Below are 72,089 nucleotides of genomic sequence, written 5' to 3' on the forward strand. Positions count from 1 at the left end.
TGACAAGCCCAGGTCAAAGTTTTAATCATTCACCAGCCCAGCCTCCATCCCAAGAGATAAATCAGTCCCAATATCTACATTCTCTCCAAGACATTGATCACGTATAGTGTCTTAGAGTCAAACAGCACGGACACAGACCTATCAGTCTAACCATCTCCAATATCTCTGAATATCCAACCAGTCCACTATTCCCAAGAATATCCAGTCATTTTATGGTATGTCTTCCTTTTTTGAAAGTTAACCATTAGATGAAGTGCTGCTCTACCTCACAGAATGATAGCAACATTTGGGTTCTGAAGGAGGCCATTCGACCCATCATGCCCACATCAGCAAGCATCTTTACTTATTGCCAAACTCCTGTCTTTTCCCCAAAACTCTCGCACACTATTTTCTATGCAAGTGATCCTCCAATGTCCCCTTGAATTGAACCTGCCTCACCACATTTCCAGGCAGCGTATTCCATACCCTGACTACCCGCAGTGTGAAAGAGCTTCCCCTTGTCGTGTATTGGCTTCTTTTGAAAATCACTTGAAATCTGTGTCCTCTCATTTGCAACTGGGAACAATTTCTCCCTGTCTGCTCTGTCCAGACTCTTCATGATTTTGAAAGCCTCTATCAACCCTCCTCTCAGCCTTCTTCTTACCAAGGAGAGCAGTGACAACCTCTCTGATCTGACCTCACCACTGACGTTTCTCATTCCTGAGGCCATTCTTCTGCATTCTCCACAATACGTTCCCTTCCTATAACATGGCAACCAATATTCCAGCTGAGGTCTAACAAATGCCTTGCAGCCCTTGAGCCTGCTCCATCATTCAAAAAGATCCTGTTTGATCCAATTGCAACCTTAAGTCTGCCCACCTGCCTATGAGACAACCTTTCATTCCTCACATATCCATCAATCCTCTGCTGCCTTAAAAATAATCAAGGACTCTGATTCCACCACTCTTTCAGGAAACAAAGAACAAAGAACGGTACAGCACAAGAACAAGCCCTTCGGCCCTCCAAGCCTGTGCTTCACTTACAGAATCCATATCCCTCTATTCCCTTCCTATTCATGTATTTGTCCAGGTGTTTCTTGAATGCTGTTATTGTGTCTGCCTCCACCCCCTCCTCTGGTAGCACGTTCCAGGCACTCACCACCCTGTGTGTGAAAAACTCTGCCTCACACATCTCTTTTAAACCTCCCCCTTGCACCTTGAGCCTGTGTCCCCTAGTAATTGACCCCTCCACCCTGGGAAAAAGCCTCACACTTCCCACTCTATCCAAGCCATTCACAGTCTTATAAACTTCTACCAGGTCACCCCTCAACCTCCTGCGTCCCAGTGAAAACAAACCCAGTCTATCCAGTTAAAAATAACTGAACACCAGGTTATAGTCCATGAGGATTAATTGGAAACACTAGCTTTCAAAGCACTGCCCCTTCATCCATAAACTTTGTTAATCCCAGTCCAACACCGGCATCTCCAAACCAGCCTATCCAACCTAAAATCCCCCATACCAGGCATCATCCTGGTAAACATTTTCTGTACCTCTCCAAAGCCTCCATATTCTTCTGGTAGGAGAAGAAGTTCATAGACTCATCACCTCCAACAAAAAAAAACATTGCCGCGTCTCTGTTTTAAATGGGTCACCTGTGATTTTTAAACATTGAACTCTGCTTCTAGACTCTTCCATAAGAGGATCTTACCACATCTACCCTGTCAAGGTCCCGAAATCAAGTCACCTCTTATTCTTAAACTTCAGCGGATACAAACCTAGATACAAACCTAGCCTGTCCAACTTTTCCTCTTAAAAGTATTATCCACTCCAGGAAAGCTTCAGAACTGTATGTATTTCAACACCCACCCCCAGTCATATCCTGAAGTTGGATTTTTGGGAGTTTTAAATGCTTTGTGAATATTACTGCAAATTTTAAAGAGGTAGATAGATTACTTACAGTGTGGAAACAGGTCCTTCAGCCCAACAAGTCCACACCGACCCGCCGAACAGCAACCTACCCAGACCCATTCCCCAACATCTACTCCTTCACCTAACATTATGGGCAATTTAGCATGGCCAATTCACCCTAACCTGGACACCTTTAGACTGTGGGAGGAAACCGGAGCACCCGGAGGAAACCCATGCAGACACGGGGAGAACGTGCAAACTCCACACAGACAGTTGCCTGAGGTGGGAATTGAACCTGGGTCCCTGACGCTGTGAGGCAGCAGTGCTAACCACTGTGCCACCAAGCTTCCCATAGGTAAGAAGTCTTCACTACATAGAGCCAGCACTGGGGCAGTGATACTGTAGTGGTAATATCATTCAAAGGTAGAAGACAGAGGGTGGTGGTGGAGGGTTGTTTTTCAGACTAGAGGCCTGTAACCAGTGGAGTGCCACAAGGATCGGCGCTGGGTCCTCTACTTTTTGTCATTTATATAGATTATTTGGATGCGAGCATAAGAGGTACAGGTAGTAAGTTTGCAGATGACACCAAAATTTGAGGTGTAGTGGACAGCAAAGAAGGTTACCTCAGATTACAACAGGATGTTGATCAGATGGGCCAATGGGCTGAGAAGTGGCAGATGGAGTTTAATTCAGATAAATTTGAGGTGCTGTATTTTGTGAAAGCAAGGGTGAGGTTCATAGCTCCTTGAAAGTGGAGTCACAGGTAGATAGGATAGTGAAGAAGGCATTTGGTATGCTTTCTTTGATTGGTCAGAGTATTGAGTACAGGAGTTGGGAGATCATGTTGCAGCTGTACAGGACATTGGTTAGGCCACTGTTGGAATATAGCGTGCAATTCTGGTCTCCTTCCTATCAGAAAGATGTTGTGAAACCTGAAAGGGTTCAGAAAAGATTTATCAGGATGTTGCCAGGATTGGAGGATTTGAGCTATAGGGAGAAGCTGAACAGGCTGGGGCTGTTTTCCCTGGAGCGTCGGAGGCTGAGGGGTGACCTTATAGAGTTTTACAAAATTATGAGGGTCATGGATAGGATAAATAGACAAAATCTTTTCCCTGGGGCTGCAGAGTCCAGAACTAGAGGGCATAGGTTTAGGGGGAGAGGGTAAAGATATAAAAGAGACCTAAGGGGCGACCTTTTCACACAGAGGGTGGTACATGTATGGAATGAGCTGCCAGAGGAAGTGGTGGAGGCTGGTACAATTGCAACATTTAAGAGGCATCTGGATGGGTATATGAATAGGAAGGGTTTGGAGGGATATGGGCTGGGTGCTGGCAGGTGGGACTAGATTGGGTTGGGATATCTGGTCGGCATGGACGGGCTGGACTGAAGGGTCTGTTTCCATGCTGTACATCTCTATGACTGTATGACTATTAATCCAGAGACTCAGGGAATGTTCTGGGGATCCAGGGTCTCGAATCCTGCCACAACGGATAGTGGAATTTGAATTCAGTAAAAATCTGGAGAGCCAAGTCTAATGTTGGAAAGTTCACTTATGCCCTTCAGGGAAGGAAACTGCCATCTGTACCTGGTGTGGCCTACACGTGACTCCAGACCCACAGCAAAGTGGTTGACTCTTAACTGCCCTATGGGCAATTAGGGATAGCAATAAATGCTGGCCTAGCCAGTGATGCATCTGTTCCATAAATGAATAAAATAAAACCTTCCACTTCCCCAATACAATCTCGAACACTATGCAGACAATGAAGTCATTTTGAAATGTGTTGTGACAGGGGAACCTGTACACAGCAAGATCCCACAGATGCTTAATGTATTAATATGAAATTCCTGTATCTGTTATTTTTAAGGATTAATGCTTCCTTGAAAATAGAGAGAAGGTAATTGTTCAGGCTTGCACCTTATTATGTGCCCAGTGTAATTTCAAACTTCAATAGTTTTTGCCTTAAATTGAGAAATGTTTTACTTTGTATCGAGATAAAATATGAACTAACTACATCGACTAATGCACAATCTAATTATGTTGAGCTTTCTCTGGCATGTAAATGTCATTCTTCCACATTTACAATAAATGCTTTCACTTACCAATCCCTTCATTGTGCCGTCACCACAGTTACAATATTTGAGTCAACTATCGCACAGCACTTCTCATCTGTTGCCTTAAGTTCAGTCTCATCGATTTATATTGAAAATATAATCCTTCTTAAAACAGGCCCCACACCATGCAACTTTGTTTAAACAAATCGCTGAGACAATTGGTTCCTGTTTTCTCATCATAGCCAGTTAGTTGTTGAATGTCAGGCTGTAAATATTAATACTGTGATAAAATGATTGGCTTTTTAGCAATATTTCACCATGGAACATAAAACATAGAACATGGAGCAACACAACGGAGTAGAGGCCCTTTGGCCCTCGATTTTGTGCCAACCTGTGGAACCAATCTGAAGCCCATCTAACGTACACTATTCCACTTTCATCCATATGTTTATCAAATGATCATTTAAATGCCCTTAAAATTAGTAAGTCTACTACTGTTGCAGGCAGTGCATTCCATGCCCTTACTACTCTCTGATTAAAGAAACTACCTCTAACATCTGTCCTATTTTGGATTAGTGGTGCAGGAAGAGCACAGCAGTTCAGGCAGCATCCGAGCAGCAGTAAAATCGACGTTTCAGGCAAAAGCCCTCGACATTTATCCTATATCTAGCACCCCTTAATTTAAAGCTATGTCACTTGTGCTAGCCATCGCCATCTGAGGAAAAACAACTCTGACTGACCACCCTATCTAACCCTCTGATTATCTTATATTATCTCAATTAAGTCATCTTTCAACCTTCTCTCTAAAGAAAACAGCCTCAAGTCCTTCAGCCTTTCCTCGTAAGACCTTCCCTCCATACCACGCAATTCTAGTAAATATCCTCTGCACCCTTTCCAAAGCTTCCACAGCCTTCCTATAATGCAGTGACCAGAACGGGAAGCAATACTCCAAATGTGGCCACACCAGAGTTTTGTACAGCTGCAGCATAACCTCATGGTTCTGAAACTCAATCCCTTTACTAATAAAAACTAACAGACTGTATGCCTTCTTAACAACCCTATCAATCTGGGCAGCAACTTTCAGGGATCTATGTACATGGACACTGAGGATCTCTCTGCTCATTTACACTACCAAGAGTCTTACCATTAGCCCAGTATTCTGCATTCCTGTTACTCCTTTCAAAGTGAATCACCTCACACTTTCCACATTAAACTCCATTTGCCACCTCTCAGCCCATGTCTGCAGTTTATCTATGTCTCTCAGTAACCTACAATACCCTTTTGTCACTATCCACAACTCTACCGACTTCAGTGTAATCTGCACATTTATTAACCCATCCTCAATGCCCTCACCCAGATCATTTATGAAACTGACAAACAACAGTGGACCCAAACCATATCCTTGTGGTAATCCACTAGTAACTAAACTCCAGGGTGAATATTTCCCATCAACCACCACCCTCTGTCTTCTTTAAGCTAGCAACTTCTGATCCAAACCGCTAAATCACCCTCAATCCCATGCCTCTGTATTTTGTTCAATAGCCTACCATGAGGAACCTTATCAAACACCTTACTGAAATCCATATACATCACAACTGCTTTAGCCTCATCCAATTGTTTGGTCATGTCTCAAAGAACTCAATAAGGTTTGTGAGGCACGACCTATTCTTCACAAATCCTTGTTGACCATCCCTAATCAACTTATTCCTTTCTGGATGATTAAACAGTCATTGAAGCATACATTTATAAATAGGGAATCATTAAGCCCAACGACAATGGCTATCCCTGATTATCCTGTAGTTGCTCCGTAGCCCAGCAAATCTTTCCGAGTATGTATCTAACTCTTTTCCGAAACTTAGAAGCCAGCCTTTCTAAAAGTCTATTTAAACATACGAGTTCACTGAATAAAAAAATAACATTTTCATCTCCCTCTGGTTCTCAGACCCACATTATCAGATTACCAACTCAACAAGACCATAATATTTGGGAGCAGAAGTAGGCCATTCAGCCCATCGATTCTTCTCCGCCATTCAAGGAGATTATGGCTATTCTGATAATCCTCAGCTCCACTTTCTTGTCTTTTGCTGATAGCGTTTGATTCCCTGACTGATCAGCAATTTGCCTGTCTCAGCTTTGATTATGGGAGAAAGTGAGGATTTCAGATGCTGGGGATCAGAATCGAGAGTGTGGTGCTGGAAAAGCACAGCAGGTCAGGCAGCATGCGAGGATGACCACATTTAACAAGTACCTGTGGAAACAGTTTCTCCTCCTTATTTTCTCTAATTTTTGCACGGGATGAGGGTATCGCTGGCTAGGCCAGCATTCATTGCCCATCCCTAAATGCCTAGAGGACATTATAGCGGCACGGTGGCACAATGGTTAGCACTGTTGCCTCACAGCGCCAGGGACTTGGATTCAATTCCCGCCTCAGCCGACTGTCTGTGTGGAGTTTGCACATTCTCCCTGTGTCTGTGTGGGTTTCCTACGGGTGCTCCAGTTTCCTCCCACAGTCCAAAAATGTGCAGGTCAGGTGAATTGACCATGCTAAATTGCTGTAGTGTTAGGTGAAGGGGTAAATGTAGGGGAATGGGTCTGGGTGATTTGCTTTTCGGAAGGTCAGTGTGGACTGGTTGGGCTGAAGGGCCTGTTTCCACACTGTAGATCATCTAAACCACATTGTTGTGGGTCTCGAGTCACATGTAGGCCAGACCAAGTAAGGATGGCAGTTTCCTTCCTGAAAGGACATTAGTGACCCAGGTGGGCTTTTCTGATGTTGGATTCATGGTCAGCATTAGACCCTTAATTCCAATTTTTTTTAAAGTGAGTTCAAATTCCACCATTGGCCATGTCGAGATTCGAACCCAGGTCCCCAGAATATTATTGGTGGTGGATGCACTTCTGATCAAGGTGACTGCTTTATCCTGTATGGTAGTGGGCTTCTTGTCTTTGTTTAGAGCTGCACTAATCCAGGCAAGTGAAGAGTAATCCACAATACTTCTGATACACGCCTTGTAGTTGATGGATAGGCTTTGGCAATTCAAGAATGAGTTACTCGCTGCAGAATTCCCAGCCTCTGATCTACTCTTGCAACCATAGTATTCCTGTGACTCCTCTAAGTGATGAATAGTTTAGAACAAAGAATAAAGAACAAAGAAAGTTACAGCACAGGAACAGGCCCTTCGGCCCTCCAAGTCTGTGTTGATCCAGGTCCTCTATCTAAACCTGTCACCCACTTTCTAAGGGTCTGTATCTCTCTGCTCCCTGCCCATTCATGTATCTGTCTAGATACATCTTAAATCATGTTATCATGCCCACCTCTACCACCTCTACCACCTCAGCTGGGAATGCGTTCCAGCTGCTTAAAGACCTTTCCACACATATCTCCCCTAAACGTTTCCCCTCTCACTTTGAACTCGTGACCCCTTGTAATTGAGTACCAGAACTGTACACAGTATTCCAAATGTGGCTGAACCAAACTTTTATACAACTGTAACATGACCGGCCAACTCCTGTACTCAATATCCCATTTGATGAAGGAAAGCATGCCATATACCTTCTTGACCCTGTTATTGACCTGTGTTGCCACTTTCAGGGAAAAATGGACCTGAACTTTCAGATCTCTGTATCAATTTTCCCCAGGACATTTCCATTTCCCATATAGTTCGCTTTTGAATTGGATCTTCCAAAATGCATTACCTCACATTTACCGGATTGAACTGCATCTGCCATTTCTCTGCCCAACTCTCCGATCTATCTATATTCTGCTGGATTCTCTGACAGTCCCCTTCACTATCTGCTGCTCCACCAATCTTAGTGTCATCTGCAAACTTACTAATCAGACTACCACTAGCCACATTCTCATTCCTAATGAAAGGCTTATGCCTGAAACGTCGATTCTCCTGTTCCTTGGATGCTGCCTGACCTACTGTGCTTTTCCAGCAACACACTCTCAACTCTGATCTCCAGCGTCTTCAGACCTCACTTTCACATAGTTCTCCATTATGAGAAGCCCTCTCCCACTATTACTGTCTCTCTCACCTGTTGCCCAGCCAGTTCTTTATCCCATGTAGCTAGTACACCCTGGACCCCATGTGACTTCACTTTCTCCATTAGCCTACCATGGGCAGCCTTACTGAAGTCCATGTATATGACATCTACAGCCCTGCCCCCATCAATCAACTTTGTCACTTCCTCAAATAATTCTATTAAGTTGGTAAGACATGATGTTCCCTGCACAAAACCATGTTGCCTATCACTGATAAGCCCATTTTCTTCCAAATGGCAATAGATCCTATCGCTCAATATCTTCTCCAGCAGTTCCCTACCACTGACGTCAGACTCACCAGTCTATAGTCACCTGGATTATCCATGTGACCCTTTTTAAGTAGGGGGACAACATTAGCAATTTTCCAGTCCTCCAGAACCTCACCTGTGTTCAATGATGCTGCAAAGATATCTGTTAAGGTCCCATACTATTTCCTCTCTCACTTCTCTCAGTAACCTGGGATAGATCCCATCTGGACCTGGGGAGTTGTCCACCTTAATGTCTTTTAGAATACCCAACACTTCCTCCCTCCTTGTGCTGACTTGCACTAGAGTTATCAAACATCTGTCTCTAACCTCAACATCCATCATGTTTGAATTGAACTGAATCTACCTTATTGTCACATGTACTGAGGCACAGTGAAAAGCTTTGTTTTGTGAGCAATACAGGCAGATCACAGAGTTAAGTAGCCTAGATAGTAAATAATAGGTAAACAGCGGCAAAAACAAAAACACAGGTACAGGCGACTGTTAAGAGTTTGTGAGTCCATTCAGTGTACTAACAACAGTAGGGAAGAAACTGTTTCAAAAACAGCTGGTGAGTGTTCAGGCTTTTGTACCTTCTCCCCAATGGTAGAGATTGTAGAAAAACATTGCTCGGGTGGGATGGATCTTTGAGAATGCTGCCAGCCTTTCCTTGACAGCAGGCCTGGTCGATTCTATAGATGGGAGGTTGGCCTTTGTGATTGTCCAGGCCGAGTTCACCACTCTCTGTAACCATCTCCGATCTTGAATGGTACGTTTACCATACCAGGTCGTGATACATCCAGACAGAATGCTCTCGATGGCGCACCTATAAAGAGTTTTCGCTGTCATGCCAAATTTCCTCAGCTGTCTGAGGAAGAAGAGATGTTGTTGGGCTTTTGTAACCAGTGCGTCCACATGAAGAGTCCAAGAAAGCTTGTTATGGATGACCATTCCCAGGAGCTTGACACTCTCCACCTCTGAGCTGTTAATGTGTAGGGGGGCTTGAATAACATCCCGCCAAAAGTCAATAATGAGTTCTTTGGTTTTGCCGGCATTAAGAGCTAGGTTGTTCTCAGTCCACCATTTTTCCAGGTCTTCCACCTCCTGTCTGTAGTCTGTTTTGTCACTATCTGAGATTTGACTGGCAGTGGTGATGTCATCAGCGAGCTTGTAAATGGAATTAGTCTGGTATTTGATGATGCAATCATGGGAATACAGTGAATACAGTAGTGAGCTGAGTACACACCCCTGGGGGGGCTCCAGTGTTGAGTGTTAGTGAGGATGAAATATTGTCACCAATCTTCACTGATTGTGGCCTGTGGGTCAGGAAACTGAGGATCCAGTTGCAGAGAGTGAGGCTTAGTCCGAGATCACTAAGTATAGTAATCAGTCTCGAGGGGATAATAGTGTTGAAGGCTGAACTGTAGTCAATGATTAGGATTCTTACATAGCTGGTCTTGGTGTCAAGATGTTCTGGGGGGGAATGAAGGGCAAGTGATATGGCATCTGATGTGGATCTGTTGGTCAGATAGGCAAATTGGAGTGGGCCAAGAGTAGTGGGGAGGCTGGAGTTGATTAATGCCATGACTAGCCTTTCAAAGTACTTCATGACCAACGCAGTTCGGGCCACTGGGCGGTAGTCTTTGAGACATGCTACATGAACCTTTTTCTGCACAGGGATGATGTTGACCCTCTTGAAATGCTGCAGGGAGAGGTTGAAGATGTCAGAGAAGACCTCTGCCAGTTGATCTGCCCATGCTCTGAGTGTACGGCCTGGTACTCCGCCTGGTACATGTCCCTCTCCTCAGTGAATACTGATGCAAAGTACTGGTTAAGAATCTCACCCATTTTCTCTGACTTCCACCCTAATTAACATGTCTTTGAAAGCCTCCCACACATCAATTGTGGATATACCTTCAAATAGCTGCTCCCAATTCATATTCCCCAGCTCCCACTGAATTTTGCTATAGTTGGCCTTCCCCAATTTAGTATTCTTCCTTTAGGACCACTCTCATCTTTGTCCATAAGTATTCTAAAACTTACGGAATTATGATCATTCAACCCAAAGTAATCCCCTACTGAAATTTCATCCACCTGTCCGGGCTCATTCTCCAACACCAAGTCCAGTGTGGCCCCTTCCCAAGTTGGACTATTTACATACTGAGGAGAAAGTGAGGACTGCAGATGCTGGAGATCCTGAAGAAGGGCTTATGCCCGAAACATCGATTCTCCTGTTCCTTGGATGCTGCCTGACCTGCTGCGCTTTTCCAGCAACACATTTTCAGCTATTCACATACTGCTCTAGAAAACCCTCCTGGATGCTCCTTACAAATTCTGCTCCAGTTAGACCTCTAACATGAAGTCAATCACAGTCAATGTTGGAAAAATTAAAATCTATCACCACAACCCTGTTGCTCCTGCACCTTTCCATACTCTGTTTACATATTTGTACCTCTATCTCACACTATTGTGGATTAGCAAATCTTTTCCTACACACACTCACTGTTGGGAGGTCTGTAGTACAGCCCTAACATTGTTACTGCATCCTTCCTATTTCTGAGCTCTGCCCATATTGCTCGAGTCCTCCATAGTGCCCTCCTTCAGCACAGCTGAGATATCCTCTCGGACCAGTAATGCAACTCCTCCATCCCTTTTACCGCCCTCTCTATCCCGCCTAAAGCATCTATATCCTGGGATATTTAGATGCCAATAATGCCCTCCCCTCAACCAAGTCTCAGTAATAGCAATAACATCATATTCCCAGATAATCCATAATCCAAGCGCTAAATTCATCTGTCTTACCTACTACCCTTCTCACATTGAAACAAATGCACCTCAAACCACCAGTCCCTTTGCATTTAACATCTGCTCCCCTCAGCTACCCTGACTTAATTATCTAGTTCATCACAGCTTTAGAAATTACTCGTTATTGTCCACTAACCACCTATTTGGTTCCTATCCCCCTGCTACATTACTTCAAACCCTCTCCAACACCATTAGCAAAAGCACCCCCAAGGACATTGGTTCCAGTCTAGCCCAGGTGTAGGCTGTACAATTTGTCCCACCTCCCTCAGAACTGGTCCCAATGTCCCAAAACCTTGGACACCAACCTCCTGCACCATGCTTCAAGCCACACATTCATCCTGTCTATTCTTTAAATTCTAATCTGACTAGCGGGTGGCACTGGTAGCAATCGTGAGGTTACTACCTCTGAGGTCCTACTTTTTAACTTGGCTCCTAACTCCCTAAATTCTGTTTGTTTGGAGTGGAACTTTCAGGTGGTGGTTTTCAAGTATCTGCTGCCCTTCTCCTTCTTAATGGAAGTGGTTGTGTGTTTGGAAGGTGCTGCCTGAGGACCCTTTGTGAATTTCTGCAATGCATCTTGTAGATAGCACACACTGCTGCTACTGCGGACGGAGTGGAAGTTGGTGGATGTGATGCCAATCAATCGAGCTGCTTTGTTCTGGATGGTGGAGCTACACCCATCCAGGCAACTGGGGAGTATTCCATCATGCTCTTGAGTTGTGCCTTCTGGATGGTGGGCGTGCTATGGGGAGTCAGGAGGTGAGTTACTCACTGGAGAATTCACGCCCTCTGATCTGCTCTTGTAGCCACTGTGTTTATGTGGATGGTATAAAACGTATCTAGAATATTCTCAGTGGTCACACTTATATTGGTGGAAAGTTTATTTTGAAAATTTGGCACAGGCTGGGAATATCATGTTGAAACTTAGATTTTGAATTTGAGTAAGAAATAATAAATGTCAAACATTATAGCATCAGTATGCTACTGTAACAGACTCTGACTGTTCTTTCTGACACATTTAGATGAAATTTTATAACAGCAAGTAAATACAGAGGCTTCTCCTCACTTGTATTTTACACCAAAAGAATGTTTAACAATTAGTTTGACAATTTCACAATTTTTTAAAGTCTGTAGTCATCGAGCATTGGACAAGACAGTAATTAACCCGTGTCAGTTTTCTGTGCTTTGGATGGTGTGCGAGATAACAGGGACAGGTGGGTATTTCAAGCCCTGTTAACCACTGTAAATTTCTAAACTCTCAACGAATGAATTTAGACAGATGAGAATGCATGAAGATCTGTTGCCTGGAATGTTGCAATTCCTAACGCAATCCCATCAAAGTGTCTGGTTGAAAACTGCCGTCTGGACTCACTTAATGCAAATTATTGTTTTCAATTAACCTATAACACACTGCTTGGAACGTGGGACAAGTGTAAAATAAGGTGGCACTGACAGACTATCGCTTTGATTTCGCAGCTGACATGCAATTGCTCATTGCAATCTGTTCGTTACAATCCCAGCTCATCGTAGAGCTTACAGCACAGTACAGGAAGAAGAAAGCACCATCTGGGATTGATTGACTGTTTGTGTCTTGCACTCTGAGGTGCTGGGAATCTGAAATTAAAAACAGGAATGTACTTCTGAGGGCAAGAGGCAAGGTCCCGCTCGGACAGAAAAGGTTGCAGATTGGGGTTGTAGATAGGATGACTGAATTTTTTGTTTTGATTTCAGAAACTCCTATTTCGCCTCTTCATGTGATTATTCTTCTGGTTGCACTTTGTAATACACTAAGACCATGGCAAATTGGAGCTGAACTAAGATGGCCGGCTTCCCTGAACATACTCTACCAACCAATGATAAATTACAAACAGAAAGTGCTGGGGAAACTCAGCAGGATTGGCAGAATATGTGGCAAGAGAAAGAGGGCTTATGTTTCGAATCCAATATGACTCCCCTTCAGAACCATTCCATTTTGTACATTCACAGGATATGATGTCACTGGCAAGGCCAGCATTGATAGCCTATCCCTAACTGCTGACAAAGCAGTTAAGAGAGAAGGTTGAGAGGTGACTTAATTGAGACATACAAGATAATCAGGGGACTAGATAGGGTAGATGGTGAGAGCCTTTCTCCTTGGATGGTGATGGCTAGCACAAGGGGACACAGCTTTAAATTGAGGGGTAATAGATATAGGATAGATGTCAGAGGTAGTTTCTTTACTCAGAGAGCAGTAGGGGCATGGAACGCACTGCTGCAATATTAGTAGACTCGCCAACTTTAAGGTCATTTAAATGGTCATTGGATAAACATAAGGATGAAAATGGAATAGTGTAGGATAGATGGGCTTCAGATTGGTTCCACAGGTCAGCGCAACGTCGAGGGCTGAAGGGCCTGTACTGCGCTGTTATGTTTCATGTTCTATGTAAGAGCCAACCACATTATTGGGGGTCTGGAGTCACATGTAGGCCAGACCAAGTAAGGAATTCAGATTTCCTTCATTGAAGGGCATTAGATAGGTTTTCCCAACAATAGCTGGTGATCACCATGACACGCTTAATTCCAAATTCTTATTAAATTCACATTTAATCATCTGACATGACAGGATTTAAACCAAGGTGTCCAGAAGATTAATTGTCTAGCAATAATATCACTAGGCCATTGTCTCCACAAACATTAAACCAGGCTGGATTTTCATTATCAATGCTTCAGAAAATAACCCTTTCGAGTTTTATAATGAAAACGTTAGGCCTTTTTTGCTCCTGTGATGGCCTCTGTCTTCTTGATTATGTCTTTCTATGGCTTTTCCCTCCTTGAAACCTGTTGACATATTTCAATTAAAATTTAGATGGTGTGAATCGGTTGAACAAGGTCAAAAGTCAAATGACACCAGGCTATAGTTTAACAGGTTTATTTAAAATTGCAAGCTTTTGGAGCTCCACTCCTGCCTCAGACATTGAATGATAGAGAGGTTTAAGACACGGTATTTATAAACAACTTTAAAGCTAGCTGCCCTTGTTGAATTCTTTAATCATTTAGGAGGTAGACTGCTGATTAAAATGCGAAATCTAAATTCCTTGCTTGTCTTTTTCCCTCGATTATTAAAGGTTTTATCCATGTACAAGAGGTGATATCTCAGTTTAGACAATGCACTTTAGATGTGAGCTTCTGATTCAGATCTGTCTGCATTGTGTGTGTGTGTGTGTGTGTGTGTGTGTATGAGAGTGTTTGTGTGTGAGAGAGAGTGAGAGTCAGACGGAGAGACAGAGAGACTGTGTATGTGTCTGTGTGGTCCAGTACTTCCCTGACATGGGGAAAGCATGCTATGCTCTTTGCAGCCTTCAACACATCATCAACGACGGTGAATACTTTGCCACAATCTTCCCTATGCCTCCACTTCATCTCTGAGCCTCTCTGGCTAGGTTAGGAATTATTGCCTGTCCCTTATTGCCCAGAGGGCAGTTAAGAGTCAATCCTATTGCTGTGGGTCTGGAGTCACATGTAGACCAGAACAAGTGAAGATAGCAGTTTCCTTCCCGAAAAGACGTCAGTGAAGCAGATGGTTTTTTTTTACAACAATCAACAATGGTTTCATGCTTATCATTAGATCCTTAATTTAAGATTTTTTATTGAATTCAAATTCTAACATCTAACATGGCAGAATTTGAATGTAGATCCCCAGAACATAGAATGAATTTCTGGCTTAATAATCTAGCATAGTACCACTGGACCTTTGCCTCCTCCCATAATACACTGGACTTTACTCACTGGCTTCAAGAGCAGGTCAAAGGCAGCAGGTAACTCACCTCCTGACTCCCCTCACCCTGTTCATCATCTACAAGGCACAAGTCAGGAGTATGATGGAATACCCTCTACTTGCCTGGATGCGTACAGATCCAACAGCTCTCAAGAGGTTTGACACCATCCAGGACAAAGCAGCCCCTGCTTGATTGGCACCACATTCCCAAAAACACACTGCTTCTACCACTGATGCTCAGTTGCAGCAGTGTGTAACAGCTTCTAGATGCCCTGCAGAAATTCACGAAGGCTCCCTAAGCAGCACCATCCAAACTCAAAACTGCCACCATCTAGAAGGACAAGGGCAGCAGATACATGGGACCACCACCCGTTGCAAGTTCCCATCCAAGCCACTCACCATCCTGACTTGGAAAGGTTTTTCCTTTCCTTCACTGAATCAAAATCTTGGATTTCCCTCGCTGAGCGCATGGTGAGTCTACCTATAGCACATGGACTGTGGAAGTTCAAGAAGGCAGTTCACCCCCACCTTCTTAAGGAGGCAACTGGGGACGGGCAATAATTGCCAGGCAAGATGGTGATACCCAAGTCCCATGAGTGAATTAACAAAAAACGGTCATGGCAGCTGCCAAGTCAGTAGTATCAGAACTTCAGGAAATGGAACAAGTGCTCACGGATCACCTGAACTTCCTGTGGACCTACACGCAGCATTGTAATATGACCATCTTATATTAGCACTTATATTAACACTGACTTTGTCTTGGCGGAGGAACAAGGTGAACCAGTCTCATCTTGCACAGATGGCATCAGTCATTACCCTGATACCTTTATGGGTGCCTGACTGTGAGATTCCATCCCTTGCTCCCAGGGAGGAGCCAGTTGCATGGAAGATCAAAAAGACTATCACCTTCACAGTCACTGGGAGAAGGTGATATCCCATTCCTCCAGACCTCAAGCCCCATTCCAAGATCTAACACAGTGTCTGGAACTGTTTAAAAGATTGGTCAGGCCTCAGCTCGAGGAATATGTGGGGAATGCCATGGGGAATGCAGGATTACAGGGATAGAGTAAGGGGTGGCTCTGGGTGGGATGCTCTTTGAAGGCTCGGTGTGTACTCAATAGGCCCAATGGCCTGCTTCCACACTGTAGGAAGTCTATATTTCTATGGTTCTGGAATCCAAACAATAGGAGGGATGTGACAGTGCTGGAGTGGGTGTGGAAGGGATTTCCCAGGATGTTGCCTGGGCTGGAGAGTTTCAGTAATGAAGAGAGCGTGGACAGCCTGTGGTTGTTTTCCTTAGGGCAGAGGAGATTGAGATGTGTACAAGTATTAGGGACACAGATAGATCAGACAGGAAGAAACATCTCCCTGGGGTAGAGGCATCAGTGACTGGGAACATAGATTTAAGTTAAGGGACAGGAAGCTAAGAGGAAAGCTGAGGAAATTTATTTTTCATTCAGAGGGTGGTGGGAATCTGAAACTCACTGCCTGTCAGTGTGTTCATGGAAAAAGTATTTAGGTGTGCACTTGCAATCCCTAGGCTACGGTCAAGAGCTGGAAAATGAGATTAGAATTGATTGTATTTGGCTGTTGCAGACTCAATGGGCTCTATGACTCTAGGGTGGCACGGTGGCACAGTGGTTAGCACTGCTGCCTCACAGCGCCAGAGACCTGGGTTCAATTCCTGCCTCAGGCGACTGTCTGTGTGGAGTTTGCACATTCTCCCCGTGTCTGCGTGGGTTTCCTCCGGGTGCTCCGGTTTCCTCCCACAGTCCAAAGATGTGCAGGTCAGGTGAATTGGCCATGCTAAATTGCCCGTAGTGTTAGGTAAGGGGTAGATGTAGGGGTATGGGTGGGTTGCGCTTCGGCGGGTCGGTGTGGACTTGTTGGGCCGAAGGGCCTGTTTCCACACTGTAAGTAATCTAAGAATGTCCCAGTACCATATGGAGTTCAAGGTGTCAAGATGAGATGCTCACTAAGAGCAACATGATCTTTTTAAAAGGTTCATTCACAGGATCTGGGCATCGCTGGCTATGTTCATATTTATCACCCATCCCTAACTGCCCAGGGAGCAGTTAAGAATCAGCCACATTGCGGGGGGTCTGGGGGGGTCTAGGGCCAATTGTAGGTGACACCAGGTTAACATGGCAGTTCCTTTTCCGAAAGGACATCAGGATGGGTTTTTAAAACTATCAACAATAGCTTCATGGTCATTGTTAGACACTTATTTCCAGATTTATTATTGAATTTAAATTCCACCAACGACCATGGCAGGATTTGAACCCATTTTCCCACGATTATTATATGGGTCACTGGACTATTAGTCTCGTGATAATACCACTAAGTATTATCAGGACAGCACAGTGAGTGTTTAGACTCCGGCTTAAATACTCTGAATACTCTGAAAAGTATGACATGGCAAAGAAGGCTCCGTATGATTACATTAGATTCCCTACAGCATGGAAACATGCCCTTCGGCCCCACAAGTCCACACTGACCCTCTGAAGAGTAACCCACTTCTTTCTGACTAATACACCTAACACTATGGGCAAGTTAGCATGGCCAATTCACCTAACGTGTACATCTGTGGGAGGAAACCGGAGCACTCTGAGGAAACCCACGCAGATACGGGGAGAATGTGCAAATTCCACACAGATAGTCACCTGAGGCTGGAATCAAATGTGGGTCCCTGGTGCTGTGAGGCAGCAGTGCTAACCACTGAGCCAGTGTGCCGCCCCGATTGACAGAAGGATGTGCTGGAGTTGGAGAGGATCCAGAGAAGGCTGACAAGAACAAAAACCAGGAATGAATTACTTATCATATAAGGCTAAAAATCACACAACACCAGGTTATAGTCCAACAGGTTTAATTGGAAGCACAAGCTTTCAGAGCCTTGCTCCTTCATCAGGGGGTCCAATTAAACCTGTTGGACTATAACCTGGTGTTGTGTGATTTTTAACTTTGTACACCCCAGACCAACACTGGCATCTCCAAATCATGCTTATCATAGAAGGAGTGATTGAGGACTCTGGATCTGTTCTCAATGGAGTCTAGCAGGAAGCAGAAGTGGGGTGGAGTCTGACTGAAACTTGTAGAATACTGAGAGGCCTGGATAGAGTGGATGTGGAGAAGATGCTTTCACCATTAGAAGAGATGAGGACTTGAGGGCACAGCCTCAGAGTGAAGGGATGACCCTTTAGAACTGAGCTGGGGGGGTGTGGGGGGTGGGAGGGTGGGGAGGGAGGGGGGCGCGGGTGTGTGAATCTTTCATATTATTTGCCATGGAAAGATGTGGAGACCAAATCATTGAGTGTATTGAAGACAGAAATAGAAAGGTTCTTGTTTAGTAAGGGGATCAAAGGTTAGGAGGAGAAGGCAGGAGAATTGGCTTGGATTAGATCAGAATTGGATCAGAAATGGCTAGCTAAAAGAAGGCAGAGGGTGGTGGTTAATGGGAAATGTTCATCCTGGAGCTCAGTTGCCAGTGGTGTGCCACAGGGTCTGTTTGGGGCCACTGCTATTGTCATTTTCATAAATGACCTGGGTGTGGGCGTAGAAGGATGGGTTAGTAAATTTGCGGATGACACTAAGGTAGGCAGAGTTGTGGATAGTGACAAAGGATGTTATGGGTTACAGAGGGACATGAATAAGATGCAGAGCTGGGCTGAGAAGTGGCAAATGGAGTTTATTGTGGAAAAATGCGAGGTAGTTCACTTCGGAAGAAATAACAGGAATGCAGAGCACTGGGCTAATGGTAACAGTCTTGGTGGTGTATATGAATAGAGGGATCTCAGTGTCCAGGTGCATAAATCCCTGAAAGTTGCCACCCAGGTTGGTAGGGTTGTTAAGTTGGCATTTATTGGTAAGGGGATTGAGTTCTGGAGCCACGAGGTCATGCTTCAGCTGTACAAGACACTGTTAAGGCTGCACCTGGAGTATTGGGTACAGTCCTGGTCACCACCTGGAAGTATATGAAGATGTTGCCTTAAGAGGTGACTTAATTGAGACGTATAAGATAATCAGAGGGTTAGATTGGATGGACTGTGAGAGCCTTTTTCTTTGAATGGCAAAGGCTAACATGAGGGAACATAGCTTTAAATTGAGGGATGATAGATTTAGCACTGATGTTAGGGGTTGTTTCTTTAGTCAAAGATTAGTAGGGGTGTGGAACAGCGTGCCCGCAACAGTAGTAGACTCGCTGACGTTAAGGGCATTTAAATGAGCATTGGGCATACATATGGATAATAATGGAACAGTGTAGGTTAGATGGGCATCAGATCAACTTCATAGGTTGGCGCAACATTGAGGGCTGAAGGGCCTGTACTGTGCTGTAACGTTCTATGTTCTATGTGAGTGTATCAGCCATGATCGAGTGGCTGATCAGACCTGATGGGATGCCTAATATCTAATGGCCTTATAGAAAGCGAGGTAAGAAAGATCAGGCAAGGCAGGGATGCTGTGAGAATGTAGGTCAGCGCAAAGGGAGTGAGCGATAACAGAGTATGTGGGCAGCCCTGAGATGGTCCATTTGTGAACTAGGTATCCGTCCTTGCATGCAAAGTGTTCTTGCAGTAGCATTGCAATAATTGTTGCCACAGACCCCCAAAATACAGCTTTAATGTGCAGAAATGTCTTACAGGTAGTTGGAGAGGGGCCATGAGGAGTTCTAAGGGGCTGGCAGGAGTTGAATGCCTGAATCCATGGACGAGGGGTGTGGGCACCTGTGGCCCTGGAGCACACCCTGAGACACTGTTGTTGAGTGTCAAAATGGTGGAGCAAGCAGTGAAGTTATAAAAGCACACGCTCTGACTTCATGTTGGAAATTACTGGAATCTTGTTTCCTCACAGTGGTTGAGAGATGGAAATCTGCTTTTTAAGTGGGATGAGATTCAAAGAAGCTGTTTCTCATTTCTTTATTGAGTCTTGTCATGTAATTAAGAAAAAGAAAGGCTTGCATTTAAATCTCATCTTTCATGAATTCAGAATGCCAAAAAAAAAACCACAAAGGCAGAAATTGCTGAAAAAAACTCATTAGGTCAGGCGTTTTTTGTAGAGAGAAAGCAGAGTTAATGTTTTGGGTCCGGTGACCCTTCCTCAGAACAGAAAAAAAATCTTACAGACAATGAAAATGGAGAATACCTCAGATGTAGACATTGCTAATAATGTAGGAATTTCTGCAGCCAATTTGTAACAGAAAGTTCTCAGAAGCAGCAGTGTGACAATGAATAGGTAACTATCTTTTGCTTGCTGATGCTGTAATCAGAAACAAAAACAGAAATGTCTAGAAAAGCTCAGCATGTCTGGCAGCATCGGTGGAGAGAAATCAGAGATAACATTTCAGGTTGAGTTCCCCTTCTTAGCTACCATCAGTCCTGAGGAAGGGTCACTCATGCTAACTCTGATTTCTCTCCACAGATGCTGCCAGACCTGCTGAGCTTCACCAGCAACTTCTGTTTTCTTTCTATTTTCTGCTTACTCTGATTGAAGGATAAATATTGACCAGGGCACCAGGGACCATACCCTTTCCTTCTTTCAACTGGTCTTGTAGGATCTTTCACTGCCACTTGAGAGATGAGGCAGTACATCAGCTTAACATCTTTTCCAAAATGCAACATCTCCTCAGCACCAGCACCGGATTGTCAGGCAAGATTCGTTTTTCACAAAATTCCTGAGAATAGCACCTGAACCCACAATCTTTAGGTATTTCTAATCAGCCTCCTCAGACATATTATGACACACTTCTGGAGTAGGTCAGACTTGAACCCAGGCTTCCCAGCCCAGAGGTAGGGATACTACCCCAGTGCAATAACAACACACCCTCTTCCCCAACCTTTCAGATAGTTTCTCAATCAACTTGTTCGGAGGACAAAATTAAAAATCACACAACACCAGGTTAAAGTCCAAATCAAGGCTATTGGACTATAACCTGGTGTTGTGTGATTTTTAACTTTGTCCACTCCAGTCCAACACTGGCACCTCCACCTCATTGTTTGGAGGAGTTATCTTGCCCCAATGTTTCAGCCTAGTTGTAAGAGTGAGACACATCTTCGACCATTAACACAGCTCAAGTGGATCATTTGGTTTTGTGCAGATCTTAGTATGAACAAACTGGCTGTCACTGTTGCCTCCTTAATCACACAATGTCACACACATTGCCAAAAGTATAAATGAAATAACATCCAGGAATTAATTTGTGTGGGAAAAATAAATAAGATAGGTCCCAAAGTCAAGAGGGGAGCAAATAGATTAATTAAACTATAATGGCATGAAGAAACAGACTTGATGTGGTAGAGTAAACAAGAGAGAAATGGTTTCCAATGGCAGAGATAATCCGGAACAATAGGGAACTGATTTGAGGTAATTAGCAAAATAAGCCAATGAGGAGATTTTCACCAAAATGGAATAAAGAGCTGTGGATGCTGGAAATCTGAAACAAAAGCATAAAGTGCTGGGGAAACTCAACAGTTGTGGCAGCATCTGTGGAGGGAGAAAACAGAGCTAACATTTTGAATACAGTGTGCCCTTTCTTCAGAACTAAACTTCTGAAAAAAGGTTGCTGGACCAGAAAAATATAACTCTGTTTCTCTCTCCACAGCTGCTACCAGACCTGCTGAGTTTCTCCAGCACTTTCTGATTTTGTTTGAGGAGATTTTCCAAGGTACAGTAAGTTATTGTGATCTGTCAGAGAGGGGGGTGGCAATAGAAACCGTCAAATTGGATAATTACTTGAAGGGAATATTTTGCAAGGTTATGGGACTAACTGCATTGTTCTTTCAAAGGGCCAGTACAGGTATGATGGGCCGAAAGCCCTTCTGCTGTGTTGTAAAATTTGAAATGTCTAACTGACCTTTTTCATTTTTCTTTTCAGTAACACTGCATGATTCAAACTTTGCTCATTCCTCACCCTCCAATTCAAATAGCATTTTAATAACTCCATCTTCTCATTTTACATATTCGCAAAATGAGGTGCCAAATCATTCGTGCATGTCCAACCTACAGTACATTAAAGGCAAGTAAGTTTGTCTTGATCGTGATTCTTGAAGGAACCATGTGATTAGATCTATCAAGTTGTTACTATACAATAGAATTGCATGAAATTCATAGACCGGGAACAAGTCATTCGACTCTTACATTCCAAACGTGCCTTCTTCCACTCACTTACTTTGGAACCTATGGACAAAAATTCCTTCAGGTACATATGTGGCCTCCCCTTGGAGTCACGGTTTCCTATAAATGAGTGTAAATCTGCACTGATACTTGTGAGCTCTGTACTTCATCCAAGAGGAAGGTAAAGGACACTGGAGTAGCAACTAACAGTAAGAGTTCTGTGAATAGCTGGTAAAGAAGTGTTGAAATACATGTTTCATAGTGAATAACAATGTCAAATAGCTGTAAATCCCTTAGCTTTCCCTCAATGTTCGTGTCTCAGATGATTTGCAGTCTATTAAGTCATGCATTACTATCACAATGTGTATTCTGCCTCTCTGGTCAGATGTGACTGTTCAGGAATATAGTGTTACATTGCAATTTCAAATACATCAGGTACTCTGTGATAGATTAGATGCGATGATATTTGAATGCAAATTTCTGCACTCTTGAGAAATTCTTCCAAATTCTGCTAGAAACTGGTTATTTACTCAACCAGTCAATCCAAGTCAACGATTTAGCAGTTGATGAACAGTTGATCAGATTACAGACTTGACTATAGCTTATGAGGTCAGACTCGACTGGCCAAATATAACTTTCAGTCACACAGTACAGATTTATTCATATCTCCCTTCAGCTTTGCTGAAACTCCACAGTGTGTTCAGGAAAAGACCCTTCATCAAGATGCATGGATTCAGTGCTGCAGCCCCCTTTCAGTGAAATCTGAGGTCAGGACATCAAAAGGGAAACCCTGAGGGATTGATTTGATGGAGGCAAGGCTCATCTGTAGATAGTATCATAGCAAGAAAGAAGCAGAACAGGGCTTTAGGTCGAAAACAGCTCTGATTAGGAAATGTGAACTGGTCAATATTGACAGAGAAGATGGAAAGACATATGATATAGAAGATACAGTCAATGTCCTGGCTCTGTAGTAACTGCATTAGATTACATGGTAGAATTAAATATCGATAGAACTCCATCTAGGGATCAATGAACATTTTTGGAAGATTGATACCTTGGCACACTGTAGCAATATCCATTTATACAATTCAATAATACACTTGGTGTGGAAAAGTAATACAGTGGAAGACTGTTGATCGGAGTGACATTGCGGGAATGAAATCATCCCTATTTATTAAATTATTTCCCAGAACACAAAATCCATCAGTGCCCATTTAAGTAAATTAGGAATCAATCATGGTGTCTGAGCAGAATTCTGTGTAATACGGACAACGTCATCATTAGTCATAATATTGTAGATGTCCTCATGGAGACAAAGTCAGACCATGTTAAGAACAACGTTGTATACAGCTCCAATGGAAAAGCCAACCTTTCACTCTGTCCTGTCTGATTCGACCAGACATTAGGATCGTTGCTGAGAAATATATTGTATCATACAGGATGGTAGAAGATCAACAAGATTTGGAGGGATATGGGCCGGATGCTGGCAGGTGGTATTAGTTTTGGTTGGGATATCTGGTCGGCATGGACGGGTTGGACTGAAGGGTCTGTTTCCATGCTGTACATCTCTAAAACTCTATGACTCTATGAAGCTTAGAAAACGTCTGATGATCACTCCTGTGTTGATCTTTTTACCTTGAGGCCTTTAGGAGAGTAAAGATTGGTCTCAAATTGTTTTGATAAATAAGGAAAGGAGGAGGTGAACAAGGAATTCATGTTTCTTTTTGATGAACTCAAAAAAAATGAGGAGCTTACAACAGAATAAATAAGGAGAGACTATTTGTACGCGAGAGAATTGAAGGCATTGGCATAAGAAGCCATGATGTGTAGGTGTTGGTTTGGACTGGGGTGGACAAGGTCAGAAATCACTCATCACCAAGTTATAGTCCAATAGCTTTATTTGAAATCACAAGCTTTTGGAGCACTGCTCCTTCGTCACCTGACAGGCAACTTCTGACATAAGCAGAGGGGAGGTTAGGAAATTTTTATTTTACCCAACAGTTTATTATGAGGCAGCTTCGGAGGGCGATGGGACAAATTTAATGGCAAAAAACAAATTGGAGTCAGATAGCTATTAAAAATGAAGTGTGTAGGTTCATGGGAAAAGTGCAAGGGATTGGAACCAATTGGACATCTCTTTCTAGTGGCGATCACAGGTATAATTGGCTAAGTGATCTCCTTCTGTACTAGATGTGTTAATATGAAAGTTTGAAGTCTTGGGGATAGTGTAAGTGTGGATCCTTAGTCTTGCGTAAGTAGACTGAGTTAAGTTGGAAAATTATGCAACATAAATCACCTCCCAAGTCTCTTATTAGCATTGGGCTGAAGTCTACAAAGGATAATGGACACCTCTCTTCATCTGGGAGAGACAATTAGTTATGTTTAGCTTGAGGGTAAGCGCTCGAGAAACATGAGGAGTCTGGCTTCTATAAGCAAGTTCCTTTAAATACTGGGATTTATAGGATTTGACCTGTCCACAACTTTGGATCCCATTTTTATTATAAATACTGCCATCTATGAATATTATGAGAAAAATGATGATTCAAAATATTTGTGATGTTGTGTGTAGCTGCTGTTTCTAATTCTTTTGCAACACTTGGTCTGACGTCATGCTTACTATTGGATCTGTAAACATTTCTTATTGTTATAATTTCCATAATGAGGCTTGATTTTTTGAAACGAACTTTCTCTTTGCCTCTTATCACTATTTTTACAGCTCTGTGCATGTTCACACATTAATCCCAGTGAATGACTTCTTTTTGGTTACTTGCAGGGGTATAAAATTATCTTTGGATCATGTAACTGGAAGTCATTCACCAATAAATCATAAAGTCCCTATAGTGTGGAAGCAGGCCATTCAGCCAACACTGACCCTCTATGTAGCATCCCACCCATGAAACCCTGCAGTTCCAATGGCTAACCTACCTAGCTTACACATCCCCGGGCAATATGAGAAATTTAACAAGGCAAATCCACATAATCAGCACATCTTTGGACTGTGAGAAGAAACCAGAACACCCAGAGGAAACCCACGCAGACACAGGGAGAACGTGCACACTTGACACAGTCACCTGAGGCTGTGATTGAACCCAGGTCCCTAGCACTGTGAGGCGGCAGTGCTAACCACTGAGCCACTGTGCCATCCCCCAAATCACAGCTGTGACTCAGTGTTTTAACGTAACCATCAGCATCTTCTATCAAATGAAGGTGAAGCAATGTTGGGAGGTGACTTAGATGTTAGATGGGGTGTTAAATGGACACTATCAATGTAGCTTTCCATTGTAAGACTGTTTGATTTGCCCTGCAATGGATGGCAATGGAATTGCAAAGCAGCTGAGCTGACCCTAGTTTGACATGATCCAAAGATGAAGTTCAAGGAGAGGATATCTCAAGATGATTCATTTTATCCTTGATGTTGCAATAAAGGAGATCACATTCCATAAAGCCCAAGAATCGGAACAACTGAATTATACAGAAGAGGCTGTTAGGCTGAAAGAAGTTTTGAAGATAGTTCATTGAGAGATTGCAAAAGCATATGATGAAAGTAAGTTAATGGGATGGCAGGGGGTCGGGGGTGGTGAAGAAGAAACCACCTCTGGTTGGCAAAGTAGGAAGCTGGGCGAATGACTGACCTTCGAACAAGTCCCAGTTTGTAGAGAGGAAAGCGTGGCTTATTGAACCTGACTTTATCAAACAAACACAGAATGCTGGAGAAACTCAGCAGGTCAGGATGTATCTGTGGAGAGAGATGCAGAATTAACGTCTCAGGCGGGGTCTGAAGTCTCTCCTTCAGAGCTCACTGACTTTATGATATCTATTAAGCGAAGATTTGTTTTGAATACTATTTGGCCACACAGCTGGAGGAAGGAATAATTAGCTCACGGCAAGTGTGAAATCAAATCCATTGCAGTAATATTAGACACAACAGCAAACCATGAGCTGCAGATGAAACTTCTGTCAGATATTACTGAAGCATGCCTATTCTATAGTTTCTCTGAGAATATGAAATATTTATGGAAATGTGAGCCAGCAGCAAATCCCCTCCCCAGCTACTCTTCTATCGACTAACCCAGTCATCAATCGAGAGTGTTCGTGTTGACGTCAGATGATTGATACAATCAGTCCCAGGTTAACATCAATCTTTTATTGCTCAGTATCCATGTTTTGCCCTTCTGTGGGGCAATAGAGTCCAGATTCTACAAGGAGGGGGCAGAGAGAAACTCAGAAACATCTTAATCCCTTGTGCATCTCTTTGAGATTTTCATCAAGGATCTGCTAACAGCTTGCTTATCCAAACAACTATAGCTAACATGAAGGGATTGATCGATTGATTTTTTGATTGATTGCTTTATTTATTGTCCCATGTGCTGAAGTACAGTGAACAGCTTTGTCTGCGAGCAGTACAGGCAGATTATAGTAAGCAAGGACATACAGATCAGAAAGATTTAGACGGAGGCATACAGGTTACATTGCACAGGGTGTACAAGAGAGATCAACGTTAGCAAGGTCAGCACTATTTGAGGTTAGAAAATCCATTCATCAGTCTAATAATGATCAGGAGGAAGTTGGCCATGAACCTTCTGGTGTGTTTGCGTTCAGGCTTCTTTATCTTCTGCCTGACGGAAAAAGTTGTAGGAGATCATTACCGGGGTGCAATGGGTCTTTGATAATATTGGCAGCCTTTCCGTGGCAGAGAGCCATATAAATGGAGTCTGTGGATGGAAGGCTGGCTCCGGTGATGGCCTGGGCTGTGCACACCGCCTTCTGTAGTTTCTTACAGTCCTAGGCAGAGTAGTTGCTGCACCAGGCCGTAATCCACACGGACAGTATGCTTTCAATGGCATATCTGTAGAAGTTGCTGAGGGTCTTTATGGACATGCTGAATTTCCTGAGCTGCCTGAGACTGAAGAAAGGGGAAGCAATGATGTAACTAAGTCTGAAAGCAAATGTAAAACCATATGTAAGAGTGTTTTCAGGAGAATGACCATCTTAATGGTCCTTAATATTGTCATATTAAAAATACAGATACATTGAGTAACAGGTGCAGTTTGAAAGTTTGACATTAGTATATCGCAAAGCTTTAAGTATTGATTCTCAAAACTGAACCTTGCTAATTATTTGATAAACCCAATTCAATGAAGTAACTCACAATAGGGTGCCTATTAACTTCATTTTAGGGAGTGTACATGCTTTAAAACTCATCATGCTTAGCATTAGCTGAAAATTAAATGCAGGAGTTGTAGACCCTGTGATGAAGGGAAAGGAAGATGAAAGAAAAAAGATGAAAGAATTAATGAACCCACAACTGAAGATCATTGAACTGTGAAATAAAGACAGAAAGTGCTAGAAATCCACAGCAGGATATTGTCAGCTGAATGGTTCTAATTAAAGAAAGAATGAAGCAATTGTAAAACACCTTTCACCACCCCCTGATGGTTTGATACACTTCATAACTAATTAATTATTTTGAAGTGTAGTCACATTAACAATAGAGGAAACACACTTACACAAAGCAAGATCCCACAAATGGCAACGAGATAATGACCAGATAATTGTTGTTCATGGATCTGAAAGGCTTAATACTGAGGAATGCCATAAGCACTATGCTCTGAGATGATGTCATATGGACTTGGATCCTGAAGCTAGTGGCTAATATGCAACAAACAGCATTGTATTCAATATGACAGCATCTTCTAGTTAGACCACGAAGTGTTTTTTTCTCCAACACAGTAAACCCAAGCAAGTGCTGTAACTCTCTATAATTCAAGACAATGGTGGAACATTGGAGAAGTACTTTGTAAAGTGACAGCGTCATTTGGGCCTATCCATTTTTGGCTTTCCAATGCTTCAGGGATTATACCACCTACCACATGCTGAGGAACAGACTGGCTTATTTGCATGTACAATAATCTGCTTTGGTGGCATCATTTGAGGAATAATTGTTAGCCAGGACAACGGGGTAAACTCCCTTGCTTTTCTTTGAAATGATGGATCTTTAACAATCGACATACAGTGTGAAACATACTCACTGGTGAGCGATTGTTGACGACAATGAGGGAGTAAAACAGGCCGCCATTGAACGCCCCATATGAAAGAAGTCATCTTAAATAGTGCAGTGGTCCCTCACTATTGTACTGGGAAATATCAGCCTAGATTACCTTCTGAAAAGTATTAGGTAATGGATTCGCATACCATAGGACTCAGAAGCAACATCCTGATCTACTGATGACACAAATTAATGATCAAGGGCCGTCATATCAAATGGTCCCATGGAAACTTGATGAACTTCACAATAAACATAGAAAATAAGCAGCTAATTTGGAAATTCCATGAGGAAATTCCCAGTGGCTACTCATTACTGCATTTTTAAAAAAAATTCTCCTTCACGTTTCCAGTGTTCCTTCCTTAAGTTACATGAATCAGCTGCCATGCTTCTTTCAGAGAATTCGAGACTCAGCTCCCATGGTCAAGAGGTTTGTTCCAAAGTGCAAAACAAAGATTGCTCTGTGTTGCTTGTGTCCTGGATTTTTCGGAGAATGAATGCAACTCCTGGGACTTATTATTTTCCAAATTCCAGCAATTATGTGACTCCTGAGAGTTCATTTCAAAAGTTGCCCAAACTAAATCAAAAGATTTTGGAATCAAATAACAGACCGAGCAGAAGGCTGAGAAATCCTGTTCATGGTACATATGAATGGTGGACATTCAGTCAATCCCAGGCAACTACATACCAGTAACAATGGTCAAAATGATCTTGCAAGTGATATTACTGGATGGACACTTAAGACAGGGCATTTAGCAAAATGAGATGTTGCCACACTGTCATTCGGGCCTATCCATTTGGGCTTTCCAACTCTCCATCACGTATAGATTAATCTCCAGATCAAACAAATCAGAAGAAAAGTCATAAATGCAATAAAACATTTGGAATTTTCTAGAACATAATCATAGAATCCCTACAGTTTTGTAGCAGCCCTCACTGACCCTCTAAAGAGTATCCTGCCCAGACCCACCCTATCCCTGTAACCCTGCATTTCACATGGCCAAACCACCTAGCCTGCACATCCCTGAACACTATGGGCAATTTAACATGGCCAATCCATTCTAACCTGCACATCTTTGGACTGTGGGAGGAAACCGGAGCACCCAGAGGAAACCCATGCAGACACAAGGAGAATGCACAAACTCCAAACAGACAATCACCTGAGGCTGGAATCAAACCTGGGTTCCTGGCGCTGTGAGGTAGCAATTTATTTATGTTTCTTTAAACGTAAATTCTTTGAAAAGTTATATCATGAGTCATAACAAATTGTTGTCACCATGCTATTGTACTGCAGTGAGACCTGGTCTGTATATCGACAACATTCAGAGTTATCGGGGAGAGGCTTGGAAATGAAGTTAACAGCACAATCAGATCAGGCAGGATCTTATAGACTAGTGGAGCAGGTTGATGGGACAGAATTCAATGTCACACTGTTTGTAGTTGCAGTCAGGCAAAGCTCTTGCAGAATTAACTTTAATGCTTTGGGCAATAAAACACAAGCATAGTCATAGCAATGTCCACATGTGTGAATGAAAAATAGTCTGTTTCTCTTTTTTGTCCTTTAGACTGTATTCAGCATTGAGGTTCCTTTGTTCAAAATAAATTGACAGTCTGGTATGAATATGCCCAGTGATTGACCACCATGGAAACCACATCTGATAAACAAAGCTTATGATCTATCCATGTGTCACTCTGAGAACGGATTTGTCCAAAGTTCCAGTCAACTGGCATCAGAACATTATTGAGCCTCGGGAAACCTGTGCAGTTTTATTCTTGCTGCAGATTCTGATATTTCCTTCATCCCCACTAACCTATGAAATATTGAGGGGAATTGGGTTTGCATCTGTTGTGACTGTAAGTTAAACAGTCGAGATGCCTAAATACTACTTGAAAGAAAGTTTTCAAAATCCTCTTGGCCTCCCAAAGGTGTCCATGCTAAAATGCTTCTTCAGTTTAAATTTCAGAGAGTAAAATATGACCCTGGTCTAAAGATTAAACTGAGTCCATGCAATGGTTACACCATGCCTACCAAATGTACAGGCATCAACATTATGACAGGGCTGATGATGTAGTGGTATCATTGGTAACCCAGATAATGGTGGTAATGCTCTTGTGACTGGGCTTCAAATCCCAACATCATGAAATTCAAATTTTATACAGTCAGGTCTGCTATAATGCGTCTTTCGTTAACACGAATTGGCTGTAATGTGATTGGTGAATAGGAAATGCTGTTTCTGAAACGTGAACTAGTAAAATGTGTGTTGGCGATAACGTGATTAGGTTGCCAGCATTAAGTGTTATTTGTATTACACAGGGCCGCACAGGAATGCGACTGTTGCGTTATAGAAGAAAGAACTGTATTTTCTTTTGGGATCTGAGTAATCAGATGGTTTATTTGACCAATGCAGATGTGATGGGCTGAAGGGCCTTTTTCTGTGCTGTAAATCTCTATGACTCTATGTCAGGTCCCAAAGGACGACGGTGAGCAAGCAATCCAATGGTTTGAGCCCTGGCCCCAAGCCTCACCAGCGCTGTTGCTGTAACAGCAGGTCAAAAGAAGAGTCACACAGGACACAAAATGTCAACTCTGTTTCTCCTTCCGCGGATACTGCCAGACCTGCTGATTTTCTCCAGTGTTCTCTGTGTTTGTTTCTGATTTCAGAGTGGTTAAAGCCATAACATTCAAAAAGGAGTTGCATACAGTTCTTAGAGCTAACAAGATCAAAGGCTGCGTGGAGAAAGTGGGAACGGGGAATGAGGTGGGTGATCAGCCATGATCATATTGAATGGTGGAGCAGGCTCGAAGGGCTGAATGGCCTACTCCAGCTCCTATTTTCTTTGTTTCTCTGCTTCGAGCATCGCAGTATTTTGATTTTATTCTTACAGCAATAGCCTTTTAAAAGGTGGACTGTAGCAATCTCATAAAGTCCTCCTGAAAATCTTAGCATTAGATCACCTGTAAACATGGCCTAGTTTCCAGAAGATTCCTACGAAGCTTGTTGATGCTGACCTCCCACAGATACGGCCATCGCTTACAACACTGGCATTTCTGACCCAACCCTAACTGCCTGAGAAAAAGTGACGGTGAATGGCTTCTTGAATTGTAACTATCCATTTGGTATGGGCACATTCACCATGCAACTGGGGAGGCATTTCTAGAATTTTAACCCAACAACTACGAAGGAAATGCAATATATTTCCAAGACTGAATGATGTGTGACTTGGATTTAAATCCACAGGTGGTGAGATTGCCACAATGGAGGGGACTTAGTACAAAAATTAGAGCCAGACGTTTCAAACATAGAATTAGGAAACTGCTCAACACACAAAGGATGGTAATAGAGGTTTTAAACTCTCTTCAACAAACAGCAATGATCATTTACACAACTGCTAATCTTTTGACTTAGATTGACAAGATTTTTAAAAAGAGAAACTATCCTGTTTGGACAAGTTAAGACATACCTCACTGGTCATCATCCTGAGGTGGAATTTAATGTAGACTTTCTAAGACAGAGGCAAGGATTTGGCCACAATACACCAGTTGATAGGTTACTTTCCTAGTCAAAATTATTAAGAGATGGGGGGAAAAAAATGAGCAATATACAGCAATATCCCACTGAATGATAAGACCATCAGATCTAGGGTAAGATCTATGCATGGATTAGTGGTGCTGGAAGAGCACAGCAGTTCAGGCAGCATCCAACGAGCAGCAAAATCAACGTTTCGGGCAAAAGCCCTTCGATGAAGGGCTTTTGCCCGAAACGTTGATTTCGCTGCTCGTTGGATGCTGCCTGAACTGCTGTGCTCTTCCAGCACCACTAATCCAGTATTTGATTTTCAGCATCTGCAGTCATTGTTTTTACCTAAGATCTATGCAGCCCACTGAGTCTATTCCACCTTCAGTGAGATCATGGCTGACCTGATACTCCTCAACTTCACTTTCCTGCCTTTTCCCCATTACCTCTGATTCTCTTCCTAATTAAAAATCTGTCTATCTCAGCTTTGAGTATACCTATTGATCCAGTCTCGACAGCCTTAAAATTCCACAGATTCAGGACTCTCAGAAAGAAGAAATTCTGCCTCTTCTGGACTTAAATTTGCAATCCCTTATTCTGAGATTATGCTCTCTGATCCCAGACTCTCCCTCAGGAGTGGAAGAGATTCAGGGTCTAAATGGTCTTCTCTTGAGGAGAAGCATCTTTATTCAGAGACTGGTTGAAAGAATCCTGGAATCCCTTGAAAAGCAAAAGGAATTTGACGTCACTCGGTCCTTAATGAATCAGTCCTGGTTATGAAGAAAGCTCAATAAAGCCATGAGAGAGAAAATAATGGAAGGATCAGCTGATACCCTCCAAGATGAAAACAGGTGGGAGTAGCATACAAACACCAGCAGAGATTGGATGGGTTGAATGGCCTGTTTCTGTGGGTTTTTTTCAAATTCACAGCAGTCTGTTTATTGGTATCTGCTTTTCCAGCAACACATTTTCAGCTCTGATCTCCAGCATCTGCAGTCCTCACTTTCTCCTTTTTATCTCATCAACTACCCCTGACATCCATTCTCCCCACTGCACAGTCACCGTGGTATGCACTGAATGCAAGAAGCACTGTAGCATTTTACCAAAGTTCCTTCAACAGCATCTTCTAAACATGTAACTTCTGCCATCTAGAAGAACAAGGGCAGCAGATACATAGAAACAACAACCTCTGCAAGTTCCTCCCCAAGCCACTCACCATCCTGACTTGGAAATATATCCTTCACTGGAAGATTCACTGAAGATTTATTTGTATCTTTGCAAAACTAGTTGTATCTTAAGTTCTTCCAAGATGCCTGATGGCAGCTGGTCAGTGTGGAAGAGATTTCTGGTCAGCCCTCCCACAGAAGGCAATTGCAAACCACTTCAGGATTTTGCCTGTATGTGTGGATGAATCCAATGGAAGTCCACGGCCCAGCCCTCAGAAGTGTAATTGTAAATTCACCAAAGGCCCTTCAATAGCTCCTTCTAAACAGCCATGACCATCTAGAAGGACAAGGTCAACAGATACACCACGTCCTGTAAGTTCCTCTCCAAGCCTCTCACCATCCTGACTTGGAAATATATCATTGTTTCTTCAGTGTTGTGGTCGAAATCCTGCAACTCCCTTCCTGGTGGCATGGTGGGTCAACTTATGCAACTGGACTGCAGCAACTCAGAGGGGCAGCTCACCACCACCTTTTCAAGGGCAACTAGGGATGGGCAATAAATGCTGGACCAGTCAGCAACACCCCCAATCGTATGGGTGAAAAAAAGGGAATGGGAGCAAAGTCAGTGATTATTTTGACTCCTAATTCTTTATCTCCCCAACAAGCATGAATATCTTCCCTATCACATCCTTGCCTAATCTTAAAGGCTTCTATCAGCTCACCCCTCAGTCTATGAATGCATGAAGAGGCTACTGGAACAAGCTACAGCAATGTTTTATAGACAAAAGCCACACCGATGAATGGCTTTCATTAAACAAATGGATAGAATCACACAACATGATCCCCCAGATCACCAGGGAAAGCCCAATAGCTCCATGTAACAAAAATGGAATTTGTTTTGATCTGTGACTGTAAATCAGTAGCTCAAATTTATCAATGGGTCGAATTGTGAAGTTTAATACCCAAGAGGCTGATAACAATCCTGGAATCCCATGTAATGCAAAGGGAATTTGACTTCATTCAGTCACTTAATGATTCAGTCCTGGTTATAAACTCGGAGGAGGAAACAGTGGAGTTTTATACTTTTTGCAGATGGTAAAACTAAAACCTGAACCTGAGACCAGGCAGACTGGAATTAGTTGAAATAAATTGTAACGTGCTCTGCAGTGTACACAGCTACTTCCTCCTATAATCAGTGAAAGATTGTGACCGATTGATCATTGCAAACCAGAAACAGAGCCTGAGATGTAAGCAAGCATGGAATGATCGAACCCCAGAAATATCACGGCACAGAAAGAGGCCATTCAGCCCATCATTGTCTGCCCTGACCAAAAGAGTAAACACTGGCTGGCCATTCTTATGCCATCTTCCAGCCCATTGTTGTAGCCTTGCAAGTTCCAGTGCTTCAAGTGCAGATTCAGTTTCACTTTCAATGGGCTGAGGGTTTCTGTCTCTACCAGCAAACTGCAGTGATCCAACAACTCCTCAAACCCTCCAGCCAGGGAGCATTCAGGGAACTGGCTCTGAGGTGCAGTGTCCTACTGAGGTGTCAGTTATTCCCTGGTTTGCTGCTTTTCATGTGGAATTTCACTTTGGGTGACAGCAGGCTGATGGTGGTTACTTTTGTGAACCATGAATTCCTCAATGAACCTATCCTTGTTTCAGGCCCTGACCTCTTCCTCATTTCTGTACATTCCAATTTTACTCTGCACCTGCCATCTCCCTATTCCCCCAGTTCCTCAAATTCAAAATGCTGATCCTAGTGTCTAAATCTCTCAGTGACCACAATATCCACCTCCATTCACCTCCAAACATCAATCTCTCCAGTAACTCCCATTCTTTTTAGATCCACAATTGACATCTAGATCCACAGTCTAGAGCCTAATCTCTCAAATTTTCCTTGTTCCCTTATCTACCACCCATTTCTTTCTTCAACACAGTCAATGACCTAGCCTCCATAGCCCTCTGTGGCAATGAGTTCCATGGGCTCACCACTCTCCAGCTGAAGAAATTCCTCCACATCTCAGTTCTAAAGGGTCATCCTTTCTCTCTGAGGCTGTGCCCCTGGGTCCTAGCCTCTCCTGTTAGTGGAAACACCTTCTCCATGTCCACTCTATCCAGGCCTCTCAGTATTCTGTACATTTCAATCAAATCCCCCCTCATCCTTCTAAATTTCATCGAGTACACACCTAGAGTCCTCAACCACTCCTCATATGTCAAGCCCCTCATCTCTGGGATCATTCTTGTTAACGTCCTCTGGAATACCCTCCAATGTCAGTCCATAGATAGGGAACCCAAATCTGCTCACAATTTTCCAAATATGGTCTGACCAGAGCCTTATACTGCCTCAGCAGTACATCCTTGCTCTTGTATTCTAGCCTTCTTGAACTCAATACCTACATTGTATTTGCCTTCCTAACTACCAAGTGAACCTGCATGTTAACCTTAACAGAATCCTGAAATGGGCTCCTAAGTCCCTTTGTGCTTCAGATTTCCAAAGCCTTTCCACATTTAGAAAATAGTCTATGCCTCTATTCTTCCTACTGAAGTGCACAGTTTCCCACATTATATTCCATCTCAGACTTCTTTCTAGCCTTCCCATTTGCAGCCTCCTCATTTCCGTAACACTTCCTGTCCCTCCACTGAACTCTAGGCATCTGAAAAATTAGCAACAATGCCCTCAGTTCCTTCATCCAGATCATTAACGTAGAATGTAAATAGCTGTGTTCCCAACACTGCCCCCTGAGGTACTCCAGCTCCCATTCTGAAAAAGGCCTCTATCTATGCCAGTATCTTTCCCCAACACCTTGGGCTCTTATCTTTTTATTATAGAATCCCCTACAGTGTAGAAACAGGCCATTCAGCCCAACAAGTCCACACCAACTCTCCAAAGAGTATCCCACCAAGACCCATTCCTCTACCCTATTATTCTACATTTTCCCTGACTAATGCACTTAACCTACACATCCCTGAACACTACGGGCAATTTAGCACTGCCAATTTAACTAACCTGCAAATCTTTGGACTGTGGGAGGAAACCGGAGTACTCGGAGGAAACCCATGCAAACACTGAGAGAATATGCAAACTCCACACATACTGTCGCCCGAGGCTGGAATTGAACCTGGGTTGCTAGCGCTGTGAGGCAGCAGTGTTAACCACTGAGTCACCGTGCTGCCCCTTATGAAACTGCATCCTGTGTGGCACCTTGTCAAAGGCCTTCTGGAAATCCAAATAGATCATGTCCACTGACTCTCCTTTGTCTAACTTGCTCACTAATTCCTCAAAGAAATCTAACAGATTTTTCAGGCATAACTTCCCCTTGACAAAGCTGTGTTGACTTAGTCCTATTTTACCACGAACTTCCAATACTCTGCAATCTCATTCTTAATACTGGACTCTAAAATCTTCCTTGAAGAAGTTTTCCTCCTCTCTCTATAAGAATCCCAGGGAGTCCCTCTCCCATTGCAATTCCCAGGTCATTTCCTCTGCCCTGAAGCTCTTCCACCTATCCACTCCCCCCCCCCCCCCGACCTATCACCTTCATCCCCTCACCCACTCACCTATTGTACTCTATGCTACTTTCTCCCCACCCCCACCCTCCTCTCACTTATCTCTCCACGCTTCAGGCTCTCTGCCTGTATTCCTGATGAAGGGCTTTTGCCTGAAACATCAATTTTACTGCTCCTCGGATGCTGCCTGAACTTCCAGCACCACTAATCCAGAATCTGAAATCTACTAATGACCAAGGTCAGGCTAACTGGCCCATAGTTTCCTGCTTTCTGCCTCCCTCCCTTATTAAACAGCACTGTTACATATTGGTTGAGAGATAAGTATTCAAATGGACAAAAAATGAAAATCCCCTTGCTCTTCTTTTAAATAATTAGTGACAAAAAAACTGCAGGTGCTGGAATTCCAGGTAGACAGGCAGGAGGCAGGCAGCATCAGGAGTTGGAGAAGTCAATGTTTCAGGTATAACCCTTCTTCAGAAACATTGACTTCTCCAATTCCTGATGCTGCCTGGCTTGCTGTGTTCTTCCAGCCCCTTGCTTGTCTACCTTCTTTCAAATAGAGCCATGGGATATTTTACCTCCACCTGAAAGACCAGTTAACCATTAGTTAACATCTCATCTGAAAGAAGACACCTCTAACAATCTACCATCCTCCCACTACTGATTCTCCCAATAATACACCTCTCCCTCATTACTCCACAAGCATCCACTCCCTCCACCACTGCTGCTCAGTAGCAGCAGTGTGGACTATCTACAAGACACACTGTAGAAATTCACCAAAGATCATTACGTAGCTACTTCTAAACACATGGCCACTTCCATCTAGAAGGGCAAGGGCAGCAGATACATGGGAACACCACCCGCTGCAAGTTCCCCTCTAAGCCACTCACCATTCTGACTTGGAAATATATCGTTATTCCTTCAGTTTCACTGGGTCAAACTCCTGGAATTCCCTCCCTAAGGGCATTGTGGGTCTAGCTACAGCACATAGACTGCAATGGTTCAAGAAGGTAGCTCACTCCCACCTTCTCAAGGGGCAACTAGGGACGGGTAATAAATGCTGGCCCAGTCAGCGATGCCCAGGTCCCACAAGTGAATAACTTGAATGTTGTGAAATCACTGCAGTGGGAGTTGAACACAAACTACTCTGAGACAGGGGAGTGGTAATGTGCCGCATCAAGTGAGAGCAAGGCCTCTTCATCAAATATATCCACTAGTGAGATACCTGTCCCAAAATTCACATTGTCAATGCAAGCAAATGGACAATACAATTGTTAGCTCACTAAAATATTTGCAAAGCTCCAGTTTTATTCTCAGTTGTCCCTTGAGCCTTTCTGTTAGAATGGGCTATCTCTCATGCTAGCATCCAGATCAGAGTTGTAATTGTATGTGGAATTCCTTGCCCATGATATCAAAAGCTCTTTGTTATTGTTTAAGCTAATGAACATTGACATCCTGGGCTTGTCACAACAGATGTTAAATAACCCCACTAGTTAACTGTAGTATAGCGGGACATGTGGGACTTATGAAATGCTACTTTACTGAATATTTCAACCTTTGGTATATTGCAATCCACAAGTCTTCATGAACAGGATAATGCATGGTCTGTGCAGACGGGGAACTCTAATGAAACTGCATCTGGATCAGGAAGATTGCAGTCTTTAAATTTCAGCTACATTAATTTACAATTGCCTTTAAGCTACATTAAGGGCTTATTTTGTCAAGTTTGATTGAAGCATATGTCTAGACCTTTCATTATTAGATATTATTACCAAACTGCCATGTTTTCATTGTGCAGTTTCCTGCAGAGCTTATAATAGTCCCAGTCATGGCCAGGGACTGAGAACATTACCTCCGCTGCTGGAGATATCACAAAAGCAACATAATTAAATAAAATTATAAATTAAACAGCAATATAATTATACAAGGATTTTTCCACATTTATGTGGATCCATTTATTTCTAATGCGCGTCATTACTCATATTAACTCTTTCTTCACCATCTCATCGATCACTTTTAACTCCCACTTAGTCATAAATTTGGTTATATGGGCATTTAGTGTATAATGAGATTTTTAAAATGCCCTTGTGAAATATCAGTAAGCTGTTAAATATTCGAAAATTTTATTTGATGAGAACTTTATGACTCAGGAGGATAGTTTAAGGAATGATTTCATCCCTTAACTGTAAAGAACACAGTCCATAAGCTGACTCTATCATCTCATAGTACATTACAACATACTTCATAACAGGGTTGCTTTGTTTCTTTGCCATTATCCCCACTGCTCCTACATAACAGTCACATTTTCAAACCTCTCTCTTTGTTTCTCTCAATGTCTCAACCTGTCAAATAGCTTGTCTGATGTATAGAGGGATAGCATGGCACTGGCATGGAGCAGTTGGGCTGAATGGCCTTTTTTGTGGGAGAAAGCGAGGACTGCAGATGCTGGAGATCAGAGTCAAGAATGTGGTGCTGGAAAAGCACAGCACGTCAGGCAGCTTCAAAGGAGCAGGAGAATCAATGTTTTGGACAAGATCCCTTGATGAAGGGCTCTTGCTCGAAATGTCGATTCTCCTGCTCCTTGGATGCTGCCTGACCTGCTGGTCTTTTTTTTGTGCTGTGTGCTCGATGCAACTTTGGCTTAAGCTTGAGACGACCAAAACCTTCAGCATCACCCTATACCGTACAACTTCCAACATGGTCACCTCCTCATCCAAGTCCCCACTGCTGCCTTAGGCAGAGAGTGGTCACCCACATAAAAGAAAGACATGATTTAAAATATGCCTTGGGCCCTGATTGATCAGAGTTTTATTGTGGGCCATTTGTATTAATTATAGCTTTATGTCTGTCTTCAGTGTTGGCAATGTACATTTTTGGATAACTCTGATCATCCCTATCTGACCTGCACATCATCTTCACCATCAAAGTAATTAATTTCCATCTCTACAGCCTCAACCTCCCACAATAACTGCAACAATTTAATGCTGAAAATTTATTTTATGACTTTATCACCCCCCCACCCCATCTGGCGTACTGTGAGATTTCTGGTCTTCTTATTCAGGGAAGATACCATTTCATTGGAGGCAGTTCAGAGAAGGTTCACGAGGATGAAGCCCATTATGGAGGGATTGGCTTAAAAGTAAAGACTGATCAGATTAGAACATAGAACTTAGAACATAGAAAAATACAGTGCAGTACAGGCCCTTTGGCCCTCGATGTTGCGCCGATCCAAGCCCACCTAACCTACACTAGCCCACTATCCTCCATATGCCTATCCAATGCCCGTTTAAATGCCCATAAAGAGGGAGAATCCACCACTGCTACTGGCAGGGCATTCCATGAACTCACGACTCGCTGAGTAAAGAATCTACCCCTAAAATCTGTCCTATACCTACCACCCCTTAATTTAAAGCTATGCCCCCTCGTAATAGCTGACTCCATACGTGGACCAAAACTGCACACAATACTCCAGATGCGGCCGCACCAGGGTCTTATACAACTGCAACATGACTTCAGGACTCTGGAACTCAATTCCTCTACCAATAAAAGCCAGTACGCCATATGCCTTCTTCACATCACTATTTGCCTGGGTGGCAACTTTCAGAGATCTGTGTACATGGACACCAAGATCCCTCTGCTCATCTACACTACCAAGTATCTGACCATTAGCCCAGGACCCCATCTTCTTATTACTCTTACCAAAGTGAATCACTTCACACTTAGCTACATTGAACTCCATTTGCCACCTTTCTGCCCAGCTGTGCAGCTTATCTACATCCTGCTGTAACCTGCCACATCCTTCCTCACTGTCAACAACTCCACCAACTTTCGTATCATCTGCAAACTTGATACGTATCACCCAACCTTCTAGCTCCTCCTCCAGGTCATTTATAAAAATGACAAACAGCAATGGTCCCAAAACAGATCCTTGTAGAACACCGCTAGTAACTGCACTCCAAGATGAACCTTTACCATCAACTACTACCCTTTGTCTTCTTCCAGCCAGCCAATTCCTAATCCAAACCTCCAACTCACCCTCAATGCCATACCTCCGTATTTTTTGCAGTAGCCTACCATGGGGAACCTTATCAAACGCCTTACTAAAATCCATATACACCACATCTACTGCTTTACCCTCGTCCACCTCCTTAGTCACCTTCTCAAATAATTCAATAAGGTTTGTGAGGCACGACCTGCCCTTCACAAAACCATGCTGACTATCCTTGATCACATTATTCCTATCCAGATGTTCATAAATCCTATCCCTTACAATTCTCTCTAAGACTTTGCCCACAACAGAAGTGAGACTCACCGGCCTATAGTTACTAGGGTTATCCCTACTCCCCTTCTTGAACAAGGGAACCACATTTGCTATCCTCCAGTCTTCTGGCACTATTCCTGTAGACAATGAGGACATAAAAATCAAGGCCAATGGCTCTGCAATCTCCTCCCTTGCTTCCCAGAGAATCCTAGGATAAATGCCATCAGGCCCAGGGGACTTATCTATTTCCACCCTTTCCAGAATTTCCAACACCTCTTCCCTACATACCTCAAAGTCATCCATTATAATTAATTGTGACTCAATATTCACATCGGCAACAATGTCCTGTTCCTGAGTGAATACTGACAAAAAGTATTCATTCAGTGTCTCCCCAATCTCTTCAGCCTCCACACGCAACTTCCCACTACTATCCTTGACTGGACCTACTCCTACCCTAGTCATTCTTTTATTCCTGACATACCTATAGAAAGCCTTTGGGTTTTCCCTAATCCTACCAACCAAGGACTTTTCATGTCCCCTCCTTGCTGCTCTTAGCTCTCTCTGCGCGCCTTTATAGGAAAAAACTTACCCAGGTAAGCTTGCGCTACACCAGCTTCCGGGTCCGCGCCGAGATTTTTTTTTAAGAAAAAACTTTCAAATTTAAACCGTTAAACAAACATCACCGAGCCTTCAAGCAGCCACTGCCAAACAGCCCTTACCTGCTCCGCTGAGAGAGTGGACGGCCATCTAGCATTCTACTCAGTAGAATTTTAGTGAATGGGGGTGATCTCATTGAAACAGATGGGTTTCTTAAGGGACTTGAGAGGATGAATGTTGAGAGAATGTTAACCCTCAGGGGAGAGTCTAGGACAAGAGGGTGTCGTCTCAGAATAAAAGGGCACCAATTTCAGACTGAGATAAGGAGGAATTTCTTCTCTCAGAGGGCTGTGAGTCTTTGAAACTGCTTGCCACGTGGAATTGTGGGGGCAGAGTCCTTGTGTATTTTTAAGGCTGAGATAGATAGATTCTTGATCATTAGAAGAATAAAGATTACAGGGAAAAGACAGGAAAGTGTATGTGAGGCATGTCAGGTCAGCCAGGATCTTATTAAAGGGCAGAGCAGGCTCAAGGGGCTGAATGGCCTACTCCTGTTCCTATTTCTTATGGTCTACTGCTTCCATCCTCACTCCTCAAAAAACTCAACACATTGTTGCAAACAGATTGCAAAATTTAAAACTAATCTCTCTCCCTTTCCTCATCATCTGTTTTTCAGCAGATTACAATTTAATATTTGTTGTGAGTAGTGGAGACATATTTCCCACATTTCTCCTATTTGTGGGTTCTGACTTTGCAAGCACTAAGTAAAAGCACTGGGGCTTATTTCATGCTGAGCTAAATATGGCAGCTTCTCACAAAACAACCATATTTACAAATATACATGAGACATAGAATTATAACGCGTAGCAAAATTATTCAATAAACAATGACTTAAACACAAAATAGCCAATGTCATCAAAAACGTCCATCTCTTTTGCTTCAATGTTAACAGCAGTGCTTTCAGCACCTTAAGGTCCAAAATGCTGAAATCATCATAATTCTCATTTCTGTGTCTTTTCCTGAAACTCCCTCTCTAACAGTCCAGCGGATTGCCTTACATTACAGACTGCAATGGCTCAAGAAGGTGACTTCCCATAACTTTCTCAAGGGGTGATTAGTGAACGGTTTTAATTTGCTGGACTTGTCAGCCGTGCCCATATCCCATGAATGGATAAAAAAGAAAATTTATTTTCCATTGGTCTCAACACCCTGAGGTCTATAGTATAAACCTAGCTGTTTGCCAAGATTTTATTTTCTCATACCTGGTATGTAACCCCCTTGTTCAAGAAACGATCAAGACACAAGATGGAAAATTATAGGTCGATTAGCCTAACTTTGGTTGTAGGTAAAATTCTAGAATCCATCGTTAAGGATGAGCTTTCTAAATTCTTGGAAGTGCAGGATCAGATTAAAAATCACACAAAGCCATGTTATAGTCCAACAGGTTTAATTGGAAGCACTTGCTTTCGAAGTGCTGCCTCTTTGTGAGCACAGCGTTCCAAAAGCTAGTGCTTCCAATTAAACCTGTTGGACTATAATCTGGTGTTGTGTGATTTTTAACTTTGTACACCTCAGTCCAACACCGGCATCTCCAGATCAGGATCAGATTAGAACAAGTCAGCATGGATTTAGTACAGGGAGGTTGTGCCTGACAAATCTGTTAGAATTCTTTGAAGAGGTAACAAGTAGGTTAGACCAGGGAAACCCAATGGATGTTATCTACCTAGACTTCCAAAAGGCCTTTGATAAGGTGCCTCATGGGAGGCTGCTGAGTAAGGTGAGGGCCCATGGTCTTTGAGGTGAGCTACTGGCATGGATTGAGAATTGGCTGTCTGATAGAAGGTTCTTTTTCAGATTAGCAGCTAGTGACAAGTGGGGTCCCACAGGATTCAGTGTTGGAGCCGCAGTTGTTCACTTTAACATATTAATGATCTGGATGAAGGGACTGGGGGCATTCTGGCGAAGTTCACCAATGTTACGAAGTTAGGTGGACAGGCAGGTAGTTCTGAGGAGGTGGGGAGGCTGCAGAAATATTTAAACAGTTTAGGAGAATGGTCCAAGAAATGGTTGATGAAGCTCAATGTGAGCAAATGCAAGGTCTTGCACTTAGGAAAACAGAATAGAGGCATGGAATTAAGGGATATGGGAAGAGTGTGGGTAAGTGGCGTTGAAATGCCCATCAACCATGATTGAATGGCGGAGTGGGCTTGATGGGCCGAATGGTCTTATTTCCACTCCTATGTCTTATGGTCTTATTTATTATCTTCTGTGTTCTGTGAAGCACATTAGAATGTCATTTACAGAATGTAAAATGCAGGTTCTTCAATCTGTTGCTAAAGCTGCACTTTAGCTCACACTAAAGGGAATTTGTCATCTCATCTGTGTCAATGACAAGAAAAGCCAAGACACACGTGACTTGGAATGAAGAGAATCATTAGCATGTTCTTTAGTGGGAGAAGGATGGGAATAGATGGCAAGCCAAGGAATTTCAATGAGCTCCACAAAGCACCCATCTCAACTCTGCCAGTTTCAATGTCCATCTGTGGAAAGGAAATTTGGGCTAAAGGACACCACAGCTTATGACCAGCAGGAACGGTCCCCTACAATCAGGGAGAGAGGAGGCTGGAGCAACTGAGATTGAGGAAAGTGGGTGGAGGTTTAGAGGAAGCCATTGAAGATACATTGGTGATGCAGAACAGGATCAGACCATACCACCCAACCAGTCCAGGCAGCTCAATGACATACTAACAAAAACAATAGGAGCAGCAGGAGGCCGTTCAGTCCATCCAGCCTGCTCCACCATTCAATGAGATCAACACGCATCAGAAAGTAGCCTCTGCTCTATAGTCTCATCTGTTACCAATAACCTGGACTCTGTTGATCATCAAGAATGGATGTACGTTTGCTCGCTGAGCTGAAAGGTTCATTTCCAGACGTTTCATTATCCTACTAGGTAACATCTTCAGTGGGCCTCAGGTGAAGCAATGCTGAAAATTCCTGCTTTCATTGACTGCCAGGCTACTTCGACCCTTTGGCATCATGGTAGCCCACAAACCCACCAACACACTAAAACAGCAGCTAATGAACTTGAAAGATCCTAAATGGACAACGAGCAAAACTAATGTCATTTACATATATATGATGCAAGGACTGTAACAAACAGTACATTGGACAAACAGGCAGAAAACTAGCCACCAGGATACATGAATACCAACTAGCCATAAAAAGACATGACCCACTCTCACTAGTATCCTTACATATGGATGAGGAATGACACCACTTTGACTGGGACAACACATCCATCCTAGGACAAGCCAAACAAAGACACGCACAACATTGCAACCGGAACTCTCAACAAACACATCGAGTTAAACCCCATTTACCACCCCCGAGAAAAAAGGAACAGGAAGTGACTTCACCACAGGAAATAACATCACCACAGGAAATGACATCACCAACCCAAAGAAACCCAAACATATAAATAGAAAGCAGGACTTATCAGCATTGCTTCGCCTGAGGCCCACTGAAGATGTTACCTAGTAAGGTAATGAAACATCTGGAAATTAACCTTGCAGCTCAGCAAGCAAACCTACATCCAAAACCTCAACCTGAGCTACAAATCTTCTCAAAGCTCACTATCAAGAAGAATCTATCTAAGACAACCTCAGAAATCTTCAATGACTTTGTCTCCACCACTGTTTTGGGGATCAGATTTCCAAAGACACATGTACCCCTGCGAGAAGAAATTTTTAAATGCAAAGTTTCATACTTATAAGTTGTGTTGCTATGTTCTAATCTCTTCCACTTTCAGCATCCACCTTGTCAAGTGCTCTCAGGATCTTATATCTTTCAATAAGATCACCTCAGATTCTTCTAACCTCCAATAGGTTCAGGCTCAAATTGTTCAACCTTTTCTCATACGATAAATTCCCACCTCAGGAATTGGCTGGTTGAATTCCCTGGACTGCTTCCAATGCACTTATATCCTTCCTGAAATAAGGAGATTAAAACTGTATACAATCCTCTAGATTTGGTCTCACTAATAATCTATACAATCTAATAAAACATCCTGACTTGAATATGGATTCCTCTCACAATGAACTATAACACTCCATTTGCATTTCGAATCACTTGGTTACCTGCACACTAATGTTTTGTGCATCTTGTACTGGAACACCCAGATCCCCAGGTATTTCAGTGCACTATAATCTCTCTCCAGTTAAATAAAGTACTTTTTTTATTCTTCCTGCAAGGCAGACTCATTCACATTTTCCCACATTATACTCTATCTACCTAATTTTGCCCACTCAGCTAACCTATCAACATCTTTTTGCAGACTTGTTGTATTCTCTTTACAAATTACTTTCTGACCTATCTTTGTGTCATCAGAAAATTTACCAATCGTGCATTTGGTCCTTTCATCCACATCATTTAGAAAAATCAAAAACATTTTTTGAGACCCCAACACTGACTCCTGTACCACTCCACTTATTATATCCTGCCAACCCAAAATAGATCAATTTAGGTCCATCTTCTCCTTCATACTAACCAGCTAATCTTTAATCAATGTCATTATTTTACCCCTAACACCTTGAGCTCTTATTTTAACCTTTGACATGTCAACTTGTCAAATGCATTCTGAAAGTTGAAGTACAGTACATCCACCAGTTCCCCTTTATCAACATTGATTGTCTTTTCCTCAAAGAACTCTAATATTAGTCAAACATGATTTGCCTTTCACCAAGCTATGTTGACTTTGCCTCAATGCATTCCTATTTACTAACTATCCTGCTGATTGTGACAATACCAAAGCTTTAAGAGATGTATTTTATACTGATATTTTATGAAGAAAGGTTGAGACAGAGGTAATCAGCAGTCAGTTCAAAGCCAATAAAGTAAATAGCTCATGAGGCCTTGGGATTTTTAAAAAATTTGGAATAGTAGATTTGGAAAAGCCTGACTTTTTAAGATACATTCACAAAATGACGGCGTCACTGGCTAGGCATCCCTAGGGATTGCCCATCCCTAATCACCAGAGGGTCAACCACATTACTGTGGGTCAGGAGGCACATGTCAGCTAAACCAAGTGAAAATGGCAGTTTCCTTCCCGAAAGGACATCAGTGAACCAGATGGGCTTTTCCTGACAATCAACAATGATTCATCATTAGATTCTTAACTCCAGACATTTATCGAATTCAAATTCCACCACTTGCCATGACAGGATTGGAACACAGGCCCTCAGACCTCTTCCTGAGTCTCTGAACTAACAGTCCAGCGATAATACCACTAGGCCATTGCCTCCCCAAATGGGTGGGGGTCAAGCTCCCACAGTACAGGAATTTTAGTTTTAGCTTTCTGCGGTTGCTGGGGTCATGAAGCTGGATGTGAAAACTTTTATTCCTCTCTCTGTTACAGCTAAAAGCTAAGGTTCTCCTCCTGCTGCTGGAATTGCACGTGAGACAATCTATCTTTCTGAATTTGCCTTTGCCAAGGGTGTGTTTATGGTATCAAGATTAGAGCCGTGCTGGAAAAGCACAGCAGCCCTTGCCCAAATGTCAACTCTCCTGCTCCTCAGATGCTGCCTGACCTGCTGTGCTTTTCCAGCATTATCCTAATCTTGACTGTAATCTCCAGCATCTGCAGTACCTACTCTGCCTGTGTTTATGATATGTTACCAAATTGGAAAAGTTAATTGCTCAGTTACAGTTAAGCCAATTCATTTTTTTTCTTGTTTATTTTGTCTGTATTTAAGTGTAGTGTGTTTTGCTTGAAATTGAGTACTTTGAGCAACTGAATTGCACGTGGAATGCAACATCTGCAACTTACCTTTAATATATAAAAAGGTTACGGTCTAGACTACCTTCTTCATATATTTTGGAGGGGGTTTGGTCTGGACCATAACGTAACAATCTCCTTAATCATAGATTCCAAAATATTCCCAATGTCCATTTGGGAAAAGGGAATTTGGGCTCAAGAACACTACAGCTTAACGCCCACAAGAACGGTCCCTATAATCAGTGAGAGAAGAGGCTGGAGCAACTGTGATCAAAGAAAGTGAGTTAGCATTTGAAGGAAGCCAGGTATTAGCCAACAGATCTCCTTCTATCTATCCTCATTTAATTCCATGAGCAAATCCTTCTGTTCATCTTCCTAGTTTCCTCTTAAGCACATATATACCATCTACCTCAACCACTCCTTGTGGTCACCATTCCTGATATTTCCTGAATTCTCTAAATTTATCTCTTGCTGACTATCTTCCATTGGTGGCTTCAACAATAGAATTGAGTAATAGAATAGACATCCCAAAAAAGAAAACATTGCCTCTGCATATACTCTATAAAACCTCACAGAAATGTAAAGACCTCTAATTGGTCAAACCTCAGTATTTTCTCTTTTCATAAAATCTGTTCACCTTATCCTATTGGGTATAACTGCCTTGTACCTTCTTCAGTGTCTCTATCATCCTTTCTCATAATTTGGAGATGGGAACTATACATTGTGTAGCAGCATCCGAGGAGCAGCAGAGTTGACATTTTAGGCATAAACCCTTCATCCAAAGTTCCTGATGAAGAGCTTATGCTAGAAACGTTGACTCTGCTGCTCCTCGGATGCTGCCTGACCGGCTGTGCTTTTCCAGTGCCACACTTTTCGATTCAGATCTCCAGCATCAGCAGTCCCCACTTTCTCCTACTGTACATCATCCTCCAAGGATCAGTTGGCTAGGTGGCTGATTTGAAATGCAGAACGAGGCCAACAGGTTCAATTCCTGCCCCAGCTGAGTTTCTGATGTAGGGCTGTCCTTCTCAATCTCCCCCCTGTGGTGCAATGACCCTCAGGTTTCATCACTACCAGATGGGTCTCCTTTTCTCTTTAACGAGAGAGCAGCTTGATGGACTGGGAAGACTATAGCAACATTACCTACAACTGAGTTCAATAGAAATTTCATGCAACTCTTCTACTTTAGAGTTCTACCCTTTAGAAATAAGCCTTGTAATTTATTTTGCCTTGTAATCAGTCTTAACAAATTGGAACACTATTTTGAGCAGTTTGGGCTTGTATTCCCAGATCTGTTTGTCCATCTGCCTGGTTTAGTTTTATTTTCAGAGTAATACATGAAGTCCTCATTTTTCTTACCAAAATGTATTTTGTCACCCGTAATTATGTTGAAAATTGGTTTTCAATGATATGCCTATTCTGCAAGTTTATTCTGGATGTAGGTTTGCTCACTGAGCTGGAAGGTTCATTTTTAGACGTTTCGTCACCATACTAGGTAACAGTATCAGTGAGCCTCCAGTGAAGCACTAGTGGTATGTCCCATTTTTAAAATTTATATGTTTAGGTTTCCTTTTGTTGGTGATGTCATTTCCTGTGGTAATGTCATTTCCTGTTCTTTTTCTCAGGGAGTGGTAAATGAGATCCAAGTCAATGTGTTTGTTGATAGAGTTCCGGTTGGAGTGCCATGCTTCTAGGAATTCTCGTGCGAATCTGTGTTTGGTTTGTCCTAGGAAGAATGTGTTGTCCCAGTCAAAGTGGTGTCCTTCCTCATCTGTATGTAAAGATACTAGTGAGAGAGGGTCATGTGCTTTTTGTGGCTAGTTGATGTTCATGTATCCTGGTGGCTAATTTTCTGCCTGTTTGTCCAATGTAGTTTTTGTTACAGTTCTTGCACGGTATTTTGTAAATGACATTAGTTTTGCTTGTTGTCTGTATACAGTCTTTTGCTGCTGTTTTAGTGTGTTGGTGGGTTTGTGAGCTACCATGATGCCAAAGGGTCTGAGTAGTCTGGCAGTCATTTCCAAGATGTCTTTGATATAGGGGAGAGTGGCTAGGGTTTCTGGACACATTTTGTCTGCTTGTTTACAGAAATTACAGAACCTCAACCTGAGCTACAAATCATCTCAAAACACGCTGTAAGTTTATTATTATATAGTAATTTGTTGCAGTCTTGTTCAGTGAAGACCTTCTGTCCAAATTTGGCATTTGCAAATGTTGAGTGCTAGTAACAAACTGAGCTGGAATTCATTCTAAACCAGACAATAGACCAATCTTCATGATAATTTTGGGTACTTAGTGGCAAATGTCTCCAAACTGTGAAACAGTGACTTGCATTTAAGTGCCAATAAAATTATGTTCATATTTTTATGAGATTTCGCACTTGTGTGTTCATCTCAAAGTGATGCTGTTTACGTTATCTCTCCCAATTGGGAAGCTCAAATATTAATCAGAATGGCACCTAAAGGGTATTTATGCCAGTTTTAGCATACACCCAGCCTCCAGGATATTAGTAACTCCACTGGACTTAAAATGTGAAGACAGCTGTTTAAAATGTAATTTACTCACCATAAATCAAATGAAGATGTGCTTGAATATACAAGAGCAAAATCATTCTAAAACATAGTATCCATAAAATAAATTGCCTATGTTTTGGCAATTTAATCAGAGCTTAAGTATGACAGAGATCTCTCCTTAAGGACTATTTGAGGAAGGATGTTCTGGCTGTGGTGGAAGTGCAGTGAAGATTTTCCAGACTGATTGCTGGGATGGCAGGACTGACCTGTGAAGAGAGATTGCATCAATTAGGACTATATGGACCGGAGTTTGGAAGAATGAGGATGGGGACCCTCATAGAAACCCATAAAATTCTAACAGGACTAAACAAGATTAACACAGGAAGGATGTCTCTGGTGACTGGGGAGTCCAGAATCAGGTGTCATAATTGAAGGATATGGGATAGACCATTTTGGACTGGGATCAGAAGAAATGCCTTCACTCAGAAAGGGGTGGGTCTGCCCAATTCTCTACCATAGAAAGTAGTTGAGGCCAAAACATTGAAAGTTTTCAAGAAGGAGTTAGATCTAGTCCTTAGAGCTAAAAGGATCAAAGGGTAGAGGGAGAAAGCAGGAACAGGTAGACTGAGTTGGATGATCAACCATCATCATACTGAATAGCAAAGCAGGATTGAAGATTCAAATGGCCTACCCCTGCTCCTCGTTTATTTGTTTCTATGTTTCTGGAGGACACAGTGAAGGAGAGCAGAAACAGGAGTCGACCTAGGTGTAGTTGGATGACAGAGGTCTCAGCGCAGTTGCAGAAGTGGAAGTGTGAGGATGGTACAAGAAGGCGGAGCATGGCATCCCATGCCAGCAGGCCCGCTAATAGGGAGGGTTACCAGTAGCATTGCAGGACTGGACTTGGAACCTGGGTCAATAGACAATAGACAATAGATGCAGGAGTAGGCCATTCTGCCCTTCGAGCCTGCACCGCCATTCAATATGATCATGGCTGATCATCCTTAATCAGTATCCTGAACACGTTGTACTTTGATGTCAGTCATGGATTAGTGACTCTGTCTAAGCCCTCCCATCCAATTTAACTTTGATTCTGATTTACAAGTGTAAAATGATAGACCTACATATTGGAAGGACAACAAAAGACAATCATTAATCAATAAAACAGCAGAATTGATAAGTACTACAAGAGATAGGAGCAGGAATAGACAATATAGTTGATCAAGCTTCAATTTAGAAAACCGATTTTAAAAAATGTAATTTTATCTTTTAATGCTTTCTCAATTGTTTTACCTCATGTGAGAACTCCTTCTATTGTCTCCTCGCAAGCCTTTTCAGCTCTTTAATGTATTCTGTTTGATGCCTGCAACTCTGTTTGATGATAACCCCTATTGATTCCTTAATTTGTACTCCAAATCTTTTCTTTCAGTATTACATTGCTTACCTAATTAGCAAAATACGTTCAACAAGGGTTGGTCCAATAACGAAAGTGAAATACAGTTGATACAGAATTCTGAAATAAAAACAGAAAGTGCTGGGGATCTCAGCAAGGTGTGGTATAATCTTTAGAAGCAAAACAAAGTTAATGTTTCAAATGCAATCTGACTCTTCTTCACAGCTGACCTTTACTCTGCTATTAACATCTATTCATCACCAATGGTTTGTTGCTTCACTGCATCATTACCACTCCTTTTATCTTTAGTTAAAAAGCACACAACACCAGGTTATAGTCCAACAGGTTTAATTGGGAGCACTAGCTTTCGGAGCGTTGCTCCTTTATCATGTGATTGTGGACAATCAGGCCAATCACCTGATGAAGGAGTGGCGCTCCGAAAGCTAGTTGCTTTCAATTAAACCTGGTGTTGTGTGATTTTTAACTTTGTACACCCCAGTCCAACACCAGCATCTCCAAATCATGACTTTTATCTTTCATTCTACACCATTTCAATCCCCAATTTCCCGTCACTTTCTAACCTTTTCCTGAGGTTCCCTCTGGTTCCACTTGCTGCTCCCTAATTTTTTAACCTCATAAAACTCATTATATTTCTACCTCTCTTAGTTTCTTGACATTTCTCCACTCTAAGCAGATATGCTCTGACAGCAATGTTTAAGACAATCCTATACCTAAGGAGATCATCTTAACAATTCTGCAAACTTACAGAATTCAGCTTGTGTATCAATGCCATCATTACTGATCAACTCCCCCTTTGAACCCTGAAGTTAAACACATACCATTCACAGGTAACATTAATAGGGATTCAAAGTGTGTTGTCAAAGCATTCAAAATTTCTACCCTGGCTTCTCTGTACCTCAATGGGATCTAGCCTGCAATCTGGTTCTTATAGCATTGCAGAAGTGCTGCAGATACAGCACTGCAACAAAGTTGTCAATCCTATTTATTCAGTCTTCTTAATTAGAGTCAAAGAGTCATAGAGATGTACAACATGGAAACAGACACATCAGTCCAACCCGTCCATGCCGACCAGATATCCCAACTCAATCTAGTCCCACCTGCCAGCACTCGGCCCATATCCCTCCAAACCCTTCCTATTCATGTACCAATCCAAATGCCTCTTAAATGTTGCAATTGTACCAGCGTCCACCACATCCTCTGGCAGCTCATTCCATGCACGTACCACTCACTGTGTGAAAAAGTTGCCCCTTAGGTCCCTTTTATATCTTTCCCCTCTCACCCTAAACCTATGCCCTCCAGTTCTAGACTCCCCGACCCCAGGGAAAAGACTTTGTCTACTTATCCTATCCATGCCCCTCATGATTTTATAAACCCCTATAAGGTCACCCCTCAGCCTTCGATGCTCCAGGGAAAACAACCCCAGCCTGTTCAGCCTCTCCCAGTAGCTCAAATCCTCCAACCCGGGCAACATCCTTGTAAGTGCTTTGACTTTCATTTGTAGCCATATTTAATTACTTCAGTTGGAACATGGAATCAGAACTGTGAAGTTGGAATTAGGTGAATTTTCAGATTGGTAACTGTAAAAGGCAAAGCAGGAAAGAACAACTGAAACCACAGTCTGTAACTTTGATGTGCTAGGTGAGTTGGAATAGCTGAGAATTTGTCAATCTTTTCTGAACCTATTCAAGTTTCACAACATCGTTCTGAAGTTTTGCCATTGAGTGGGAAAAAAAACGTTCAATTTTTGTTTAATGTCTCCTTTCATTTCCACAGCAGCAGGAGCTGGGAAATTCTCAGCTATTCCAACTCACCTAGCACATCAAAGTTACAGACTGTGGTTTCAATTGTTCTTTCCTGCTTTGCCTTTTACAGTTGCCAATCTGAAAATTCACCTAATTCCAACTTCACAGTTCTGATTCCATGTTCCAACTGAAATAATTAAATACGGCTACAAATGAAAGTTAAAGCATTAAAGGTAGAAATCACATAATGGCAAGAAACCAGCCAGTACATTACACACACTCACATTTCTCCAAACCACATCATCCGAACTTGATATTATATCACCATTCCGTTCTCATTGTTGGGTCAAAATCTTGAAATCTGCTCCCTGATATCACCGTGGATGCTCCCATACTACACCACACCACCAGCTAATGCAATGATTCAGTGAAGGTTTCGCCACCTTCTCAAGGGGCAACTGGGAACATTGCTAAATGCCCGAGAATAACAAGGATCAGTGTTTACTCAGCCTTTTGGATGATTAAGCTTTCCTCAAGAAAGCTACTTGAAAATCTTACCTCTGAAGTGAGGGCACAATGCATTTTACTGCAATTACTGAGCCTTCTTTAACTGCCATCACTTAGCCTGACACATGGCTCATTACTTTTTATATCCTTATAGTCGATTCAGTATAATAGATAACCAATGCAGGAAGATGATAATATGCAATACATAAAGCAAGCAATTAGGCAGTATTCATTTGCATTTATGTTTGTACAGATACTGTCTTTTTAATATTTATGCTTGCAATTTTTTTTTGTCCTGATCTTCAACTGTGACAGATGCCAACATCTTTGCAATATTGGCAGCCACTATGCTTTCCAAGCAATCCCAGGGCAGACACAATGATACAGCAACACTTCCTCTGTTCAGGATGTCATTGATCATTATACCAATGTGACATCTGTGTCTGTTTCACAAGCGATTGAAGAAACTTAAGAGACAATTTGTAACAAAGTTTTTGTCCTCCTTCTCATCATTGGAAACGTGAATGAATTGAGCAAACTTAGTTCACATTGAACTCTTACAGTCAGCAGAGAGAAAGATCATTATCCCGTTAGTGTCAGGTTTGTCCCAGTGCCTTGACGCAGCAGTTTCTCTGTTGTAACATTTTTCCATGTAGTCACTTGTTGGACCTTGTACAGTGCCACATTACAGGATTGCATTGGAGAGAGGGTGCAGGAGAGATTGACAAGAGTGGTTCCAGGGATGAGAAACTTTGGTTCTGAGGATAGATTGAAGAAGTTGGGATCGAAGGGAAAAGAAGGCTGAGACGACACTTGATAGAGATTTTCCAAATCATGAATAAGTTGGATAGAATAGATAGGGAGAAATTGTTTCTGCTCACAAAGAAACAAGAATGAAAAGGCAGAGATTTAAAGTGATGTAAAACAATCACTTTTCCACGCAGCCTGAAGTTAGGATCTAGAATGCACTGCTGGAAAACGAGGTAGAGGCAGGTTCACTGAGGCATTCAAGAGGGTATTGGATGGTTAATTGATGCAAGAGTGTGAAGAAAAGACAGGAAATTAGTACTGGGGAATAGAGTCAGTGCAGGCATGATGGGCTGAACAGCCTCTCTCTTTACTGTAACCATTCTGTGATAGATATGTTAACTCTGTCACCTCCTTTAGTCCTGTTTCGAGGTCCCAGCATCCACAGTATTTGAGTGAGGATTATTTGTGGGGAAAGAAAAGTTCCTTCTGGCAGAGGAGTTTAATGAAGGACAAATCTGAAACAATGTACTATTCCACATTCAGTCTTTGAGCTTGACTGAACCTTACTCAATTAGATTAGATTACTTACAGTATGGAAACAGGCCCTTCGGCCCAACAAGTCCACACCGCCCCGCCGAAGCGTAACCCACCCATACCCCTACATCTACCCCTTACCTAACACTACGGGCAATTTAGCATGGCCAATTCACCTGACCTGCACATCTTTGGACTGTGGGAGGAAACCGGAGCACCCAGAGGAAACCCACGCAGACACGGGGAGAACGTGCAAACTCCACACAGTCAGTTGCCTGAGGCGGGAATTGAACCCGGGTCTCTGGTGCTGTGAGGCAGCAGTGCTAACCACTGTGCCACCGTGCCACCAATGTATGTTCTGGTAATTTGACTGATGTCAGTAATGTGCCAGGTGGAAAAGCAAGAGGTCTAAGAAGAACTCAGGAAGGAAATACAGGAGCACCACTCTAAGAAAAGGTGTTGGAGGATCAGAGTGAGTGGTGGTCATGTGGCCCAAGGTGTCTGGGGAGACCCCTCCAGAAGGGTGCCATTAATATTAAAGTTCCCAGATTTCAGGGAGAGGAGTTGGTGGGGGAAGGTGGGGAAATTAGAGACATGGTATGTGAGCTGTGTGTGACACTTCATGAGTCAGATCCTTACCTCTAATAGAAGGAACTTTTCTTTCCTCACTAATAACTCTACAGTAGATGCTGGGACCTCGAAACAGAACTAAAGGAGGCGACAGAGTTAACATTACAGATTCTCCATCTTTCGACAGGCTCTTGCTTTATGACCTAGCCTCCCCTGACCAAGTTTATGCTATCAAGCTGCAGACAGTGAAGGAATCATTTGATCCACACCCTGCTCCCAGCATCTTCCCCAACAAACCCAACAAAGATGTGCAGGTTAAAGTGGATTGACCGTGCTTAATTGCCCATGGTGTCCAGGGAATGCAAGGTATTCCCTGGTAGCCATAGGAAATGCAAGGTTACAGAGCTAGAGTAAGCAGGGTGGTGGATCTAGCTGGGATGCTCTTTGGAGGGTTAGTGTGGACTCAATGGATTGAATGGCCTGTTTCCACACTGTAGGGATTCTATGATTCTAACCCTCACTTAAAACCAACTTTTGCTATTGTGTTACCCACCAGATCAGGTCCTTTCAACAGAAAGTAGGCCTCCAGCTGCCAGTGATGGGACATTGACCAACTTAACGATTGGTGAAGGTAAGATGTGGCAGCTGGGAATAGAGAGGACTCAGACCAAGTTACTTTAATGGAGCAGTACTCTGAGCCAATGTGGCTTATCTGATCATGTTGCAGCGCTTAATTGTAAGCAGGCATGGTTTAATTACTCATTCCACAAACAAGGAACTGGATTAGGCCACTCGGCCCTTCAAGCCTTCTCTATCATTCTATAAGATCTGATTTTAACCTCATTTTACATTCCTGTCTATCACCAATTATCTTTCACCTGCTATGAACAGCAAACTTTGCTTTAACTGGCGCTCATGATAAACTGGCAAAAAACTATATACCTCAAATATCAGAGCTTTACTGTATTATCTCAATCTCTGCAATGTCTAAGTGGTCAGCTGAGGGTACGAGTAAGAAGGCTCTTTGCCAGTAAGTTTTATTTAAGATGAAGTTGTATTATTATTGAAGTTATTTGTGCTGTAAATGAAGTATGACAGTGTTGTGTATACTCCCTGCATTATGTTTCTATGATTATGTGGGCCTCTTGATCAACCAGAATATTTGATCAATTGGTACATTCCTGGTCCCATAGGTTCTTGTAAATAAAACATTCGTTGTAATCAGGAATCTATTTATCTCTGCCTTAAAGATTCTGCATCCACTGGCTTTTGAGGAAGGGAATTTACGAGAATTCACAACCCTCTGAGAAAGAAAATGTTTTTTCATCTTTTTTCAGAAATGGGCATCCTGTTATGTTTAAATTATGACAGCTATTTCTAGATTTTCCTACAAGCAAAAGCATTCTATCAATATGGTGATTCAGTGGTTAGCACTGCTACCTCACAGTGCTGGGACCTGGATTTGATTCCACCCTCAGGCAATTGTCTGTATGGAGTTTGCACATTCTCGCTGTGTCTACATGGGTTTTCTCCGGGTGCTCCGGTTTCCTCCCACAGCCCAAAGATGTGCAAGTCAGGTAGATTGGCAGACTAAATTGCCTGTAGCGTGCAGGGATGTAACAGGCTAGGTGGGTTAGCCATGGAAAATGCAGGGTTATGGGGGTGGATCTGGGTGGGATGTTTTTGGAAGTTTGGTGTGGACTTGACGGGCAGAATAGCCTCCTTTCATAAAACATAGAACATAGAACAATAGAGCACAGAACAGGCCCTTCGGCCCACAATGTGCCGAACATTTGTCCTAGCTTAAGCACCTATCCATGTACCTATCCAATTGCCGCTTAAAGGTCACCAATGATTCTGACTCTGCCACTCCCACAGGCAGCGCATTCCATACCCCCACCACTCTCTGGATAAAGAACCTACCCCTGACATTCCCCCTATACCTTCCACCCTTCCCCTTAAACTTATGTCCCTTGTAACACTCTGTTGTACCCGGGGAAAAGGTCTCTGACTGTCTACTCCATCTATTCCCCTGATCATCTTATAAACCTCTATCAAGTCACCCCTCATCCTTCGCCGTTCCAATGAGAAAAGGCCTAGCACTCTCAACCTATCCTCGTACGACCTATTCTCCATTCCAGGCAACATCCTGGTAAATCTCCTCTGCACCCTCTCCAAAGCTTCCACATCTTTCCTAAAGTGAGGCAACCAGAACTGCACCCAGTACTCCAAATGTGGCCTTACCAAGGTCCTATACAGCTGCAACATCACCTCACGACTCTTGAATTCAATCCCTCTGCTAATGAACGCGAATACTAACATAGGCCTCCTTACAAGCTCTATCCACCTGAGTGGCAACTTTCAAAGAGCTATGAACATAGACCCCGAGATCCCTCTGCTCCTCCACCTTACTAAGAACCCTACCCATAACCTTGTATTCCGCATTCTTATTTGTTCTTCCAAAATGGACAACCTCACACTTGACAGGGTTGAACTCCATCTGCCACTCCTCAGCCCAGCTCTGCATCATATCTAAGTCCCTTTGCAGCCGATAACAGCCCTCCTCACTATCCACAACTTCACCAATCTGGTATTGTCTGCAAATTTACTGACCCACCCTTCGACTCCCTCTTCCAAGTCATTAATAAAAATTACAAACAGCAGAGGACCCAGAACTGATCCCAGTGGAACTTTACTTGTAACTGGGCTCCAGGCTGAGTATTTACCATCTACCACTACTCTCTGACTTCAACCGGTTAGCCAGTTCTCGATCCAACTGGCCAAATTTCCCACTATCCCATGCCTCCTGACTTTCCGCATAAGCCTACCATGGAGAACCTTATCAAATGCCTTACGAAAGTTCATGCTGTAGGGATTCTATGATTCTAATATCAACCTGGTCAAGTCCCTCAGGATCTTATACATTTCTATTCAGTCACCTCTAACTCTTCTAAACTCCACAGGATACAAGCCTGACCTTTCCTCATGAGGTGGAGGTGCAAGTGTTGGACTGGAGTGGACAAAATCAGAAGTCACATGACACCAAGTTATTGTTCAACAGGTTAATGTGAAATCACAAGCTTTTGGAGCGCTTCTCCTTCATCAGGTGAAATCTTTCTTCATTAGGCAATCCACTCATACCAGGCACTTGATCCTTCTGCTGATCCAATCTTTTCTCTTGATTTTCTTCGCCTCAGTTGCTTCACTGTTGCTGCCCAATTTTTGGCCATTCAATCCTACGAGATGATCACACTCTCCTTATTCATCTGGTAGAAATTGTTGTCGATTCGGGAGGTACAGAATTTAAACAAATTATGCGGAAGTGTAATGACAACGTTCAAACAAAGTGTGACCCAGGAAATGTGAAAATGCCACACATGCTGTTTACATTATGCAGTATTCTTGCGAACCGTTTTCTGAACACTGTCATTAATGAGTAAATTGGTTAAGAATTGAAGGGACATACCATGAGTTGCAAATTGGCAAAACTGGCTGCTTGATTTATGTTGCTTTACTGTTTGCTTGATAGAGGTAATGCCTCCCTTATAATCTCCTCAGCACTTTTAAGATCTTGCCAAATTTTTACGTTAATTGACCATTGAATTAATTGCAGAAAGTTAAGACTGGAACTTAACAGTGCAAGTAGAGTTTTATTCTTTTAATTTCTCTTCCTATGCCTGGTTACATATGAGGTAGAAACTTACATCTGTTTCGATAGTTAGTGATTCCACAACAGGTCATGTCTATCACCAAGTATAATTTATTAAATAATAATGTACAGGACATGGGTGTTCCTGGCTGGAACAACATCAAAGGGCAGTTACACGTCAGTCACATTGCTGTGACTTTGGACTCACATGTAGGTCAGACTAGCTAAGGATGGCAGATTACCTTCCTTTACCTACACAGTAAACATCAGTGCAATATCGAAGGCCGAAGGGCCTGTACCACACTGTAATGTTCTATGTTCCATGTTAAACTAGGTGAGCTTTTAACGACAATGGACAAGTGGTCACATGGTCACCATTAGACCAAATGTTTTAAAATTAAATTCCAATTTCACCATCTGCCATGGGAGAGATTTGAACTCATATCCCTAGAACATTGGGTTGGGATTCTGGATGGCTAGTCTAGCAACATTATCTCTCCACCAGCTCTCCATTCTTAGCAACTTCAATCAATCCATCTATCCCAGAAAAAGAACACTATAAAATATTCAATCTCATTACGCACTTAGTCAATTATTGCTAGAGACTTTTTTTTTCATTTTTTGTCATCCATAACTTCCTCTCTGTCACATTTCTATTCTCAATTTTCATCTTCTTTCCGTCTTTTCTCTATCAGATTTAACTCTAATTACGTAACCAACTTGATTTCTTCCTTTGTCTTTCTTTGTCAAGTCTTAACTCTAATCAGATAAGTTGATATCTCACTGGCTCTGCTGCTGCAAGCTGGAGGGTGCGGATATATTTATGAGGGCCCTTGTGGATCAGTGGTGGTGTCCCTATCCCTGGGCAAGTGGCTGATATTTTCAAATCAACCTGTGCAGAGATGGTTTTACAAATCTGTGGAGCTGATGGGACTTGAACCTGAGCCTTCAAATTTCAAATTTCCCTCAGAACTTCACCTGATGAAGGAGCAGTGCTCTGAAAGCTTGTGATTTCAATTAAACCTGCTGGACTATTACCTGGTGTCCCGTGAGTTCTGACCTTATACAATCAGGAAGTCATTGGGTTAAAAAACTCAATCAAAAACAGTGAATTGAAAGGTGTTCTGGAGAATGTTTAAGTAACGGAGCACCCTATCAGATGCTTGCCTCCAGCAAGTTTAAGTTAGATTAGATTAGATTCCCTACAGTTTGGAAACAGGCCCTCTGGCCCAACGAGTCCACACTGACCCTCCGAAGAGTAATCCACCCAGACCCATTTCCCTCTGACTAATGCACCTAACACTATGGGCAATTTGACTAAAGCACCTAACACTACGGGCAATTTAGCATGGCCAATTCACCTGACCTGCACATCCTTGGATTGTGGGAGGAAACTGGTGCACCCAGAGGAAACCCACACAGACACAGGGAGAATATGCAAACTCCACACACAGTCGCCCGAGGCTGGAATTGAACCTGGGTCCCTGGTACTGTGAGGCAGTAGTGCTAACCACTGTCAAAGTCGACTTAGGACCCCTGAGGACTTATGCCCGAAACGTCGACTCTCCTGCTCCTTGGCTACTGCTGACCTGCTGTGCTTTTCCAGCACCACACTCTCAACTCTGACCTCCAGCATCTGCAGTCCTCACTTTCCCCTAGCAAAATGAAAGCCTAGAATTTTTAAGTGCATGGAGAAAATAATAAAATTGGATTTTTAAAAATTTGTACTCCTGGGATAAATATCAGACAAATTCTGTACTCTGAAATTCATCGGCCCAATAATCAATATTTTATCTGCAAACTTTCTTACTGGGAAGATGCCAAAGAGCTAAGCTTGTCTTAAAGACAAAAGTTAATTTGTGATTTAATGTTGGTCAATGTGGGCACAGGTTAAACATAATTGACATATGGTGAAGTTGTGATGATTTGAAGTGGATTGTAAAGTTGGAAAGCTATCAAGGGATTCAACCATGGTCCCAAACCAGGTGAAGGGCTCAAGTGCTTTGAAAAACATACCCAACCCTCTGACATGTGATGTCATGTAAGACAAGTGATGGAAATATTTTCGAATGAAAACCAAAAGAACCATGGATGCTGGAAATCAGAAACAAAAATATAACTTGTAGGAGATGTTCAGCAGGTCCGGCAGCATCGGTGGAGAGAAATCAGAGTTAACGTTTCAGGTTCAAGTTCTGAGGAAGGGTCAGTGAACCTGAAACATTAACTCTGACTTCTCTCCACAGACACTGCAAGAGACTGCCCAGCAGGTTCTGAGTTTGCATTATATTTTTGAATGAACTTGTTCTGAGATGTACTGAGACACCTCTGGAGCCCGTCTGAGACATGAATCCAGACTTCCTGGCCGAGAAATAGCGACATCACCACTGCACCCCAAGCTCCCGAGGCAATTGTGCAGCGCGTCAGGTACCCCTTCTTTGCATTACTGATATTATAAACAGCAGCAGATGGTTTTGATTCACCATGGTTAGATTGATGGACCCAGTCCACTCCCACTTTGCAGGTTTCCAGTCATGGTTGATATTGGTTGTAAGTTTGTTTGCTGAGCTGCAAGGTCCATATGTGTTGTTTTTCTGTGGATGCTGGTTTGAAGTTCCCCACTGGCTGTTCAGTCTACTGTGACATCGAGGAATGGCAGTTTGTTGTTGTTTTCCTCCTCTTTAGTGAATTTTATGCTAGTAAGGGCATTATTGACAGTCTTGAAGGTTTCCTCTAACTTGTTTTGTTTCGTGATGACAAAGGTGTCATCCACATAGAGGACCCAGAGTTTGGGTTGGATGGTTGGCAGAGCTGTTTGCTCAAGTTTCTGCATTATTGCCTCTGCTAAGAACTTTGATATCGGAGATCCCATGGGTGTTTCATTGGTTTGTCTGTAGGTTTTGTTGTTGAAGGTGAAGTGGGTGATAAGGCATAGGTCCTCTAGCTTGATGATATTCTCCTTGTTGAAGATAGAAGAGGATGAAATAATGGTCTCCTTTGATGTAACAGCTCTGTTTACTTCAATCAACATTAACCTGGCCAAGGAAACACTGACTACACTATTAGAAGACCAAAAGACACATACACCAAACACCACTAACTTCATCAACAAGGAGAATATCAGGGAGAACATCAAGGAGACCCAATACAGACAATGAGCAAAACTAACGTCAATTACAAAATACCATGCAAGGACTATAACAAACACTACATTGGACAAACAGGCAGAAAACTAACCACCAGGATACATGAACATCAACTACCCACATAAAGACATGACCCACTCTCACTAGTATCCTTACATACGGATGTGGAAGGACACCACTTCGACTGGGACAACACATCCATCCTAGGACAAGCCAAACAAAGACACACACGAGAATTCCTAGAAGCATGGCATTCCAACTGGAATTCTATCAATAAACACATCGAGTTAGACCCCATCTACCACTTCCTGAGAAAAGGAACAGGAAGTGATGTTGCCACAGGAAATAACACCACCACAGGAAATGACATCACCAACCCGAAGAAATGCAAAATATAATTAGAAAGCAGGAATTTTCAACATTCCTTCACCTGAGACCCAGTGAAGACGTTACCTAGTAAGGTAATGAACCTTGCAGCTCACCGAGCAAACCTACATCCAAAACCTCAACCTGAGCTACAAATCCTCTCAAAACTTGATACTTTCTAATCAACCTATTCAGAAACAATATTACACAGCCCTGGGGCAGTGGAACTGAACCTTGGTTACTTGCATAGAGGTAGAGACACTACCATTGCACAATAAGAGCTTTAAACTTCACCATCTGACATAGTGGCATTGAATTCAAATTACCGCTCCAGTGACAATATCATTATCTCCCTCAAATTGAGACCTTCTATTTCAGCATTGTAGATATTTTCTGATCAACTTACTCAGCAATTTAGGGTGGCATGGTGTTTCTGTGGTTAGCACTGCTGCCTCACAGCATTAAGGACATGGGTTCAATTCCAGTCGCGGGCTACTGTCTGTTGGAGTTTGCATATTCTCCCTGTGTCTGCGTGGGTTTCCTCCAGGTGCTCACGTTTTGTCCCACAGTCCAAAGATATGCCGATTAGGTGAATTGCCTGTAGTGTTCAGAGATGTGTCGGTTAAGGTACATTCGTCAGGAGAAATGTGAAGTGATAGGGTAGGGGAGTGGGTTTGGGTCAGATACTCTTTGGAGGGTCAAATGGCCTGTTTCCACACTGTAAGGATTCCAAAGCACATAACACACACATCCTGGATACTATGGACAATTTAGCATGGCCAACTCACCTAACCTGCACACCTTTGGACTGTGGGAGGAAACACTCGCAGACACAAGGAGAATGTGCAAATTCCACACAGCTAATCGGGGAAGCAGAGTTAAAATCAAGTCTTGCAGTGGAATTCAAGATTGAGAACATAAATGTGAAGAAAATGATTCATGGGGCTGCAGTAGCACAAACATGGCCAGAAACCCAATATAAACTTACAACTTACTGATATCAGGACAGGGTGTCTGGGTTGGCACAATGGTGGCTCAGTGGTTAGCATGTCTACCTCATAGTGTTGGGGGCATGGGTTCAATCCCAGCCTTGGGTGGCTGCCTGTGTGGAATTTGAAAACTCACCTCATGTTTTTGTGGGTTTCTTAAGAGTCCTCTGGTTTCCTCCCACAGTCCAAAGATGTGCAGTTAGTTGGATTGACAATCATAAATTTCCAGGGATGGGGGGGGGGGGGGGTATGTCAAGGTGGGATGCACTTTAGAGGGTTGGTCCAGACTTTATAGGCCAAATGGCCTCTTTCCGCATTGTTGGGATTCTATCACTCCACACTGCAATGCTTTCAACGGTGCCTCAGTGGATTAATTTAAAATTTCGCACAAATTAAAGTAACTGCAGGCAGCAAATGATCAATAAATTCATCTGGTAACAATAATCAAATGAAAAGGAGATAGCAATGAATGAATGAGTTTATAGGCTAGAGGGTCAGCAACAAGCTGAGTAATCAATGAGGTAGCAGGAACATATTGAGCTCAAGAGGCAATAGGCAAGAGTGATTTCAAACTTCCACACCATCAGGTTCACCAAAACATCAATAAATTAGTGGAGCAACTGACACCAGCGAACTGATTAATTTACTGACCTGAAGGAATGCTAAGCGCTTGAAAAATTAATGGAGTATCAGTGAAAATAGCTGCTGAGTGGGTAAGAAGTGTACAGATCATGCGAGTGCTTTATTACACAGTGTGGATAACATAATTAACTAGGTCACTAACCAGAGGGCACCAGTTTAACCCAACTGGTAAAAGCAGCCAGCTGACAAGAGGGAAAACTGTTTGTGTGGTGATCTAGCTGGATATGGAAGGCATGGACGCTGGGTATAGATTCAATAGATTTAAAAAGGGAGTAGAGAAATACATGCAGGAGTATAAGGATGAAAAAGGGGAATGTGTATCCCTTCTTAGCAACATTCCCTCATAAACCCAAAAGGGAATTCAAGAGAAACTTCTCTTGAAACTTATATGGAATGTGGTGAGCCTGTAGGACTTGCTGTCATGAAGAGTGGTTGCTGTGAGTAATGTGGGTAGATATAAAGGGAGGTTAGATACAAGGGAAAGATGATTGAAAGGAAATGCTGATTGGGTGAGATGAAGGTGAGTAGGAGGACATTAGTGCGAAGCATAAACACTGGCATTGACCAGATGGGCTGAATGGTCTACTTCTGTGCTGTATCTTCAATATAATAACAGATAAACTTTCTTAGTATCTTTAGTCACATTGTTTACAAATTCCAAATCGCACTTGCTCTGTGTATCAGTTTAAAGAGTCTTTGTTCTCATACTGGCCCCATTCCTGCACAGTTCTGCTCCTTCTACAGTTTAACACATAGCCTCCTCTACAATCCCATCACTCCCCAAGCTCTACCTTTGATGGAAAAACATCCATTAGCATTCACATTCTGGAAAACCACCCTCCACACATTCCAACCTCGTTTCCCTCTCCCAGAATCCCTGTCTCTTTCCTATAACAGTGTCCTTAAGAACCATCTTGTTCATTCAGCCTTGGCCAATTTTTTCTCTCTGTCTCAGTGTTTTTCTTCAATTAAACTGAATTTTCTAGCTGCTTTTGTGCATATTAATCAAAGAAAAACAAAATAGATGGGTATGTACATTCAAGAAATATAGAAAACATTTTAATTAGAAAAGCAGTGACACTGGAGACCATTGTGCAGTGTCAATATTGAATTTTCTGATGGGAAAAAGTTGTTTTTGAGCCAGTTCTATTTCATTTCTACTTCAGTGGATAACTCTGTGGTATCTTGTTTTATGAAGATATGTTATTAAAATGGTCAGCTAATATTTCTATTTTACACAAACTTCCTTGAACTGCTTTCCTTCAAAACTGTACTTCACAACTGAATGAATAATACTCCTGCTATATGTACTGAGCGAGAGATGTTGAGGCATTATTTTGACGGGAGTGTTGTGAATGGTTTACATTTCTTTCAAAATGACAAAATAAAATTTCAAAGTGCATTTTCCAAGATTTTATTAGCCAACAGTAAATGACAGACATTGACCCTGTTTGTTAAAATAAATAATTTCTCAGTCTCAATGTCTTGCCTCAATCTTGACAAGGATTAATAGAGTCCTACAGTGTGGAAATAGGCCCTTTGGCCCTACAAGTCCACCATCCAAAGAGGATCCCACCCAAACCCATCCCCTATTACTCTACATTTACCCCTGACTAATGCACCTAACCTACACATCCCTGAACACTATGGCCAATCCACCTAAACTGCACAATTTGGATTGTGGGAGGAAATTGGAACACCCGAAGGGGACCCACACACAGACACGGGGAGAATGTGCAAACTCCACACAGACAGTCACCCAAGGCTGGAATCAAACCTGGGACCCTGGTGCTGTGAGGCAGCTGTGCTAACCACTGAGCCACCGTGCCATCGTGCCCTGCAGCATGGAGACAGGCCCTTCAGCCCAAACTGGTCCATACCAACCAAACTGTCCATAATGTTCTGCTCCAATTCTTCAGAGAGCAAACTCTAAGCAGTAAGCATTGACATGACACAATTTTCAGTATCACTGCCACAATAATTAAAATACATTCTGTATGTGTTGAACATATATGTCCCATCTTTTTGTTTTTCTTCCAGTAGTTTGCACAAAAGCATACAGAAAATTAAGTCTAATTGAAGAAAAATACAAGGGCAATAATCAACGCAATTAACTGGCACAGTAAGAAGGTACAGCTGTCACTAGTTTCTTGGCATCACCTCACTAATCTGCCACTGAAGGTTGTAGGCTCAGCTGTCAGTCTATGATCCTTTCACACGGTCAGTGTGCTGTATATCATTGTCCCACTCACCCCCAGGGAAGCCTGCCTTAGCGATCTACTTCAAGGTCTGCCCCTTCAAAAGGGTAACAAAGATCATTTGTTAGGTCTTACAAGGCTGTTAAGATGTCAGCGTCGAAACGTGTGGCACTGGAAAAACCCCAGCGGGTTAGGCAGCGTCCGAAAAACAGGAGAGTTAACATTTTGAGCATAAACTCTTCATCAGGAATGTGTTAAGATGTCAGAGTCTTGGCAAAAGTCTCGCTGCAATGGCGACCAATCCCAGGACTGACATTGGTTCTTCTCTGTACCTGGGCTTCAAGGCTGACACTTTGATCTTTTACTATAAATTCTGTGTGCCATGATCCTGCCTCACTAGCTACCTGATGAAGGAGCAGCGCTCCGAAAGCTTGTATTTCACTCTGAAAGCTTGTGTTTCACTCTGAAAGCTTGTAGTTCAAATAAAGCCGTTGGACTATAACCTGGCATCAAGTGATTTTTAACCTTGTCCACCCCAGTCCAACACCTGCATTTCCACATCTGGAATGAATCGTGAATGCTAATAGGTCGAGTCAACTTCAGCCACAGGAGTGGCATGGTGGCTCAGTGGTCAGCACTGCTGCCTGACAACTCCAGTTCGATTCCAGCCTCAGGCCACTGTGGAGTTTGCACACTCCCCCTGTGTCTGTGAGGGGTGTCCTCCCACTGTCCAGAGATGGTTTGGTGGATTGGCCGTGCTAAATTGCTCTGTCGTGTGCAGGGCTAGGTGGGGCAAATATGGGATTATGGGGATGGTGTGGAATGCTTATCGCAGGGTGAGTACAGACTCAATGGTCTCTATCTGCCGTGTAAGGATTTTGGAAATCTGAACAACGATCAAAAAATGTTGGAAAGTCAGACAGCTTCTGTGGAGAGAAGAACACAAGATTTCAGGCCAGCAAGCATTCATCAGATCAGAGCAGTCTTCAATCAGAAAAAAAGGGGTGTAAATCTCAGGCCGGTGGGGACAGTGTTCTACATCAGGGTGTGAGGAAACATGGAAGGGAAATCTTGTGTCAGATCACCATGACTTTCCACGTCTCTGAGTGTTCTTGTGCACCTCCTAATGATAGATCAAAAAGGGGCACGGACAGGGTGAATTGGAAAGCAGCTGTTCCCATCAGTACAAGGGTCAAGAACGTCAGGGCATAATTTTAAAGTGAAAAGCAGGAGGTTTCGAAGGGATTTGAGGGATTATTCAACAAAAGGGTGGTGGGAATCTGGAATGGACTGCCAATAGTTGAGTGGGAAACCTCACAACCTTTAGCATTGCCTTTATGCTTGAATCGAAGGTTTGGAAGGAAATTGTGTCAATGTGATTGGGACATTAACATTTAGAGTCCAGACTGAAGAAGACTCGTAGTGGACTCGAGAGAACTGTTGAGTTTCTGCAACAAGCTGCCATGTTTGTTTTTAATTTAATTCTCCCCAGGCTTCCTGAGCAAACCCAGCACTTTTTATTTTTTAAATTCCTTACTTTTGTCTGTCATTCTGATCGTGAGGAAGGTGAGACATTAGCCATTTGCCTTAACAATCCTCTTTTGTTCAATCCGCATGCTTACTCTACAGCCATAGAACAACTATGTTCTCAATTTTTGATGACCTAGCACTAGAACCTCTGCGAATCTATAGGCATAGCTAAGTATCTGAAGCATTCAAGTGGCTTAACACTTCATTAAGATACCAAGCGGTTCACACACTCTGCTTCGTGGGTCATTTAAAGAAATCATATCACCCAAAGCCAGCGGGACCCTTACATTTTTTCCATTTATCAGTGCCCCGCATCCTTCTGGCGCTGCTATAAGATCACCAGCGTCCACCACACTGAGAAGCTGCATCGCCATCTCGGTATCGCAAGGAGTTGGGTGGCTCCCCTTACTGCTTCTTCCTGCAATGAAGTGGGTCAGAGCTGGACGTGTATTGATTAGTGAAAAAGAATAAATGGAAGGTTGTTAAAAGCAATCACAAAATTTGAAACATTAGAGCTACTCTCTGACAGTGTACAGTGCCATTTCATGAATCACTTGATTGGATCACAGCTTTCCAATTTGCAGCTCCTGTCTGTCAAACCGCTCACCTCGCTAAGCTAGCTAACACTTCCACTATTTGCAACAGTCTTCGGTGCGAGAGCCTAAATCTCGGCATATCTGTATTCATTCTTCAAGGGAATGTGGAAAGCAACACAAATTTTATCGTCTATCGACACGGCTCATGTTGTTAGTTTTAAAAGCAAGACGTGAATAGAAGTATGAAATGATCAAACTTTAGGAGTTTATGAACTGAACTAGAAGAATTTGGTTTAGCTCACTCGATCTTCTGAATCTTGGTTTGATTGTTATGTTTGCACCTACTATTTCATTCTACTTTTATAATTGCTAAACAGAGCATACCGCAGACAATTCAGTCCTCAATTTTACAGGAGGAAGTAACCGTTGAATTTCATTTCAGAAATTAATCTGGTGCTTTGTAATTCCATTTAAATTCATGCATAAAGCAGGCTTCAGTGAATTTCCAAAGCAAAGTTGTCATTGTACCACTGTTCTTTCATTGTGTGAAGTGTGATTTTTCCTCTCTGCTTAGGTAAAATGTGTCCAGATACCAAAGCACAGGGGAGTCAGCCAATTCAGATTTTTGTACACTATACTGATTTTGTTTCATGGTATCTTCAATAGTAACATTTCAGGAGGGAATTGAAGATGTAATTTATGTGCAAAGTCTCCCAAGGTGATGTACAGCAGTGGTAAAAATAGCAGTATACACAGGTTTCAGCACTGTAACCATGCACGATATTCATGGGGTGAGAATGAAACAGCCACAGGACTTTCCTCTTCAAAAGCAGAGGAGATTGAAACTGATATACCACAAGGGAGAACTACCACACCGGACAGAGATGCAAGTCGGAAATCTAAGTCCCAAATACTTGGATACCAGCAAATGCTTGAAAAAGATGCAATTAGCCAAAGTTGTCTCAAGTCATTCCTGAATGAATGCAATAAAACCGAAGCCAGTTGAGACCAATGAACGACAAGTCAATCACGTACACAGAGAGTGAGGACAGAAACACTAATAATGAATGAAACCAACCAGCTGCAAGACAAGAACATTGTCAGCCAACACAGCAACCAAAATAACACATACTTCTCCAGATCGAATAAATAGGCTGTCAAAGCTCTAACATTGACTTATTAATTGTTGATTGTTAATCCTATCTGTGCATATCTGTATAATTGTTGAATTGTCAATGTACAATGATGGAAAAAAGGGGGATGTTGTGTTGTGTCCCTCAACTGATAACTTTAAGGGACATACTCAAGGTATCATCACTATACAGTGGTTTGTGTCCTAATGGAATAAAGGTTTCTGTCTCCCTCTTAGAACATAGAACACTACAGCGCAGTAAAGGGCCTTCGGCCCTCAATGTTGCGCTGACCTGGGAAATTAATCTGAAGCCCATCTAACCTACACTATTCAATTTGTGTCCATCTGCCTATCCAATGACTATTTAAATGCCCCTAAGGTTGGTGAGTCTACTACTTTTGCAGCAGTGCATTCTCTACTACTCTCTTACTGAGCTCTGTCCTTTAGCAGTATGACATGCTGAGGGAATAGTGCCACATTATATCCAAATTCGTCAGCTTGACCCCAGAGATACAACTGCCTTTGATTGTAGAGTACATATACAAGTATCAGGATTTGTGGTAAAAGTGCATTAAATTCTCCAGTCCTACTTGACCTACATCGAGCATTCCTTGAACATATTGGTTAGGCCACTTTCGGAATATTGCATGCAGTTCTGGTCTTCTTCCAATCAGAAGGATGTTGTGAATCTTGAAAGGGTAAAGAAAAGATTTACAAGGATGTTGCCAGGGTTGGAGGATTTGAGCTACAGGGAGAGGCTGAACAGACTGGGACTTTTTTCTCTGGAGCATCAGAGGCTGAGGGGTGACCTTATAGGGGTTTATAAAATCATGAGGGGCACAATAGGGTAAATACACATGGTCTTTTTTTTCCCTGCGATAGGGGAGACCAGAACTAAAGGGCATAGGTTTAGGGTGAGAGGGGAAAGGTATAAAAGAGACCTAAGGGGAAATCTTTTCATGCAGAGGGTGGTGTGTGTCTGAAATGAGCTAGCAGAGGTTGTGATGGAGGCAAGTACAATTGCAACATTTAAAAGGCATTTGATGGGTATGTGAATAGGAAGAGTTTGGAGGGATATGGGCCGGGTGCTGGCAGGTGGGACTAGATTGGATTGGGATATCTGGTTGGCATGGACAGGTTGGACCAACGGGTCTGTTTCTCTCTGACTCCATGACTCTAAGTATCACAGCTCAGTTGATGCAGATCTTCAGTACATTGTACCACCCCAGGTTGGATTGGGCTTGGGTATACAATCTGCTGAGCACCATGCTGGCTGAGGAATAAATGCCCTCCCATGGCTGGCACTCAGAGGACACCTGATGACCAGGCACTGCTTATTCCCAGGCAGGAGAGAAGCCCACAATGTTGGCCATTAATAACTTCACAAAAATATTCAGGAGTGGCAGGCAGACATTTCATTGACACTTGGAAAACTGGGGAAATTCCATTACCCCTTTGATGTGGCATGTGTCTAGCTGTCTCTACCAACAGTATGATGGTTGTCCTGGGGAATTTGGGAATGACCAGGGGATGCTTGCTTTTCAAACAACAATAAATTTACAATCAATGAATGATAACTTCACCAGCTCAGTTCTATTCCAATTTATTCCTGTCTGCCTTGTCGTATCTAAGATTGTACTAATATATAAGAGAAGGTGATACCTCTCCTTGACAATGTCTTTATCATCCTTTTCAGAAAATTGCTGCTGCTCTCTCAACTCTTCAATGTACATCATATCTCCTGTTTGCCTGCTCCAGAGTCTTGGGAAAGACATGGTTTTGAATTTGAATTGAACAAAATCTGGAAGCTAGTTCACTAACAACCATATATCCATTGTTGGCTAGCGTAAAGACCCATCCAGTTCCCTAAAATACTTTAGGAAGAGGAATCTGCCGTCCTAACCTCGTCTGGCCTATGTTTGACTCCAGATCCACAACAATGTGGCCGATGTTTAACCACTCTCTGAGTTGGGCCAGTGAACTCATGGATAACAAATGCTGGCTATGTGAGAGACACTTACAAGCCATTCAAGAATCTTTTAAAATTATCATGCTTTTAACTTCCAGTGCAAGGGAGAGCTCAGCCCCAGGTCAGAAATGCAAGAAAGAGCTAATCAGATGAGAAATCTGGAAATTGCTGTTTTGTTCTCGTTGTAAAATTATATATCAGGAACATTTATTAACTAAACTCATACTAAATTGATCACCTCATTAAATATAACATTGCAAAATATGACATTGTAAGGCTTGACAACAGATTCCTCCACAGTAACATTAATTCACGCACAAATGTAGTCCACTGTATTGTGGTAACTGATCAATAGGATCTAGATTTGAGATCAGAGACATCTGAAAATGAGACTTCACCATCAGATTATTCCTATTAACAGATAATCTCTTACAAAATTCAATGTGTTTCAATTCCAGTACGGATCCTGATACCACAGAGACAGAGAAATCCATGGGATTAAAATTCACTCTTTACACTCACCTCAAAGCTTGGTAATTGGATTTGTCACTGTTGAGAAAAAGGAAAAACAAGACATTTTGTAAAATTCCATAAGAAGTAAGCACAAGAAACTATTCAGTTTAACTGAGTTCTTCTCGGCTTTAAAGTCTTGCTATCCTCAGACCTTTAACTCCTGTCACCCTCAACTACCTGTTTATCACTTGCATTGATACTTTAACACTGTTTCATTTAAAATACTCAAGTTGTTAAAAATCATACAACACTAGGTTATAGACCAGCAGATTTATTCAGAAGTATAAACTTCACTATACAAATTTTGTGTCCTACGATCCTGCCCCACCAGCTATGCGATGGAGGAGCAGCACTCCAAAAGTTTGTACTTTCAAATAAATCTGTTGGACTATAACCTGGTGTTGTGTGATTTTTAACTTTGTCCATTCCGGTCCAACACCGACACCTCCACCTCATGGACACGCGAGTTGTGAATAGGAGCAAATACCACATTCAAACCCTATTGATCAGTTGGATAATTGATTTGTTTATTTATTGTCATATGTACTGAAGTACAGTGAAAAACTTTGTGCATGAACAATATAGGTCGATCATAGTAAGCAAGAATGCACAGATCAAAAGATTTAGAT

The sequence above is a fragment of the Chiloscyllium punctatum genome, chromosome 14 (assembly GCF_047496795.1).
Source record: "Chiloscyllium punctatum isolate Juve2018m chromosome 14, sChiPun1.3, whole genome shotgun sequence".
NCBI lineage: Eukaryota > Metazoa > Chordata > Chondrichthyes > Orectolobiformes > Hemiscylliidae > Chiloscyllium > Chiloscyllium punctatum.